General features: G+C 37.7%; 4 protein-coding genes across 8 annotated transcripts; 2 read left to right on the top strand and 2 right to left on the bottom strand.

Moving 5' to 3' along the window:
- The first annotated feature begins 13003 nt into the window (after positions 1–13003).
- LOC104236562 (DNA polymerase lambda) lies at positions 13004–20279 on the top strand. 4 transcript variants are annotated; one of them, XM_009790504.2, is made up of 14 exons: positions 13004–13165; positions 13273–13410; positions 14775–15083; positions 15229–15322; positions 15434–15564; positions 15809–15871; positions 16055–16234; positions 16313–16366; positions 16848–16936; positions 17828–17918; positions 18767–18847; positions 19522–19589; positions 19682–19766; positions 19870–20279. In XM_009790504.2, the coding sequence occupies exons 1-14, from the start codon at positions 13049–13051 to the stop codon at positions 19963–19965; spliced, it is 1596 nt and encodes a 531-aa protein (XP_009788806.1). In that variant the 5' UTR covers positions 13004–13048; the 3' UTR covers positions 19966–20279. The 4 variants fall into 4 exon arrangements, with proteins under 4 accessions (XP_009788806.1, XP_009788805.1, XP_070016851.1 ...); XM_009790503.2 differs by having other exon boundaries at positions 14775–15107; XM_070160750.1 differs by lacking the exon at positions 19870–20279 and having other exon boundaries at positions 14775–15107; positions 19533–19589.
- A 683-nt stretch (positions 20280–20962) lies between these two features.
- On the top strand, positions 20963–22798 carry LOC104236561 (protein PLASTID REDOX INSENSITIVE 2, chloroplastic). Its single transcript, XM_009790502.2, has 3 exons — positions 20963–21275; positions 21357–21455; positions 22318–22798. The coding sequence occupies exons 1-3, from the start codon at positions 21042–21044 to the stop codon at positions 22519–22521; spliced, it is 537 nt and encodes a 178-aa protein (XP_009788804.1). The 5' UTR covers positions 20963–21041; the 3' UTR covers positions 22522–22798.
- A 391-nt stretch (positions 22799–23189) lies between these two features.
- LOC104236560 (uncharacterized) lies at positions 23190–28109 on the bottom strand. The gene is made up of 3 exons (XM_009790501.2): positions 27733–28109; positions 26197–26364; positions 23190–23783 (listed from the first exon to the last, which is right to left on the bottom strand). The coding sequence occupies exons 1-3, from the start codon at positions 28049–28051 to the stop codon at positions 23560–23562; spliced, it is 711 nt and encodes a 236-aa protein (XP_009788803.1). The 5' UTR covers positions 28052–28109; the 3' UTR covers positions 23190–23559.
- Positions 28110–35771: 7662 nt separating this feature from the next.
- Positions 35772–42832, bottom strand: LOC104238880 (uncharacterized). 2 transcript variants are annotated; one of them, XM_009793379.2, is made up of 10 exons: positions 42688–42832; positions 41330–41697; positions 40338–40496; positions 39359–39439; positions 37732–37830; positions 37490–37585; positions 37266–37409; positions 36377–36484; positions 36144–36195; positions 35772–36060 (listed from the first exon to the last, which is right to left on the bottom strand). In XM_009793379.2, the coding sequence occupies exons 2-10, from the start codon at positions 41663–41665 to the stop codon at positions 36029–36031; spliced, it is 1107 nt and encodes a 368-aa protein (XP_009791681.1). In that variant the 5' UTR covers positions 41666–41697; positions 42688–42832; the 3' UTR covers positions 35772–36028. The 2 variants fall into 2 exon arrangements, with proteins under 2 accessions (XP_009791681.1, XP_070016553.1); XM_070160452.1 differs by having other exon boundaries at positions 37490–37582.
- Positions 42833–71769: the final 28937 nt, after the last annotated feature.

Here is a 71769-nt window from a genome sequence, read left to right as displayed (position 1 = left end):
TGACTAGATGCAAAATGGACAGACCCACAAATGACTAATAACACATGTCACGGGAAAAAAATCGAAAAATTGTACAGCGAAATCATCCGTCACTATTTTTATTTTTTGTTTTCCTTTTGGAGTGATTGCTCGTGAAGCAAAAATCACGTGCTTACAGGTATTGGGTCTGAATGGATCAGAGGTATTTTCTGTGATAAGGGTGACAGAGAAAGTGGTCAGTCAATAAACAGGCAAGGTCTTTCAAGTTGAAACCAAAGTTGTCATAGGAAGTGAAGGAGCAATCGCCCTCAAAGTCAAGGCCACAAACCAACCACCATATTTATAAACTCACACGTTTTCTTTGTTTGAAACAGGGACGAAAATTGTGTCTAAATCAAAGCTTGGAAGTTTGAATTTTTTTTCAAGTGTCATGCCCAAATTTTGTCAGCACAAAGGCGGTTGGACAAGGGGAAAAGAAAATTTGTTCGATCTGTAGGAACCCTCAATGAGGAAAAGCATGGTTCAGAGGCAAGGAATTTTATCCGTTCTGCAGAGATCCTCCAGAAAGAAAGCATGGCTCAGGTAAGTTCATTCTCGGCTCTTCAGGACCCTCTTGGATAATGGGATTTAGTTTTAACTGTTTAGGACCCTCCTGAAAAATGGGACTTAGTTTAAAATTCAAAACAATCATGAGTAGTAAGATATAGCATAAATGTATTCCAAAAGAATATAAGTTGGTTTCAAAATTTTCGTTCTGGAGATAGGATTTAGTTTTAAGTGCTCAGGACCCTTCTGGAAAATGAGACTTAGTTTAAAATTCAAAACAATCATCAGTAGCAAGATCTGGCATAAATGTATTACAAAAGAATATAAGTTGGTTTCAAAATTTTCATTCTGGAGATAGAATTCAGTTAGGAGTTGTCAGGACCCTCCTGGAAAATGGGACCTAGTTTAAAATTTAAAACAGTCATGAGTAGTAAAATCTAGCATAAATGTACCCCAAGAAATATAAGATAATTTTAAAGTTCGCATGTGGGAGATAGGATTCAGTTAGGAGTTTTCAGGACCCTCCTAGATAATGGGACCTAGCTTCGAGATCTCCATTAGATAACAAGGTTTAGCATAAGTTCTTGTTGTAGGGTAATATAATTTAGCCGTAGAATTGTCACTCTTAAGATAAGACTTGATTTAAGAGCTGTCAGGGCCCGCCTGGATAATGGAACGTAGTTTAAAACTGGTTTGAATAACAGGATTTAGCATAAGACATACCTTTTAGTAGATATAATTTAGCTCTAAAATTGTCGTTTAATTAAGAATTGTCAGGACCCTCCTGTATAATGGGGAGTAGTTTAAGACCTCCTTAGATAACAAGATATAGCTTAGATTTAAAATCGTCGTTTAGTTAAGAGTTGTCAGGACCCCCTGGATAATGGGACCTAGCTTTCAAATTCTTAGTAATATTTGGTGATGTGATTCAGTTTAAACTCACAGATGCGCCCAGCTACCAAACTGGGGCGGAAAATTTTCTTTTATTTTGTCTATTTTTGTTGAAGTCAGGTGCCCATCTGAAGAACAGGGAGAATAACACATATGTGAGGATAAGAGCGTAACCAAGCACTAGCAATCAGGTGTCCACCTGGAGAACAAGGAACAACAGTCGAAGTATCAGCGATCAGGCGTCCACCTGGAGAACAAGGAGTAACAGTTCGAGTTTCAGCGATCAGGAGCCCGCCTGGAAAGCATGGGAACACATTCAAGCGCAGCAATCAGGAGCTCGCCTGGAGAACAAGGGAGTATAATTTAAGTTTTAGCTTTCAAATTCTTGGTTTGTCTATTTTGAAGTCAGGAACCCGCCTGGAGAGGAGGGAATACTTTCAAGCACAGTAGTCAGGAGCCCACCTGGAGAACAAGGAACAGCAGTCGAAGTATCAGCGATCAGGCGTCCACATGGAGAACAAGGAGTAACAGTTCGAGTTTCAGCGATCAGGAGCCCGCCTGGAAAGCATGGGAACACATTCAAGCGCAACAATCAGGAGTTCGCTTGGAGAAAAAGTGAGTATAATTTAAGTTTTAGCTTTCAAATTCTTGGTTTGTCTATTTTGAAGGCAGGAACCCGCCTGGAGAGGAGGGAATACTTTCAAGCATAGTAGTCAGGAGCCCACCTGGAGAATAAGGGGATACCATTCAGATTTCAAGTAATCAGGAACCCGCCGGAAAAACGAAGGGAAGAAGCAATTCAAGCTCAAGCAATCAGGCGTCCACCTGGAGAACAAGGAAGGGCAATGGAAGATTCCGCAATCAGGCGTCCACCTGGAGAACAAGGGAATACGATTCAAGTTCAGCAATCAAGCGTCCACATGGAGAACGAAGGGAACAAGCAATTCAGGTACCCGCCTGAAGGAGAGGGAGAGCATCTCAAGAATACAATTCGAGTCAGCAGCGAAGGAACGACTGAAGGAAATGTAAATCAATAAGGCAACAACAGTCACAAGGCCAAGTTTGAAAATAAATCTTTGTAAAGCATATATTATAGCTTAGTCTAGCTTCTTCATTTTTGTCATGGTGTAATAAGGAGGACAGTAGGCAGTATCAGCAGCAGCAACAACAGTAACAGTAAAACCGCAGCTTCATGGTAATCCCAGCTACCAAACTTCTTGAACTACACGCAACCTGATTCCCCTATAACCCGGGATATGTAGGCTGTCCAAAACAAAGACTCGGTTGCACCCTTTCTCTTTTCTCTTATCCTTATTTCTTCCCTTTTGAATAAAAATATGTTCAAAAATTAGTCACATAGCTCACCTTATCTTTGCTTGAAAACTCTTCATTTTCCAAACAAAGAGGGGCAACTGTGAGCACCTAATTTTTGATAATATTTAATTTTTTATCACTTCTTCTATGTAAATATTTTAGGGGTTTTAACCTACAATTTTTAGCTTTGTTACACTTTTTATTATAGGGTAAAAATACAAAATTTAAAAGGTGAATTATTACGATTAATATTATTTTATTTTTATTTTTATTTAACAATTCCGAAAAAATATTATTTTTTTTTTAATTTTCAGGAGTGATCTAAAAAATAAGAAAAAGGGAAGTATTGAATAAAAAAATAAAAGTAAAAGTAGGTGGAATTCTCTTTTAAAAAGTAAAAGAAAGTAGAAAATTAAAAAAATAAAAGTAAAGTTTTGTGGAAATTTTAAAAAAATAAAAAGTAAAAGAAAGTTGGAATTAAAAAACAAATATAAAGGTATCTGAAAATTAAAAAAATTTAAAGTAAAAGAAAGTAGCATTTTTAAAAGAAAAATCAAAAGAAAGTGGATTATTTTTTAAGAAAAGTTAAATAAAGTGGAATTCTCTTTTAAAAAGTATAAAAAGTGGGATTTTAAATAAGATAAAAGTAATTAAAGTTGGAATTTAAAAAATAAAAGTAAAGAAAGGTGAGATTTCTTTTTATAAAAAAAATAAATTGTAAGTGGGATTTCTTTTAATTAAAAAATAATAAAATATTTTTTTAAAAAAAACCTGAAAAATCTCGAAAATTTTGCTATAAATAGAAGATAAAATTTGAGAAGGGAGAAGAAAAAAAGAAGAGAGGAGAAGAAAAAAAGAAGAGAGGAGAAGAAAAGAAGAGAGGGGGCGGAGAGAGCGGTATACACTCGATATACACTCTGGATACACAGGATATACATGGGCAGAATTCATTTTGGAGATAGTAAAAATGATAAAACCAAATTTTCTGAAATATTGAGAGCGAAAGAACACCAGAGAGAGTTCAAAGCTAGAAAGAGAAAACAAAGAGAGATTTCCGGACTATTTTTCTTCTCCATTTTTACTGGTTTTCTCCGTGTTGCTGGGATTTCTGGATTGAGGTGTTGAAGCTACTGTGTTGGGCTTTCTGCTGCTATATTTTGTTGTTTGATGTTGCTGACTGCTTACCCCATTTTTCTGTTCTACATACCAGGTACATGTCCTGAAACTCGATGTATGAAAATATCCAGTTGAAAATGAATGAAGTGGAGGCATATTGTTGTTGAAGTGGAGGCTTATTGTTGATTTACTGCTTTCATTATATTGTAATAATCGTACTGATGGACTGTTAATTATAAGTTTGTGCATTTGAACCGTTAAGTGTGTGTTAGATATTTAGAAATGCATATGAGTTTAGTTGAGTATTCGTTGTAATAATTTCATGTTGGACTAACAGAATAGTTTCTATTAGTTTAGTTAATTTTCGATTTTCCTAGATCTGTATAAATGGTTTTCAAGCTGTGATTAATTAGGCTGTAGACTTTTAAAGTAGTGTGATAGTTCTTCCGATCATGGGAGCTTTATATTTAGTAGTGATGATGTGAGTTAATCTATAATTCTGAGTTTGAGTGGTTGTGTGTGGGTTCGAAATCAGAAGTTAAAAGTAGATATGAGATATGTAATTCATAAGGTTAATTTAGGCAATCCATTTTCGTCCAACATCCTTAATTCTCGAGTTTCAATTCTCATATGTGGTCACTTAGTGTTTAATCAAAGTTCATGAGTCAGCATTTTAATAAAAATGATTCATAGTAGGGAAGTTGAAATTTGAACTAGTATGCACCATGTTTGAAATTGTGATCATATGCAGGTTACGTGGGTCATGAAACCTGAAATCAGTTGCTTTCTAACTCATGTTTAATGTTCCATTGAATTTATTTTACTGGCTAGTTAATTTTAGTAGTAGATTCATCAGATTTGTGTTCTTAATTAAATTGAAATTCCATTTAGTGTAAAAGACAGGGCTTAACAGACTAATCCCTAAACGTTTGGGCCTCAGGATAATTGATGCACGGCCCAGGCCAGTTTTGGCCTCTTTCTCATTTAGGCCTGGGCCAAGGTCTGTTTTGGCCGATTTTATGGTGTATATCTGGTTTTAAATTCCCTCTGCTGGGCTCACATCGGAGCCCAATGGTCGGATGTTGGTGCAAAAATATTACTTAGTTTGCATCAGTCCAATAACAAATTAATTAGGGTCTTTCTTTTATTTTAGAGACAAATTAAGTAGAAAACTATAGATTGCTCTAGGTTTGCACTTTAAAATAATAAAACGGGATGAGCCTCGCTAAACAAAACACATAAATTGCGGGGCCCTCGATAATTGTATATATTAAAATACTTAGATTTCGGGACGGGCCGTTTAGCGAATTTCACGGCCTTCCCCAAAATAATAACGCGTTAGTCTCTTTAGGCGCGTATTTTAATAACATTACCTCCCTAAACTCGGGTGCGCATTTATGTGACCCAAATCCAAATCCCAACGATGTTAAAGCATGTCCAAAAATCACGGGTGCATTTATGTGACGTGGTTCAAGACTTGTTTTAATGACGTTGCAATTTTCTTTAAAAATGAATAAAGTCGGTTAAGGTTAAAATTTGCACATAGGTTCATAATTGTTAAAATCAGGTAATTTAAGCCAAATATAACAGTTGAGCGACCGTGCTAGAACCACAGAACTCGGGAATGCCTAAACACCTTCTCTCGGGTTAATAGAATTCCTTACTCAGATTTCTGGTTCGCGGACTGTAATACAGAGTCAATCTTTTCCTCGATTCGGGATTCAACCGGTGACTTGGGACACCATAAATCTCCCAAGTGGCGACTCTAAATCTTTAATAATAAATCTCGTTTTCGATTGTCCTTTAATTGAAAAAACTCTCTTATGCCCTTGCGGGTGTAGGTAAAAATGAGGTGTGACAACACTTATTGATTATTATAACTGCCTTCTAATTGTTTCACTATTCATTCTACTAAGATTTGCGTTTGCCTTACGTACTAGTACTATTCGACGGTTGAATGAATGTAGGTGGTTCCATTGCAGATAGTGGTGCTCTCTTTCTCTCCTCACAGCAGTCTTGGTGATCCCCCATTTCTCCTAGGGGTTATGTAGTTCTTCTTTTGTATAAATTTCCACATTTTGAGGTATCGTCGGGGCCTTGTTGCCGGTATTGTCTTGTTGGTCTTTTGTATCCTTAAAGGCTCCTTAGACGTTTATGTGGGTCATGTATGGGTGTCAGGGTGGTCATTAGATCACATTGTATTTTGAAACTCTTCCACTAGATTGTCAAATGTATATACTTATGGAAACTTAACTATGGCATATGGTATTTAAGTAAAAATGAACTAGCGATGTTTACATATTTATATAACTAATCTCTCCCCTATTTAACAAATGGTGATGCATTTCCTTTTCTGATTATGAATGACTCGGGTAGGAAAGGCTGAATAGGCTTGCTCGACCGGGTTCACTCAGTCGTGTGTTGGTCGCGTTTCCCGAAGTTGGGGCGTGATATCGGGGTAGCTTGATCATACATTGATTAATTCATTGGTATAGTTTATTTCAGGATGCAAGCGTCAAGTAAACTTGCTCGTCAAAACTGACGTAGACGAATTTTCTTTCGTTTTCATTTGAAGGAGAAGAATGACAAGGTCCGCTTTCGATTGCGATTTAATGTTAAATATTTTATGAAATTTTCAAACTATTAGTATTATACTATGGAGTTATTTGATTACCATGACAAGGAATAATAATCTATTATTACTTCATGCATTAGAATACATTGTAATATCAGTATAACTTATTTGGAAACCAATTATTTTATTAGACTATACACTTATTTGATTACAATGACAGCAGGGATAATAGACCGATTATTATTAACTCATACATTAGAATACATTAAAATATCAGTATAACTTATTTACAAACCAATTAATTATTTACAAAAAAATGTTTTTGTCTTTCACATAAATGACACAAAAACTGTGCTTTGGTATAAATATATTATATTATGGATGTTCATTTAGCACTCCGTTGTAAATAATCTTCCTGAAGAAGCTTATCCATATGGGACTCCACCGTAAATATGTTTATCCATTTAGTACTCTATTGGAAATAAGCTTCCTGAAGAAGCTTATCACTTCGGTACCCGGTTATGGATAAACATTACCCTAGGTAGAAGATTATCCATACCGGATATAATAAGCTTATCCATTCAGTACTCCGTTATGGATAAACATTGCTCTCAGTAGAAGATTATCCATATTCTTCAAAATGACATAAATAAGATATATTATAGTAAACATCATTATCAAATCATAATTTTTTTTCTTTATGTACAATAATTACATAACCATACTATCTATTACAAACAACAAAAATTAAAATATTTACATTTCTACATATTCACCACCGATTACATGACTTGTTTCTCCTTCTGGGAGTGCAAGGTAATCAGTTACATCCAAATGCATGAAATCTAAATTATCTTCAGAAGTAAAATTTGCTTCAGCATTTTTCTCTGTCTTCTTTAGGGAGGCTTGATAAAGCTCAACCAGGTGCTTTGGCGTACGACAAGTACGTGACCAGTGCCCTTTTCCTCCACATCTATAGCATGCATTTTCTACATTTGGCGCTTGCACCGCTTCATGCTTTTGTTCCTTCCTTTTCCACTGCTGGTGGTGAGGAGGCTTCTTTGGTGCATTATTATTACCATGATTGGGGTTTCTTCCCCGACCACGGCCATGACCACGACTGGGGCCACGACCTCTTCCACGTTTAGCTTGGTGGAAGTTCGTCTCATTCACTTCAGGGAATGGACAAGAACCAATAGGTCGGCTTTCATGATTTTTCATTAATAGCCCATTATGTTGCTCTGCTATAAGAAGATGTGAGATAAGTTCAGAATACTTTTTAAATCCCATCTCTCGATATTGCTGCTGCAGGAGCATATTCGAGGCATGAAAAGTGGTGAAAGTTTTCTCCAACATATCATGATTAGTAATATTATCACCACATAACTTCAATTGGGAAATAATTCTGAACATAGCAGAATTATACTCACTGATAGATTTAAAATCTTGTAGCCTTAGATGAGTCCAATCATATCGTGCCTGTGGAAGAACGACCATCTTCAGGTGGTCATATCTATCTTTCAAATTATTCCACAGTATGACTGGATCTTTAATAGTGAGATATTCCATTTTCAGGCCCTCATCAAGGTGATGGCGTAGGAATATCATTGCTTTGGCACGGTCTTGGTTTGATGCCTGATTTTTATCCTTGATGGTGTCTGCCAGACCCATCGCATCAAGATGAATTTCAGCATCAAGCACCCAAGACATGTAGCTTTTGCCTGATATATCCAGGGCTACAAATTCAAGTTTAGAAAGATTTGACATTATTTAGGAAAAGAAAGTTCTTACCTCTAATACTTTCAAAGTATTTGCTCGAGATGTCAGAGTCTCGTGCTGATAACGTGTTATAAAATAAAGACTGTAAAGTAAAGACAAGTATAGAGAGAAACTGTTATATTATTCGAATTCAAACTGATGTACATAATGAACTGAAATCTCTTCTATTTATAGAAGAAAGGAAGCTGTTGTGTAAGCTGCTACTATACCAGATATGGATAATCTTCTACTGAGAGCAATGTTTATCCATAACGGAGTACTGAAAGGATAAGCTTATTATACCCGATATGGATAATCTTCTACCGGGGGTAATGTTTATCCATAACTGGGTACTGAAAGGATAAGCTTATTATACCCGGTATGACGGATAAACATTGTTCTCAGTAGAAGATTATCCATATCTGGTATAGTAGCAGCTTACACAACAACTTGCAGTAGCAGCTTATACAACAGCTTGCGTAGCAGCTTACACAGCAGCTTGTAATAGCAGCTTACACAGCAGCTTGTTGTAGCAGCTTACACAGCAGCTTGCGTAGCAGCTTACACAACAGCTTCCCTTCATCTATAAATAGAAGAGATTTCAGTTCATTATGTACATCAGTTTGAATTCATATATCTCATTGTAATTAACCACCAGAAGTGGTATATGTCTATGATCACCAGAAGTGATAATTTAGGCTTTCTATGGTTACAATTGAAGATAAGCTACATAAATATTCTCTATGTTAAATGCACGCCTCGATTTGCTCCTGAAGTAGTAAATATTTTAAAAGAGGTTGAGGCATCACAATTTGATGTGATTAATGCGCATTCAGATAATTATGTTCGATTTCCTGAAGGATGAGAACTTTGGATAATATTAATCCATTCCCTGAAGTGAATGTGACAATATTAATAATCAGGTAAATATGAACACGCTCTTGATGTGAATATATCACAATTCACCTTCAGAAGAGGTAATATAATTAAGAGAATATATACTCAATATTTCGTATTTTAAATTTGCTCCTGAAGAAGTAACACAATTGAAATTGCCTCATGAAGTAGGAAAATATTATGAAGAAGAGTTTTCTTGTGCTTAAACAATTGTTTTACATTGTTTATTTGATTGTGATTTTCTCTCATGATACCAAAAGTGTGTGAGAAATATTTGATAGTACAAAATATATCAACAACTCCTGAAGAGCTAACTGTTTGCCTAAAGGATACATGACACCAGTAGTGCCCGATAAATATTAGATTGTGGATAATAAATGAAGGCTCTCGAAGAGCTTATATACAAATATGTCATTCATATTATATGATTATGGTCAAAACATATGTTGTAGTAAACCTGAAGTTTACTAATACAAATGGCTATCATATTGAGACTACAAATGATTGGAAGATTGATAATCTTCATGTTTCCACAATCATAGGGGGTAAAATAATATGTATGTGAGAAGTTACCCGCCTTATTTTTTAATTTGTACTATATCATGTATCACAGTAAACCAGAAGTTTACTAAAGCAAAAGTTTATGCCATAGTAAACCAGAAGTTTACTAAGAGATAGCACATGACATGATAAACTTGAAGTTTTCATTTGCCATTTTTAAATGAGCTATTTGAGAATTCAGATAAGCATATACTAAAGAACTAGAAGATTCTTCAGGAATTCTCATGTGTTGCTTGTTCTCATAATGAATTGATTATACCAGCTAAAGTTGGGACTAAGACCCCTGATTCTGAAATATATAAAAGGTGAATATGGGCCCGTTCACCTATCATGTGAACCACTTATAGGTGCATATATGAGATGGTTACATGTGTAATTATTGTCAACCTGCAGTTTGGCATTTGGAATTGCTTTTCTCGATTAAGAGCATAATTTTCAGATTATGAAATCAAGACAGTTCATCTTGATAATGCTGGTTTATATCCAAGCTGGTTTAGCATTGAATACCTCCTATTAATGGCTAAACCATTGCTTATGAGAACAAAGCTTCATGTGTTGGTCTAAGATTTTCTAAATTGCATATAGCAGCACTTGTATGCATCAGATCAACAATATATGATAAGTCCTCCCTTCACAATTGGTTTAGGATCAGAAACCAAATATTTTTACTATCTTTTGTTGTGTGGTATATGATTAATTTCTCTACCATAATACACAAAGATATGTTTCCCAAAGATGATTGGGGATATATGTTAGTTTTTCTAACATTTGGGGGATGGAATAAACAGTTGAAAAATATGCTATATGAATCGAATTATCATTAATATGATCCTCACTTAGAAGATAATTCAAGTCGAATGCCAGAAGCATTTGCTGATCCAAAATTAAATATCATATTTCAGCTACAAATGCTCCTATTAAAATTAAAGTCCCTGAAGGATAGAGTTTACTGTACGCATGAAGCGTGGTAGACCAATCGGTTCCAAAGGTAACAATCCTTGAAAAATAGTAGGAGCTAATGATCAAAATGATCATAATGAGGAGAAAATAAGCTCTAGAAGAGCCCACGACATAACATTTCATGAAACTCCCGAAAAAGTTCAGGTACCTGAAAATAAAGAAAGTGATGAGATCTTCACAAGTTATGTCGCTTCGGAACTGACACAAAATGATCGTCGACGATATATTTGATACAATATAGTGCACAATATTATAAAAGATTGTGAGGATCGGACCAGCAGTCCAGACACTTGAAGATGTCATACCATTTAGATACAAGTCTTAACCTACATGACTTATTTAGTTAAATCTATAGGAAAATCCTTGAAGGATTGAAAATGCCCGAAACATATAATTCAAAGTCTTGAGAAATGTACTCGATCAAATTATAAAGATCTTTGTACGTGTGTGGTATAATCGCCTCAGTAAATATTTGCTGATAGAAAGTTACATAAATTATGTTATTTGTCCATGTATTTTTATAAAGAAAATATCATCAAAATTTGTTACACTTGCTGTTTATGTTGGTGACATAAATCTTATTGGAACTCCGGAAGAGCTCCAAGAGGGTCTTAAAAATACTTTTACATGGACAAAGTGTACCCATTAAGTACACCAATGAATATTCAATCACTTGAAGTGAATAAGGATCCGTTCCAACCTCTAGAAGAGGATGAGGAGCTCCTTGGTCCTGAAATACTCTATCTCGGTGTAGATGGTGCACTTATTTATCTTGCTAATGCTAACAAAAGTGGTGCAGATCGTATTGGTAATGCAGATGCAGGTTATTTATCCGATACCCATAAAGCTCGATTTCAAACCGGCAAGCAGGGAGTGCATATGATTGAGTTTGTTTTATGCTAACAAAGATAGTGCAGACCTTGTTGGTTATGCAGATGCAGGTTATTTATCTGATCCCCATAAAGCTCGATCTCAAACCGGCTACGTATTTACATATGGAGGTACTATCATATCATGGCGCTCCACAAAGCAATCTATTGTTGCTACTTCTTCAAATCACGCTGAGATAATAGCTATTCATGAAGCAAGTAGGGAATGCGTATGGTTGAGATCAATAATTCATTTTATTCGAGAAAAATGTGGTTTGGAATGTGAGAAAAGACCCACAATTTTATACGAAGACAATGCTGCATGCATAGCCCAATTGAAGGGAGGATTTATAAAAGGAGATAGAACGAAGCACATTTCACCAAAATTATTCTACACACACGATCTTCAGAAAAGTGGTGACATTGATGTGCAACAAATCCGTTCAAGTGATAATCCAGCAGATTTATTCACTAAATCTTTGCCAACTTCAACTTTTGAGAAGATGGTATACAAGATTGGAATGCGGAGACTCAAATATTTGAAACAAGGTTTTCATCAGGGGGAGTAAAATACGCGATGCACTCTTTTTCCCTTACTAAGGTTTTTTCCCATGGGGTTTTCCTTATAAGGTTTTTAATGAGGCACCTAGCAATGCGTATTACTAAATATGTGTACTCTTTTTCCTTCACTAGGATTTTTTCCCACGTAGTTTTTCCTAGTGAGGTTTTAATGAGACACATTATCTTTTAATGAACATCCAAGGGGGAGTGTTATAAATATATTATATTATGGATGTTCATTTAGTACTCCGTTGTAAATAATCTTCCTGAAGAAGCTTATCCATATGGGACTCCACCGTAAATATGTTTATCCATTTAGTACTCTATTGGAAATAAACTTCCTGAAGAAGCTTATCACTTCGATACCCGGTTATGGATAAGCATTACCCTAGGTAGAAGATTATCCATACAGGGTATAATAAGCTTATTCATTCAGTACTCCGTTATGGATAAACATTGCTCTCAGTAGAAGATTATCCATATCTGGTATAGTAGCAGCTTACACAGCAGTTTGCGTAGCAGCTTACACAACAGCTTGCGTAGCAGCTTACACAACAACTTGTAATAGCAGCTTGTGGTAGCAGCTTACACAGCAGCTTGCGTAGCAGCTTACACAACAACTTCCTTTCTTCTATAAATAAAAGAGATTTCAGTTCATTATGTACATCAGTTTGAATTCGAATAATATATAAGTTTCTCTCTATACTTGTCTTTACTTTACGGTCTTTATTTTATAACATGCTTGGATTTGTCTATGTTTTTCAAGTGAAATTTTACAATGAGATCTTCAATATATATTTCTTAATTGTCTTAAAATAAAAATATCTTATTACAAAATTACATTAAAAATCTGTATTTATAGCTAAAAATACTTTCCCAATTTTATTTTGTTTTATTTATTACTTTTTGTCCTTTTCGACCGTTTTTTATATATACTGGAGCATTCCACTTTCCATTTCTAGCGTCTATCAGAAGACATCAAAACTGAAACCTTTTACTCAAACAAGAACACTGTAATGTAATGGCGCCAAAATCTACGTCGAAGAAGGATAAATCTCCACCGTCAGATCCAGATGGAATGTTTTCGGGTATGGTTGTGTTCTTGATCGAAACCGGAGTCCAATCCAGGCGGTTACAGGTTTCAACCGCATAAACTCTTAACCCCTTCTCCTCTTCTAATTTTCCTTTTTTTTTTAAAAAAAAAAACTTTCAATATTTTGAGTTTGTTTTCTTTTGGGGGTGTAGATATGGAAGCAGAAATTGGTGCAAATGGGGGCTAAAATAGAGGAACGTTTTTCCAAAAATGTTACTCATGTTTTTGCAATTGATGCGAATTCGCTTCTTCAGAAAGTTGATCGAGAACGTCTTACCCGCTCTAAAGCTGTGAGCTTTATTAACTCTTCTGCTCTTTACACTCTTTGGTTGCGTTTTTTAGCTTGCTGCAAATTGAGACTCTTTTTTTTAATTGTTTTGATTTATAGTTAAAAGGGTCTTAGTCAAGTTGGTAATCTTTACACCAGGACTGGTGTCCAACTGGAGTTTTTAGTTTGTTTAGAGCACTATCAAATTAAGAATATTTGTACCTTTATTGAGTATAAATAGAATTGATATTTTTTATGGCGGTGTGCTCGAGCTAGCTTGTGCAGACCTCGACTATTCCACCAGGCATGAGGAATAGAACATAAGCGACATTTGAGGTTTCATATAGCCATTCAAACTAGTCCGGGATTGATAAGTGGTGACAGCAGTTGTTGTTGTTATTGCAGTTAAATTTATCTTAGTAATTGTCGTAAAAAGATATTGAGGATTCATATGACCACACACAATTGGCTTGGGATTGAGCTGTACAAGTAGTAGTAGTTGTTGTTGTTATAGTTAAGTCTTAGTATTTCTTCCTTATGAATTTCATGTGCCGTGTTAGAACTTTGAAATCATTGGCTTGGGATTGAGCTGTACAAGTAGCAGTAGAAGTTGTTATAGTTAAGTCTCAGTATTTCTTCCTTATCACTTTTATGTGCCGTGTTAGAACTTTCAAATCATTGGCTTGCCACAATGGTTAAGAGGAATTGTTAGGTCAGATACTATTGAGGTATTTCTCTTTAAAAAAGAAAAATCATTGGTGTAGATTGTCTTCTGAGATTGAATTGAACAGTGTTTACTATGCTGCTGACTTTAGCTTTTGCACTCTTGATCTTTATAAGGTTGAGACATTTTAGAATTTCTGGTGATAGCTTGTGTAAATTCACATTTTGCTAATAACAAGTCCAAATTTAATCTTTTTGGATATACCTTCCTCTGTTGGTCTATGGGATTTTAGTCTTATCGTTATTCTTGACTCATTGATTAATTTCTTGGATTCTTCAAATTTTATTGTTTTTCACATATAGGGTTTTTGTTTGTAAAGATTTGTGATCTTTCTTGCTGTTGTCATTCTTATCCTGCTGTGTTAAAGTATTAATCTTTTTGATAAGCTGCTTTATAGTAATACACGTGGTTATTTCAGAGACACTTGAGGATTCTGAAGTTTCTCTATATTACTGCTCACCTTTCAGGAGTGGCTTATAATTTAATCAAAAATCTTCAAATTTCTGAAACCCCTTTATATTCTATGGGCTTTGGTACCTGAACATGTTGTTTTAGACAAAATGACTGAATTGTTTGATTTTCAATATGATGCCTTTCAAATGATTGTTACAACATTTGCTTTTTTCCTAACTATCTTGGTTATGTTTTTCGGATTTCCGTAGAAACTTCTCGCATATCAGTGGCTAGAGGACAGCTTGACAAAAGGAGAGAAAGAATTTGAGGATCTGTATGTCTTGTCCCTGCAATCAGGAGGAGGAGGCTCCCTTAGTCCTAAAGCTGATAATGGAAGTCATCCTAATAGCAGTGAAATTACACCAAAGAAAGGTCGAAGTTCTGCTGAAGATGCCAAGAATGCAAGCCCAAGACACATGATTGACGCTAAAGACCTTGCTGTAGTTGATTCACGAGATACTAAAAGTGCCTCTTCACTCGCATCACGTTCTTCAAGCCCAGAAGTGGCAAGTCCTGAGGTCATTGATTCTCATAATAAGCCTGTTAAGTCCGGCATCAAATTGCCCTTGCTGAATATGTTTTTCTGAGCCAGAGATATATGTGTTCCCATGTGGTGGATTCTCACTGTGATTCATCTATATTTCTATACCATTTGTTGACCAGGTTGGAACATCAGACTCATCTTCACTTTATAAGCCTCCGGATTTAAACCGAAATATCACTCAGATATTTGGGAAGCTCATCAACATATATAGAGGTAGGATATCTTCTAGTATGATCTATTTCTGTAGCTTCTCTCTTGTAAATGCCTTGGAGTTAGAAGTTTGAGCTTTCAAAGTATGATACGATGACTGATAGTTGATTTTAGCACTGGGTGATGACCGGAGATCATTCAGCTATTATAAAGCTATACCAGTTATTGAGAAATTGCCATTCAAAATTGAGAGTGCAAACCAGGTTAAGCACCTACCTGCTATTGGAAAGTCGATGCAAGACCATGTAAGTGAACGCCTTTATTTAAAGCTTTACTGGAAAGATACTTATTTCACACCATTTCAAGTTGCTGTTTACGTGAATGAGGTTACCAAGTTATTGGGCCCTTGTTGGTAAATGAGATTGATATAACAAGCAGAACCAGTTATCCATTAAATCATCACTTTCTTGGTTTTTAATCTCCGGATCATGAATACCTTTGCCTCCCGTTAAAGCTACAGGATAAGAGGATAGTGTTCTTTGACTGCAGATTCAGGAGATAGTCACCACAGGGAAGCTGTCTAAATTGGAACATTTTGAGAAGGATGAAAAGGTGCTGTTATGAGGATCTGTTGTGACAAAACCTCTCTTCTCCTGATCCTTAGTATATTTCCTTTAAAGTACAAATTTACATCAACATTTCCATGACCTCTGTTAATCAAAATGTCTCGAGTAACCTGAACTAAGCAAGCTGAAAAATGGATGCCCTTCTTCTAACATTATCATGATTTTACAGGTAAAAACAATTAGCTTATTTGGAGAGGTTTGGGGTATTGGTCCAGCCACTGCTCTAAAACTTTATGAGAAAGGACACCGAACTCTTGATGACCTTAGAAATGAGGATTCGCTGACTCATTCTCAAAGGTTGGGGTTGAAATATTTTGATGACATTCAATCCAGGATTCCACGGCATGAGGTAGCATATTATTCTTTGCAGTTTTCTCAATCATGACTGCTTACTGGTTCTTCTAAAAAGTGATGACTGATTATGTAGGTTGAAGAGATGGAGCGTCTACTACAGAAAATTGGAGAGGAAATTTTGCCCAGTGTAAGGCTTTTGTCCAATTACTTGTTAAATGTTACCTTCATGTAAATTGGCGGCGTTTCGCCTGCTCCTTGATGATGTACTGTTAATGTACCAATTGCTGGAAATTGCTCATTCCAGTCTTTAAGTGCAAAGAAATGCTTATAAGCTTGAAGGTATTTGAGAATTAGTGGAATGGAGGGCCTCAGACATGGTCCCATTTGCAAAAGGATTGTTGATGCTGGTCAAACTAATAAGCATGAAGACCAAGATTATTAAGAAAAACTAATTGGGTCAAAAGCTATTGTGAATTGTCTTTTACTTGCCAAGTTTACGCCTATTGTTCAAGCTAGACACTTTGTTTACCTATTCCTTTAAAGTCCAAGCACCAGAGCAAGAACACACAACATCCTTTTTTTTTTTTTTTTTTGATAAGTAATGTAGTTTCATTGTAAAACTGCAAAAAAGTAAATGCAGCCTTTACACAGTGAATCCTTTGCTTCAGGTGATTGTTGTGTGTGGAGGATCATATAGACGTGGAAAGTCTTCTTGTGGTGATATGGACGTTGTTATTACTCATGCTGATGGTAAGAGGTAAGGTTCACTCGTGATTAATCTCGTAGAACGCCTTCCATTTTCGTTGACTGAGTTCTAATGTGCTGGTTTTACTTCTTGTTTAGGTATACATATCCCAATATAAGGCTTATCTATCGCATAGATTTCCTTTATATAGTTAACTTTTCTCTATGAAATCCAAAGGTAGTTTGACGAATTATTCTATTGGAAGCAAGAAACTGCTTTTGGATTGATTCCTTTCCTCATAAATTAAAGAGAAGGCCTGAAACTTCGTACTCATAATGAAACAACAACAACAACAACAACAATAACAAAGCCAGCTTAATCTCATACATGGGGTTTGGGGAGGGTAGTGTGTACGCACCCTTACCCTTACCCTATAAAGGCAGAGAGGCTACCTTACAAAGGTAGAGAGGCTGTTTCCGATAGACCCTCGGCGTGCTCATAATGAAAATGAAATAAATTTCTGTGTGATCCCGTAGTTTTGAAAAGCATATTTTTTGGGGTTTGCTGGTGCGCTTGAATGTTTATGCCTTTCGGTATTTAAATGCTGACACGCTGCAACTTTTTTACCTGCCGTACGTGGGATTTCATTTGATCAAAAACCAGAATCCAGTCCATGTTTCTTTTCACAATTATTCCATTTAAACCTTGCTTTGATATATGATTTAGAGTTTTTCCAGTGCTTGATGCTCTTTTCCACTTTCTCGTTTTTCAAATTTTCTCCATTTATCTTCCGCTTGTAGCCCCACAACCCACCATGTTGCTTGTTTCTGCTTGGCCTGCTTGTGGATTCCCACTGTAAATATTTGTGCTTAGATCCTACAATTTTGTTATAAATCTTATTCTCATGACAACTTCATTTCAGATATGTACTTGAAATGTGATTACTTCGCTTCATTCTTTCAGTCATATAGGCTTTCTTCCTAAGTTTGTAAAACGTCTAAAAGACATGAAGTTTTTGAGAGAAGATCTGGTCTTCAGTGTTCATAGCACAGAGGTAATTACTTATTTTCAGTTTTCAACTTGTCATCTTCATGCTTTCTTACTAGTCACGTTTTTTGCAACCTTTCATTTTGAGCTTGTATGTTTTTTTAAATTGGAGCTTTTAAACTTCCAATATCCCTTTTGGTCTTACTCCCTTTTATTAAAGTTTAAGCGTCTATTTAGGTGCACTCGGGCAGTCTATTTTGTTCTTTTTGCATGGAAGAGTAGACAATATTAACTCCACTTATATGGGTGACCTCGTTAATCCAAATCTTCAGTCATATATCTTGTCAATCCAAAGTTTGGTGCCATGTTTCGTCTTTTGTGCCTTTCTTTTGTCATAGTGGGGACAATTGCGAATTTCAGTAGTCTCAAGCTAAGTGTAGTCCAACTTTTTAGATCTTATTATTATTATCCAGTATGTAGCTGTTGCTAGGGAATTTGACACAGAATGTATGTGATATCACTCATTTGCTTTGTTCTTTCGACACACACTATATAAAGTACGTTCTCTGCTCAAAGAATTTTGTGGGTTCATAGCTATAGTTTTCATGGAGTTCTTTATGAAACTGAAATTAATAGTTTAATACAGTAATAGATAGGGGTCTTTACACAAATAACCGACTGAATTCACTATTTACTTTTCCTAGTCGGTATACATAGATTAAATAATGATTATACATGGTCATACACATTAATACATGAATTACGCATAAAGTATACATTCGCCGGCTATTTTTAGTTTAAGCTGTTGGATGGGCGGCTATTTAGGTTAATTCTTCTAATTGATATAATTCTATCTTCTTTAAATTTTCTTCTTGTCCAAGTGCCAAACTAAAGTAATGTTTCATCTGATGGCAGGGTACAGATTCAGGAGTCGACACATATTTTGGGATTTGCACCTATCCTGGCCGAGAATTGCGACATCGCATTGACTTTAAGGTATACTGATGAGATGTCATTTGTTTGGTCAAGCAATGATCTTCATTCGTCAGATATTTTTGGTTGCGTACAGATTAAGTGGTAATTTAATTGATGACTAATATGATGAGTATCCTCGTTCCACTATATATTTGGGCAAAATATAAATTTGGCATGTTGGCTGAAGCTAATTACATTCGCTAGCCAAAAAGTGTATAAATATGTATATAGTACACAAATATACAAACAATATACATGTTGTCGGCGATTATTTTTGGGAGCGGCTAAAATTACACATTTCTCAATATTTTTGGTGCTTTAAAGATGTAGTGGTCAATTTTATTGATGACAAGTATGTGGAGTGTATATCCTCCTCCCAGAACTCGTTTGCAATTATTTTACCAAAAACACTGCCAAATAGAAATCTTTATGATATATGAGATGCAGAGTATCACCGGTCTTCGTTCTCATGAATAAACTGAAAAGTAATCAGGAAAGAGTAGCTTGGTTTGAGAATAGCTTTTGTCTCATATTGGTTTGAGTCCTATTAAGTATTAACTGTTGACAATTTTTGGCATACGTCAAGTGCACGATCTGGATCTACTTTTGTTCATTCGATGCTGTTGGAAATAATATGCATGAGACATGAGTAATTCTTATATGTAAAAGTTGCAGCCTCTCACTTCTGTTGTTAGGTGTATCCAAGGGATATATATGCATTTGGACTGATAGCATGGACTGGTAATGACGTCTTGAATAGGAGGTATGCCCCCTTTTACTCACTACCAAGCGATACCAGGGAGTCTATTTGGATGGTTCTCTATAATATAATTCATCGTCCAATTTCTTTTACAGGCTTAGATTATTAGCAGAGTCCAAGGGCTTCCATTTAGATGATACAGGGCTATTTCCAGCTACTCATGGAGCCGGTGGGAAACGGGTATATAATTTTCTTGGTTGCTGCAATCATAAGTTCCACTTTGTTCCTATTTTTCTTTTTTCTTCATTCTTCATGTTGGTGTGACTCGACGTCTAATGCACAGACTAAAGGTAGTGCAAGCTTGAAGTTTGATACAGAGAAGCAAGTCTTTGATTTCCTTGGATTTCCTTGGCTCGAACCGAATGAAAGGAACTTGTGAGACCTGCAACGCGAACTTGATCTTCCTGCTACGCCAGTTTTGCTAGCTTTTGGTGATCAACACTGGATACCAAAACTCCAAGGGAGATAAAAGTTGATCAAGCTGAGTTTTGACTTCCATGTCTGAATTGTATGGAACAAAATGTGTGAGATGTAAAGGGTTATGTATCTAGGTGGATCATAGAGCATGTATATATGTAAAGTCTTGTAGAATAGGTAAATCTTTTCAGCCATGGAGCAAAAGCACCTTCCTTTTCTAACCCATGATCACTACTTGAAAGAGCAAAATGCACTGAGGGAATGTTCTTTTTTTCTCTTCTGTTTGTCATCTCCTTTGATAATTTTAACGTATCTTATTTAATCAAGGTCCAACTCTAAAATCCTTTATGGAGAAAATAATCCCGTTAGGAAAGCAAAGAACTGAAGAAAGCACAAAAGAAGAAAAGGAAAGAGAACTCCTAAAACAAAAATAAATATATATAAAAAATAATAGTAGTGCGGAGTACCTAATATTTATATAAAGTTTCCTATTTTTTTTTATTTTTTTATTTTGGTTCCTATGTTTCTTTTTGGTTCATTTGCTTTAAAAAATATAAGGAATATGTTCAAGGGAAAAATTACTAGGAACAGAGATAAAAATATCAAAAACAAAAAAGCTAAAACCCAAGTTTAAATTAAGTTTTATCTCTTCACGGTATTTAAAAAAATGTTCAATGTAATGTGAGCTGAGGGATTACAATTGACAACTGCCTACTCAATACTCCTTATTGTAAATTAGCAACTTATACACAATTTTAAACAGGAGTTCACCGTTATATGACATGTACTATATAAACCTTTTTAAATATCTCGATTTTGTCTAAATATTTCTTTCCAGCATTAGTGGATAAGTAAAGATTTTAAACTCTCTCGACTGTTGTTATTTGACAAGATATTTTAGCATAAAAATACTGGAAGTATATATATATATATATATATATATATATATATATATATATATATATATATAGTATATTATATATTAGATAAGAGAAAAGGGAATTGTCTTTACACACGGTGCGGCTGCAGAGAAGTAAGATGGCTTCGGCTATACCAGTTGTCTCCTCATCCATTCTCATTTCTTCTTCTTCGCCCTCAGTTTATCTTCCATTTTCAACAAGTTCAGTCAGTTGGGTTTCAGCTTCTTCCTCATACACCTCTATTTCCACTTGGGTTTCTTCCAATACCTTAAAATACAGCAAAAGTAGAAACCTCATTTGCAGAGCTGCTGAATACAAATTCCCCGACCCCATTCCTGAGTTTGCTGATTCTGTGAGTTTTCTTCTTCTTCTTCTTCTTTTTATTTACTTATTTATTCATTTGTCTGGATTTTTTATTTGTGGGGGGTTTTAGGAAACGGAGAAGTTCAGGGATCATTTACTGAAGAAACTACCTAAGAAGAAAGATGTCTACGGAGATTCAATTGATGAAATTGTGGGAATCTGCACCGAGGTACTTTCCCTATTTCTTCACCATCCTCTTTTCTTTTATTTTTAGAACAAAAAAACCCGTCCTCATTGCATATATGCTTTGTAATGGTGTACCAAGATTTTTGCTTTGTGGCCACAGAAGTTTAGATGACATAATCCAGTGAGACATAATTTATTAATCAACTAGGCCTCGGTTTAAGTTAAGATAACTATGCCTTTTGAAGCTAACTTAAATTCCAAACCAGTGCATATCATTGTTGCTGTTAGATGATTAACATATCAAGTATAACAGCAATAGGTATTAGCGGCGTTATGCTTCAAACAGATGGACTGTAACTGATGCAAAGTATTTCATATATTGCTTGTGTCCATGAAATAAAACTAGTACCCTGGAGTCCAAAGGGTGACTCCTGATAGACATTATTTGCAATAATGGTGTAGGTATATACCCTCTTCAGCTATTTCATATCCTATTTTATTGTTCGTAATTGGACCTGCATAGAGCCGAAAGAGTACATATAATTCATACAGCCAACTTCAGCTAATCTGGATAGAGATGTAGAAGCCAACTTCAACTAACGTGGGATAGAGATGTAGTTGATACATTGTTTGAACATTATCCCCTACTTTTTTGGACCCTGGAATTAAATCTTCCTTTGAGAACAATAGCCGAAGTAGTGAACCACAATGTGGCACAAGATTTCCCATTTTCACTGATAGTTGGTATAATCTTGTATGCAGCTTTTTCTCCTAAATAACCTTGACCAAGATGCTTTTGCTTGTTGCAACTTTTCAAGTTCGTGTTGTTTGTTTCTTGCTTGAAACTATTGCAAGATCTGGAAAGTGTGTTGAAATACGTTTGCTCAAATGATACTTTGAAACAGATTCTCAACGATTTCTTGCATGCCGAGTATGGTGGTCCAGGAACACTCATGGTCGTTCCATTCATTGATATGGCAGATACTATAAACGAGAGAGGTTTACCAGGAGGACCGCAGGCTGCACGTGCTGCAGTCAAATGGGCTCAAACTCACGTAGACAATGATTGGAAGGAATGGAATAGTGGCAAGAGTGGCAAGAGCAGATAAATCAACAATCGAGATTGGGAGCTATTAGTTTTGATGCACGCTGTAGTCACCATATCTATTTGTAGTTCTGACATGGTGGGAGAGTGAACTTATTTACCCTTGATTGCAATAGTCCATGATAGAGAATAGGATTTAGAAGTTTAGGATCTTATAAATGAATCAAGTTTTCTCTTTCTCATTATTTGAGGTTGGTTCAGGTGTTAAATGCTATCTACTATGTGCATGCTCTGTGAGTGTCATGTTATGATGTACAATGTTAAAACTCCATTCATTGCTACTCTTCAGATGCTCAACATCCAAACATTAGCTGTTATACTAAGAGGAGATTACTCAGTTTTCAAGGAGCCCTACTTGACACAAAGCTGACATACAACAGGAATAGTTACTCCCATATTATCTGGAACCTATTATCAGCCTGGATATTTAACTTAGAGTGGTGCAACAGAAAAAGCCAACTCCGCCATTATTTATAAGGAATCTCCTCCAACCGCATGTGGATGAGAAGTTTAACGAGCAGAATGTGATTACTATCGAACTTGCGTGCTGACATAAAAGGTACTCAATGGCTGAGCAAAGAAATGCTTCTTTGGTGCAGAAGAATGACAATACAAATAAATGACATAAGATGAAATAAACGAAAAGGTCAACACTCTGCACTGCAAAAGATATTACTGTCAAACTTGGTTAAGCGCTTGAAAACCACAAGGTTCAATGTACAAACGAACACGGGTACTAAGCCAACGTACCAAAGTATCTATTATGAAGAAAACTTGCGGAACTAACTCGACAGTCGATTTTCTTTATCTCAAACGTGGTGTATTTTCACCAATGACAAAATGACAGCTGTTAGCTTTTTCATTCTTATCAAAATGAAAGCATTCCCAATGCTCCACACTCATGCATATATCTAGCGTATTAAGATGTACACTATGGATGAACTACGTATTTACAACTCCAATATTTGGGCAGGCCAAAAGAATGTCAATTGAAACTTCCTTATGACAAGACGACCACTCTCCGACCCATTGAAGCAGCACTTCACAAAACTGATCGGCTACGTTCCAGCAACTCTTCCCTATCAATGAAGCGGTAAAGCAAGTATTGATCCCAGAGGACTAAACAGTCATCACCCTTCCCGAACCAGTTATACCGCTTCTTGGCAACATGATCGTAAACAGCATCCCTTAAAGGAGTAGGTATAATCATGAGGGTGCTCAGTGCAGAGTAAGGTAATGGCAGGTGAGCTAGAACCCTCAGTGCAGCTGCAGCAAAAATCGGATACATTAGACTGGTGATCTCCACAGCTTCATCACAGAAATTTTGGAAATATAGGCTAATGAATAAACCGGACCATTCTAACTATAGTCAAACACCAAAGCAACATATTTCTTGATTGTGCAAGAATAGAGAGGATCTGCAGAAAAGCTGCTACGCAGACTGGATTTTCACATACAGAAAGCAAGCAGCCTACGAGGCTCAGTATTCCACTTTCAATGGACCAAGGTTACTTTTTCATTGTGGAGCATCAAATAGATTAAATATAAGATAAGACGCCAATCTAGCCGATAGTTAAATCCCTTGAGATTTGATTAGTATAAGTTCAAAGTGTTTTTCACTCAATTTATGATTGCTAAAACGGAGAAGGGCCAAATATATCCCTCTACTTTCATAAATTGTTTAATTATATCCTCCGTTATACTATCCGTCTCTTAAAGCCCCTACCGTTATACTTTGGGCCCAGATATATCCTTATTTTGGATGGAATGACAAGTGTCACTACCAGATTAAATTGACCCGTCCTTTAAAAAATCCACTTTTAAAAAAATCCACTACCCGACCCAAAAGTCCACCCCACTGCTCTTCTCTCTCCTCTTTTCCTCCTTCTCCCTTGCGTGACCATGGCTGGAATCTCCATAGTGACTGTCGAAACAGAATAAGATTTTCCAGCATATCTTAGATTTTATGTACTAAGAACTTGTGTCTTCTAAAGCAGATAGAATATCAGAAGGAAGTCATACATTTTCTTGCCTCTGAAATTGTTTCTTGATATATATCATATAAAGGATCGTGTGAAAGCATAATAAATTTGAAACATCTTCATGTTTCTTGAATTTTACTGGTGGTCCATTTCCCAATAGTTTGGTTGAATCATAAGAATAGGATGATCACTTTTGAATCAGTTTGTTTAAAAGGATTTCACTTGATAACCTCACCCAAGTTCTGAAAGTTAGAGATCTGAAAGTTTCGAGTACATTGCTTGTCGGAAAAATTTATTTTTGGTTAGATTCACCAAAATCTGGAATCAAAATTTTCAGATCTCCAACCTCTTGTATGTATTTTTCCAGATCTGTATGTAAATGTGTTTGTAGGTATAGAGAAAGGGAAAGAGAAGGTGCGAGGTGACAACTTTGAAGGTTCTCCATGGTTTCCGACAAGTTCGCCGGTGGATATTCCGGCCATGGTTACAACAGTGAGGTGACGGAGAAAGACAGGAGGAAAAGAGGAGAGAGAAGAGCAGTGGGGTGGACTTTTGGGTCGGATAGTGAATTTTTTTAAAAGTGTATCCGGTTAAAAGAAAAAGGACGGGTCAATTTAATCTGGTAGTGACACGTGTCATTCCGTCCAAAATAAGGACATATCTGATCCAAAGTAGAACGGTAGGGGCTTTAAGAGGCGGATAGTATAACGGAGTATATAATTAAACAATTTATGAAAGTAGAGGGATATATTTGGCCCTTTTCCGTTGCTAAAATACCCAACAAGTTACTCCACGATATTCTGCTGTGGAAAAAAATAACTACTGAATAAAATTGTACAATGCATAATGTTAAACACCCCCAATCCCCCCCCCCCCCCAAAAAAAAAAAAAAAAAAAAAACTTTCTCACTTCCCTGATCAACTGTTTTTACCTAACAAAAAACCATCTAAATCAGACGTGGATTCATATTCCAAGATATCAAATCACTAGCTATCAATTCTAACACATTTAAGTCTTCTATTATGAGAAAAGGAATGTATGCAGCAGGAGCATGGAAAGGATAACAACTAATGATTCTCAACTTCACGCCACTATCAAAATCATGACAAAAATCAAATCCGTGTTCCCCATGACTAGAACCATATTGATTTCACAAAATACCAGTTCAAATGACCCAAAATGATCTAAATCTTTCTTTTTTGTAGTTGTTGTTGCACTTTGAAACAAAAGGTAGAATGATATATAGAAATTTTGATCATATCAGCAGAAGCAGGACAGCAGCCACTCCCTAATACATGGAGGGGTAAAGTTGGTCAAAGGACTGACACTAGGAGCTAGCACATCTCTTTATGCTAGCAATGAGCTCAAGCACAACATCCTATCAATATCCACATTACCAGAATTTTAAGGCTTATGTACAGCAAACTACATAACATAATTTTATCATAACTATTGCCCATAGTATATTCGCCAACAACTTCTTGTGCTCAGTAAGAATGATTACATAGCTCATGAAAGGACAACTCGAGCAGTCAGATGCACTTCATCTAGAGTTTGCCAGACACTCGTGGAAAACGTCAGATGCGACTTGGACATAAAATAATAAAGAATTAAAAGTATATAATGGCAATATTTGTGAAACCACAATGAATAGAGAGACAAGCTGATACAGTAATGTAGGGGGTAATGGTTCTAACCAGTGGAACCTTGATGGTATAAACCTGGGCCTTCAACGAACAAGAAGCGACGAAGAACATCATCACGATCAACACCAGACACACTCATGTAAGGTTCAGCAGCCTTTGACTGCAAGCAACAGAACTTGATTTTCCTATCTCTGTCAGCTTTAATCACCCATTTCACACCTACATATAAAATGCCATGAAGCTCATATTAACTGAGACAGATTATTATGCATGCACCCCTCCTTTCCCATGTCTATGCCAAATGCAGTTTAGACCTACAGGATAGCCATTTCTGCATATCCAATGAGATAATCAATCTACTATGCCACAACCCCTAATTAGTTGAGGCAATAAGATATTGCTGAAAAGTTCAATAGAAACTAGCTATCTATTTGCTAATATGTACAAGTAAGCTTCGCCAAAAGAGACTCGTCACTTCCCAAATGCTTGCCAACACACGCCTCTAGGAAATTAAGCAAGCTACCTTCACTTGCATTCTCGAAATAATAGCTTCCACCACCTTTCTGACTACTTAAATTTATGTGAAAGATCGTGAAAACTCTTCAAATCATAATTAGTTTGATTGGACCTGTCATAAGCATAGTGGTTCCGTCAAAGCAGTCATTAATGCCTCAGGAGCCTCGGTCAGTGGAATACAGCTCAACATTAAAATTCTCACAGCTCAAACAATGCATGCTACTGAAAAGCACAAGATTCTTGGCAATCTGATTTCACTGCCAACATCATAGTCATAACGACCACAAAGAAATGCAGAAAACTGATAACACTAAACATAAAGCTAACACTATGTTTTGCTCATAACGAAGGAAGTCACCTACTAGGATACTATTTGCCTTAACTACCCTGCTGTACAACTCGTGCATACATCACATAGGATACACTCGATCACAAATAGCACATAGAATCCACAATACAACAACTTGAGCTTGTAATTGAGCCCCAGATGTTTTCTCCTCTCGATGATTGAATGTTAACCATTTCAAGTAAACAAACAGCATTCCCTCTGTTAAGCAAATCCAAATGTCAAGTCGTCAAGCTAAAAATAGTTCAGAAGTCACACATACAGCTAGACACTATATATTTACATGTAAAATTGAAAATTTCACTTTCAAAACTACAGGATGATTGCAAATGTAACTAAAAACACAAAACAGTAGCAACAAACGCAATACTGTACTCATTTACAGCTTCCTAAGACACAATTGAAAAAATCAAAGCAATAAGCAAAGCACAAATGCAATATATAGCTACAAGCACCAATACACACGCACACACACTCTCGCCTCTACTCATTTACAGCTTTGAGGCACAATTGTAGTAAGAAACCAAAGCAATAAGCAAAAGCACAATGCAATGTATAGCTAAATGCACAAATACGCGGGCACACACACACACACTGTACTCATTTATAGCTTCGGAGACCAGTTAAAGTAAGAAATCAAAGAAATAAACAAAGCACAACGCAATAGATATAGCTAAAAGCACGAATACACACACACACACAGAGTAGGAAGATGAGAATATTACAGTTGTGAGAAAGATGACAAACACCGTCATAGACAACGACGCCAGGCTGAAGTAGATTCTGATCAGTCTTCGGTTTGGAAGCTAAGCGAGCTAATTCATCGCCGAGGAAAAAATCTTCGTTAAAGTCAGCAGCAGCAGCAGCAGCTGAAGCGGAATCCGAAGAAACACCAGCAGCATTCAACGGAGAAGAAGAAGTTGAAAACGACGACGTCCAGAGGGAAGAAAAACACCGGCGGTGAGTCAACGGCGAGGAGGAATTCACATTTCCGGTCGTCGTTAGTAACCGTAAACCTCTCTTCAGCATCAACAGCTTCATCATCACGCTTCCTGTGTGTTTCGTGTGGATGAAGTTTCAGTTTTTCGTGAGCTCCAAGTCGGTGCTCTCTCTTTTAGTATATATACAGGAAATGGAAAGGAAAGAGTGCGGGACGCTGTGTTTGCATACGTGGCAAACATCGAGTGTTCTTCAAAGAACTTATCCAACGGTGGAGATTTAGTTCTATCTATATCTGTACATTTATTTCCAAATTCCTAGAGATTTGGAGATTCATTATTGCATTCTTTATAACTTTTAAGTACTCTTTTTAGCGGTAATATTAAAATTTCTATTTTAACTTCACTCAGGATAATATTATAAATACATGCCAATAATTTTCTTGTTTTTAAATATTTAAGTGTAAAAGAAATAGATATATATTTCAAAATATACATTCTTATAAAAAATTCCTTAAATTTTGAAGAGAAATTTTCATAAAACACTATCTTTTAGTAATAATTAGCCATCTATAGATATCATTTGCTATATTACGGATTATAGATACCTTTTATGTGATTATTGTTAGAAAATAATAATCAAAATTGGCTTTGAGGCGTGAAAATCGACTGTCCTTAAAGAGTTATCGTCTGTATACTAATTTAGGGAAAATACAAAACGATTCTCTTCAAGATACAACAAAGCCTGCAATAACACTTGTGATTTTCTATACACTTCGTTGGAATTTCTTGTGTATTTATAGGCAACCATCAGACCCTTTCAGAAAAGATGTCTTGTTTCACAAACAGACACGACTATTTATTCGAATTTTGAATTTAAAATTCAAATAAATTTGATTTTTCTGTTAAAAATAATTAACTCTAGGATCTCGTGCATGTTGAGTCAATCTCGTGCCTGTTGAGTCAGTCTCGTGCCTATTGAGACAATCTCGTGCCTGTTGAGACAATCTCGTGCCTGTTGAGTCAGTCTCGTGCCTGTTATGTGCTGTTTCATAATGATCAGTTCCGAGGCTAACAGGCACGGTACGAGTAAGGTCTGTCCCGGGAGTGTTTCACATGACAGACACAGAACTTCTTTCTTCCGATGTGGGAAGAATCCCACTTCCAACTTGCCAATAACAAACTATCTTACAATCCCCCACTAGTTTGTTATTTCACTTCATAACACTTGTGAATAATTGAAAGTATCTTTTACAGATTTGAACTTTCCTTTAGTGTAAGTATATTAAAGTTTTGACGAAGTTAATGGTATCTTAAGATTTGAACCACAAATCCTTGTGCCAAAACCGAAAATACCACACACACAGCGTTATCTAGTAGCTTAGAAAATCCAGTATTCGCTTTAGCACGTTTACGGCCATGTGCTCATCCTGAATTCATGAATATTTACAAGATCAACCCTTTAAATCTTGCTAGAAGCGGCACCACTTCAATATTCATATAGGTGGAATTAGTTACTATGTCCCTGTTACTCCAGACATTAATAATTCCATTAAGATTAATCAACCTCTTCATGTAACAGTATGCACTTTGGAGTTTGTCTTTATGCCCCTGTTATAACAAGCATTTAACAACTCCTTAACTCCTCATATAACAGTAAGTAGTACAATAGAATTAGGGCTCCTAAAGAGGAGATCAGTGCTTAAACAATACAAGTAACTTGTTATTACCCATTGAACTTATATTGTTAGAGTGTATACTAACTCAAAGTGGGGTTCCTATTCCTTGTATTTAATTTAAGGGTCTCAGCCCCATCCCTCCACAAGTTTGTTGTACTACATCTCTACCTAATGGCTTCGTAAGTGGATCAGCCAAATTCTTATTTGATCTCACATATATTATAGCTATAGCTCCATTTGTAATTAATTCTCTTATATAAGCATGTCTCAAGCTTATATGTCTCGATTTCCCATTATATATTTTATTGTGAGCAACACACATTGTAGTCTCACTATCACAGAATATGGAAATGGCTGGCATAGGTTGTGGCCACAACTTTATATCAAGTAACATATTCCTCAGCCATTCTGCTTCTTTTCCAGCAGCTGCTAATGCAATAAATTCAGATTCCATAGTAGAATGGGAAATACATGTTTGTTTCTTGGATGCCCAACTAATGGCTCCACCGCCTAGAGTAAATATCCATCCTGATGTGGATTTATTATCATTAACACTTGTAATCCAACTTGCATCAGAATATCCCTCTAATACATTAGGAAAACCATTATAGCAAATGCCTAAGTGCTTTGTATATTTTAAATATCCAAGTACTCTACTTATTGCTTTCCAATGATCATTACCTGGATTACTGGTAAACCTTGAAAGTTTACAAACAGCAAATGCAATGTCGGGTCTAGTGCAATGCATTGCATACATCATACTACCTATCGCACTTGCATACTCCAACTGTGCTACTGCTCTTCCAGTATTTGCAGTTAGCTTAACACTAGAATCATAAGGAGTATTATACCCCTTTATTCCTAAATGACTGAATTTAGTAAGGATTTTATCTATATAATGTGCTTGTGACAAAGTCACTTGCTTGTTATCTCTTTTGACCTTGATTCCCAAAATAGTATCAACTTCATTTAAATCCTTCATTTTAAAAACTGAGGTTAGATACTTCTTGGTCTCGGTAATTCCTTGTAGATTCGTACCAAAAATCAGCATGTCATCGACATATAAACAAATTATTACTCCATATTCTTTTGTAAATTTAGAGTAAATGCACTTGTCTGCATTATTATGTACGAATCCGGTTGATAGTATTACACTATCAAATCTTTCATGCCACTGTTTAGGCGCTTGTTTAAGACCATAAAGAGACTTTATCAATTTACAAATTTTCTTCTCGTTTCCCGGAAGAACAAAACCTTCAGGTTGTTGCATATATATTTCTTCACTAAGGTTCCCATTTAAAAAGGTTGTTTTAACATCCATTTGATGTACGTAAAGATCATAGATAGAGGCCAAGGATAAAAGGACTCTAATGGATGTTATTCTTGCAACAGGAGCATATGTATCAAAATAGTCTATGCCTTCCTTTTGAGTGAAACCTTTTGCAACTAATCTTGCTTTGAAGGTTTGGACAGAACCATCTGTATTGTACTTTCTCCTAAAGACCCACTTACAACCTATAGGTTTTGATCCAAGAGGAAGATCAACCAAAACCCAAGTGTTGTTGGATATAATTGAGTCCATTTCATCATTAATGGCCTCTTTCCAAAAGGCAGCGTCTCTAGAAGACATTGCTTCTTGAAACGTCTTTGGGTCTTCTTCAACATTTAATACAATAGGAATTTGATTACAAACGTTTGTCCTATCTCCTTCAACAAGAAATACTATAGATTGTGAAGAAATAAAATCAGAACCAAGATGTTTTTCTTTTCTTATTCTTTGGCTTTTCCTTGGTTCTATCTGCATATCATCACTTCTTTCCTTAGTTTTAATAATTTCAGAAAAGCGACAATTTATTAGCATCGATACGTTTTCCATTTATTTCAGTCATTTCATCAACATTGTCATTTATAAATCTATTTTCAATAAATTCAACATGTATAGATTCTATAATGACATTAGATTCTAGATCTAGCAGTCTATAAGCTTTGGAGTGTTGTGCATATCCTACAAAAACACTTTTAATTCCTCTAGGACCCAATTTTGTTCTTTGATGGTCAGGTACTCTATAATAGGATATACACCCCCACACTTTAAAATAATTTAAATTTGGTTTTCTACCATTCCAAAGCTCATAAGGCGAAATATGCATACTCTTTGAAGGCACTCTATTTAAAATATAACATGCAGTTAGTAGTGCTTCACCCCATAAATTATGTGGCAAATGTGCATTAAGTAACATAGCATTAACCATATCCACCAAAGTTCTATTTTTTCTTTCCGCTAACCCATTTTGTTGAGGAGTATAAGGGGCACTCATTTGATGTATTAGGCCATGCTCTTCACAGAACTTATTAAATTCGTTAGGAAAATATTCTCCGCCTCTATCACTTCGAATAATTTTAATTTTCCTACTCCTTTGATTTTCCACAACAGACTTGTATTCTTTAAACTTTTGAAAAGCTTCGTCCTTAGTTCTAAGTAGGTAAACATATGTAAATCTAGAGAAGTCGTCTATAAAAGTAATAAAATATCTTTTGCCTCCTCTAGTTAATTCTCCATTTAATTCACACAAGTCTGAATGTATTAAATCTAATAGTTCTGTGGATCTTTCAACTTTACGAAATGGTTTCTTTGTCATCTTTGCTTGTATGCAAATTTCACATTTTATATGTTGAGTTTTACATGAGATATAACCATTTTTGGACATATAATTCAAGGAGCCAAAATTTAAATGTCCTAGTCTAGCATGCCATAAACAAGAATCAGACTCAACGATGTAAGCAGAAACATAATTTATTTCATTAATACTCAATTTGAACATGCTGTTACAGTTATAGCCTTTTCCAACAAAAACACCATTCTTAGACATTATTACATGATCAGACTCAATAACTATCTTGAAGCCTTTCTTTGACAGTAAAGCAGCGGACATTAAGTTTTTCTTCATATCAGGAACATGATACACATTCAGTAACGTCAACTTCTGGCCAGATGTGAAGTTAATCTCAATACTTCCTTTTCCAGCAACATCTGTCGCAACATGGTTTCCCATCAAGACTTGTTCAGAATCCTGCACTTCTGCATATGTCTTGAACATCTTCTTGTCATAACAGACATGAATAGTAGCACCCAAATCTAGCCACCAGTCTTGAGTATTTGTAGCAGCGGTAGCCACATTCAATTCTGTGACCATACCAATTTGCATTGCGGAAACCATGGCAACCAGTCCTTGGGCAAAATTTTCCACTACGTTTGCCTTTTCAGAATTTCCAGATTTTTCAATGTTTCCAGACTTTTCGGTAGTGCCTGCATTGAAATTTATTCCTGCCTTTCTATATTTGCAGTCCCGAATCATATGGCCTTTCTTTCCACAATGATGACAACTAAAGTTCTTTCTCTTTTTAAAAAGAAGACTTTTTGGAAACTTTTAGATGTTTGTTCCCACTTCCTGAACCATTCTGACTGACAAAATTGACTGCAGAACTCGAAGGCTGACTAATAACATCACGAGCACGAGTCTCACTTTCAATTTGAATGTGAGTACGAAATTGTTCCACAGTCATTTTATCCATAGAATGTAGGATTTTCTTTCTATAGTCATTCCAAGAGGAAGGCAATTTCGAAAGAATAGCACCTATTTGAAGTGCATCAGGAATTTTAACTTCAAGATCACTTAGTTTTGATACTAAGATTTGCAGTTCATGAATCTGATCCATTATAGGCCTAGTATCAAATATTTTAAATTCAAAGTACTGCAGAGCCAGGAATTTGTCAATACCTCGTTTTTCATTCTGGTATGCAGTTTGTAGAGCAGTCCAAATCTCTCTTGTCGACTTCAGATTGCAGTAAAGATCATGGAGTCGATATGTCAAAGTATTCAGAATATGGCCACGACACAACAGTTCATCATGTTCTCGTTTCTTCCTTTCTTCCTTGACTACGTCAGAATCTTCTGCTGTGGGCTCAGGCATCGGAGGCAAGGCAGAATCAAGAACATAGTAGATATTGAGAGCGGACAACAAGAATATCATCTTGTCTCTCCAACGAGTAAAGTTCGTTCCATCAAAGCGATCAAGTTTGATGAACTCCTTCGGTTCTCAACAACAGACATCAATTTCTCCATAGCAGTATAACTCTTTAAGATTGTTAGAAAATAATAATAAAAATTGGCTTTGAGGCGTGAAAATCGACTGTCCTTAAAGAGTTATCGCTTGTATACTAATTTAGGGAAAATACAAAACGATTCTCTTCAGGATACAACAAAGCCTGCAATAACACTTGTGATTTTCTATACACTTCGTTGGAATTCTTGTGTATTTATATGCAACCATCAGACCCTTTCAGAAAAGATGTCTTGTTTCACAAACAGACACGACTATTTATTCGAATTTTGAATTTAAAATTCAAATAAATTTGGGTTTTCTGTTAAAAATAATTAACTCTAGGATCTCGTGCCTGTTGAGTCAATCTCATGCCTATTGAGTCAGTCTCGTGCATGTTGAGACAATCTCGTGCCTGTTGAGTCAGTCTCGTGCATGTTATGTGCTATTTCATAATGATCAGTTCCGAGGCTAATAGGCACGGTACGAGTAAGGTCTGTCCCGGGAGTGTTTCACATGACAAGCACAGAACTTCTTTCTTCCGATGTGGGAAGAATCCCACTTCCAACTTGCCAATAACAAACTATCTTACATAAGATGTATTTGATGTATTTAAGCTATTGTATTCATGAATACAGTAGTAAAAATAGGCGTGAATCAGGGAAGTCCAGCTGATCAGTTGTTGTATTCGAGTGTATTCGACTATATTCATAGAGTGAAACATAGGATTACAGCTGGACAAATTATTGCATTCGACTGTATTCACGGCATGAAATAGGAAATTACACTATTTTTAAAACGGAAAGTGAATCAATTAACATAATAGACTCCTAATATAACTCAACAAACTCAATTATAACACTCAACATTTGTATTTTCAGTTATAAAAAAGATTCTCAACCAAAAAATACCCCCAAAACATAGCAATCTTCAGAGAAATTATATAATACATGTGAATACATAAATTATATTAATTAAAAAGAACTTATGAATACATTCATGACATATAGCGAGACAGTGAATACAATGAAATACATAGAATACAACGGGATACATTGAAATACAATGAAAAAAGACAGAGAATACAATAAAATACATGGAATACAACGAGATACATTGAAATACAATGAAAATAAAAGACAATGAATACAACGAAAATCATGAATACAGCGTAATGCGTTGAAACTCTCCAGCTCTGCGTCGAGCGTCGTTGCCTCATATTCCAACTTCTCTACTGCAGTTCAATTCCAGAAGAAGACAAAGCAAAAAGAAAGAAAAAAATTAGATGTTATAATTTTCACCAAAAGTAGAAGTGTGTCAGAATTGATGTGGTGAATTCCATGTTTGATAGCTTTGATATATAGTGTTGTGGATTCCCTTTATCGTAAATAACACTCGTTAGATAATTAAGAGTCAAGAACGGCGGCAGAAGCTTTGATACGCTGGTGTAACTGATTTTAATTTTAATGGGATGGTGGAAGAGAATGGGATGTATCAAAGTAGAGAGAGAAAAAAAACAGAGCAACTGATTACCGTATTTAGTGGCTTAGGGCTAGGAGGTAACCAAAATTAAATATTTTGCTATAAACCTTAAAAAGTATCTATAGAATATAATTTTTTTAAATGATATTTTTTTAAAATAAATAAGATGTTAACCTTTGCTATAGGAGGTAAAAATTCCAATTTGAATGTGCTCTGCAGTCACTATTACATAAGAACCCCTTGTGTAGTCAACTACTTCAATTTAGGCCATATGGATTGAGCGAGAGTCATAATCACGAAGTCTTCATCTTCTACTTTATGGTGAGTCATTCCTAAATTGTAGTCTTTTATATAAAAGCAACTTCTTTTTTTGTCTATACTTCTCAATTCTTCTGATCGCTCTACAGTCAACTCCATACAGCCATTTGACGAGCTGGTTAAGATCTCCATCAATTATGGTTTAAGCCTTCACAATATTAACAGATATAACCTTACAAATGACAGAGATGATTTGCATCAATAATTTCCACGAGTCTTTCTTTGAGTGTCTGGGGGAACATTGAGTGACGCATAAGAATTCAAAGTCAATAACTAGTCGTAGTAACATTTGTTGTTGGTCCCAGTTATGAGCCCATATCCAATAGTAACATTTACATAATAACCTAATTGCAATAAGATTAATCAAACGTGGACATTAAATCACCCTCAAGAAATCAAGATTCTGCAAAGCACTGGACCTAGTGGTTAGAGCATAGAAATCCTTGTCTGCACCATTACTACATTTCTGCCCATGTAATTTAATACGGGTCTCTTTTGTGCTGTCATTTCTCTATCTCCTCCTGAATTTGGCCCTCTGCATTAACAGATGCAGTTAAGATAAATGATGACCACCCAAAATGACCAAACTCCAAGTTCCAAAGAAAGTGAAACTCTCACCAGCAAGTTCGACAGCCAAGTTTGCCTGCTGATCCGCATCGGAGTTTGATTCCTATTAGGAGTAAGAAGCATATTAAATCTCCAGAAAATCAGCAAGGAAAAGATATAGGTAATGAGAAATGTATGTAGTTCATGGGCTATTATAGAAAATACTTGTGACAGATAAAGTGAGACAACGCCGTGATGAGTTAAATTGTGCAGAAGAAAGAAGAGAAGGATTTGTAATGAATTACCCGAAGAACATGAATGATGCGGAAAGAAAGGAACCTCTCCTTCAGTTGCTTTGCCTGCTCAAACACCGTGGCAATGTTTTGATTTTTAACCTTCCACAGACCTTGGATCTGTTTGGAAAGTACACTAGTATAATATCAATGAGATCAAAATGGACGAGAACAAGAAACCTAAAATAAACTAACAGAGGACAGCAGGAATCTCATAAAAGAGAAATTCTCCTTCTAAAGTTTCTGGTGTCTATCTTTTCTCTACTCTCTTGAACTTTTCCCAGTAGCAGGAATCTGCACTGTATTTTTCCTATTATGCCAAACTTATTTCAGCCTAACCTCCATTAGTGTTGTTCGCTAAAGCATAAAACCATTACTAATCTTTTACTAAGATTCCCCATTTCTTCACAATAATATATTGGCATGCACTTAAACCGAACTAGAGTTGACAGTGGTAGCCGATCTACCCATAAAATACCTTCTTTGGGGGGATAAGTACTGTTTTACCCATAATCAAAGTGATCAAACTTTTCTTCTTTCTTCTCTAACCTAGTGGTTCAGTTAGTTTGCAAGGAAATTACGACTACAATATACCAGAGGTTAGAAGAAGAACCTTATCCCATACAGATGGCACTATGGCATGAAATTAGTGAATAACTTCAAGAAGTAGTGAACAAACAGTCAGAAAAATTGTTAGATACTAGTTCACTACCAACTTCCTGGACCTTTTAAAGAAGCAAAATACTCCCTTGATCGAGCTAAAAGAGTAGAGAACATAGTTAAGTTACTGAGAGTACAACAGAATCTGACAAGTTTTGATACTGCAGTGAATCACAAAGGAAGAATCTCAAGCAAGGGAAGGAGAAATACACGACCGAATACATGATTATAGAAAACAAACCTGCATACAAACAAGCTTGGAGTCTCCCTGAACACGAATATTTGTAAACCCTTTACTAAGTGCATATTTCAAACCCAAAATAAAAGCCCTGTATTCAGCATGATTGCTGGTTGCCACTCCTAAACCTTCACGTAGCCTGCAGGTCTATTAGAAGAAAGGTTGTAAATACAACTAGGAGATCAAATGCAAAAGTACAATTCCAAAGTTAGTACAGTAATTATTACCAAACTTCCATCATCAGCCCGTATAACAGCTCCTGCGCCAGCTTGTCCAGGATTTCCTTTTGAAGCACCATCAAATTCAAGAGTACAAGACCGCTGCTGAGGATAACAACTATCAGATTTTTTATACCAGAACAGCACAAACCATAAAGAGAAATAATAAGATTTCAGCCGTAAGTATAATGTCATTTTGCTTTGTCGATTACAATATAAAAAACATTTATGTTTAAAGATTAGCCACTCACACCGGATGGTAGAGCTAGAACTTGGTCCCCCTTATGATGTTCGATCTTGACATGCTTTCTTATGGAATCATTTGGAATAACTGCTGATCCAACAGCATCCTGCAAATGAAGATGCCAATAAACAACATAGTTTCCATAACAGTGCGGAGCCAAACACATTTTATCCAGGCAGAATAAGTAAGTGATCAGCGTTCCAACTATTTTAAGCCAATAAACATGCCATCTTTGCAAAACACAGATATAGAACACAATACTGCAAAGAATACAATCCACTGGTTGCAACATTATGTGCTCAATGTACAGTAAGATATTGCAATTCATCCAATCAAGATGTTCTATTTCCAATAGGCAGTAATATTTTCTCTTTAATACTTACGGTAGACTTCTCGAAAGTATTAAGTCTTTCTCTTTATCACTTCCAAAAACTCCCTTTCAATTTCAACTTCAAAAGTTGAAATACTCTTCACAGCTTCAACCAAACATTGTCAAACTGCCTACCACGGCTCTAAGCGAGCACATAACACTAATTAGCAAATTACACTGTTCTCGGCTCCAATAAGAAAAAAGTAAAAAGATCCCCCATCTAGTCATATAGCTACACTGCATCCCAAAAGTTCAAGGAATTATTACAGTACTTAAGTTCTTTCTAAACAACCATGAACTCATTAATATCAAATTTTTCATTAAAAATTTGTATGGAGGAAAGTTCCAGTTAAAAAGAAATAAAGGAAAGAGCAACCGACATCAACCATTTTGCTCTATCAAGGCACAGAGACATGGTAAAGTATCTCAGGCCATCAAACACATCAGGTTGATCCGATTCTCGATTTAGTGTGTAGGTCAATGGAAAACAAACAAGAGGAGACACAAATGAAGTAAATTAATTTTATGCGACAGAGAAACTTCTTATGAAGAAGATACTAATATGTCGTCTTTATCACCCTTTTACAGAGATACTTCTTGTAAGATCCGTGTACAACCACCGGTTTTCTTTCTTTGCTTCTGAAGCTTCTCATCATGAGAACTTTTCTTTTACGTATCTGGTAAAGGCACCATTTAACCGAATTACTATTTTCAGATATATACCTGCATCACCAGGGTACACTATCCCTAGTACTTCCATGTTTGAGACTTACCCCCTTTATGGCATGACCATCGTGTCCCTTAAAAAGTGGTTTACCTAGACATAACAGAAAGATCCCTAAAATTCTCCCATGACGAATCAGAATAAAATTTTAACTTGGAAAGCAGACCAACTTGTGAGAAAAATGCCTTCTAATCGAATAATTGACAATGTTCTCCTGTAAGATGTGAAACCATTAGTTATGGCATCTCAAGGAAAAATCTAGTAAGAAATATATAAACTTGAAGAGCATGTAAGCATATAGAAGCAAGTAAATTGAGTTCCTTAGCAACCAAACAATGTTTTGAAAATGATTGCAAAAACAAATAAACTTGGATTTTACAGTAAAGTGAAAACTGAAAACAACCTCAAAGGCAATTATGAAAATGATTGCAAAAATAGTTAAACTTGGATTGTAGAGAAAAGTAAAAACAACCTCAGAAGCAATTGCCACAAACCCTTTTAGACTTTTCAACAGCAAAACCATATACAGCCCTAACTTACCGCATATTCTGACCACATTGCATCCTGTGACCTCTTCTTTGGCAAATGATCAGATGTACCACTTTTTGAAGAAGAAGGTTGCTGCAAAAGATGAAATGCTAATAAATATGTATGACCAGTAATAAAAGAAAAGGAGGGAAAATGAAACATGAATTATTTTCTGGGTACTGCAACTTTATGAATTATGATAACTATCAGAGCATACAACTGACTAGCAATTTCATCTAGAGCAAAGAGTGTAGGGAGAGAGAAACCAAAGATGGACACTCCGAAAGAGATAGACAAACAGAGAGAAGAATCAGAGAGTACCTCATAGATAGAGAATAGAGAAGCAAGGATTTTTTAGATAGATCTTTACTTAACTATAATGTCTTATTTTTTATGTGTTTGTGTGTGTGGTTTTTTTCTACTTAACTATAATGTGGACATGAACATATGCAGTAGGAAAACTAAATAGGCTGAGTACAAAACTCGCATTCAGGGACAATCCTTGATATACAACATAGAAGAAACAGAAAGAAGTATATATACCATGCATGATTCAAAGAAGTTGTCACAGTTTTCCTTTTACCATTACCTAATTGGTAGGATGCTCTACTAAAATCCGCGAACTTTTTCTTTACTTGAGGGATAAGTGTGTTAGAAAGTTTTTCATTCCTTCTCTAAAATAAAGGCACAAGCCAACTTGTAAACTTGCAAGAATTCTTTCAATCCAGTTATCATGGTTGGATTATGCACCATTGCACCTCAAGGTTTTACTTCCAGAGCAGCTGCACCTAATACGTGACAAGTCCAGCTCTTCTTTAGCTCATTGATTTTAATGTTATTTGGGATTCTTTGTACGGTGATATAAACTGAATAACTCCGAGACAGGAAATCTGAATACGAATCTCATTGTCAACAGGTTTTTGAAATATAAAAATTTCTCCTGTACAAAAAAGAGATAGAATAATCCAAGAGAACCACACAAGAATTATACCTGAAAAGGGCATGGTACTAGTGTCCCAAAGAGATCTTCGGTGAGATCTGCAGCTCTAATAGAATACAGAGAATTTTTAAGCCCACAAGAGAGAAGATATTCTTCTGTGTCCTTAGGCATGGAGTAGCCTTTATACACACTAACAGGAGGATCACATATCTGCCAGAAACAGAAGAGGGAGAAAAAACAGCTCATATATCAGTGCGATTCTGCAAACTTCATTGTGTTAGCGTCTCTCTTTTTTATTTCTAGATTCATATTTATTTTAATTTTATTTGTTATAACTAAATTTCACTAAAATAAGCCTGCAGCACCAAGAATGTTGCGATATCTACTAAAGTCACTGGATTTGACCCCTTATAATATGGGTAACAAGAGTAAGAATTAAATGGAAATTCATTTCACAAGCATTATCCAATGACTATAGAAGTCCTATCCATCTGTATTACATGACTATGCTACTTAAAAATAGGAAGATGAAATGGCAGAGAAATTGGAACACTATGGAGAAGGCATCGTTGCAGAACTTGAACAGAGAAGTTAGGAAGAAAAAAAAGAACTTTCTAATTGAAGGATAAACAATAAATTCAGTTACTTCTTTCTTTGATCTATCTGAATCTTCAAAGATATTGTTTTACAATTACAATGAGACAAAAGAATAACATATAGGATACATAATTGCTTTCACTACCCTCCTCTAATTAGGGAATTCCTAAGCAAGTGTAAGTCTGTAACTCGTTCAAAGTGCTTACGTGAAGTTGTAATTAATAAATAAGGTCAGTCTTATTAAAACACAAGGTTCTGACTTTTTGACTGATTCTACCTATGCCAATTAATAATCAAGAAAATGCACAAGTAAGTCGGTACATATTGGGTCAATTTTAATGAATAGTATCGTTGTCTTTATATCTTCACTCAGGATTAAAAGTCATCTACAAACAATAGAACTATTCAACAACAGATCAATAAATGAGAGAAATAACAGTAGTTACCGATGATCCAACTTGAGTCTGGCAATCACTCAAGTTTTTGTACACTCCAACCAGATCTCCTTTCCTGACAACAAAGAAACCATCTCTCTCTTCCTTCATTACTGGAGTAGAATCAGAATTCTGTGATTGAGAGCTATCTCCACTATGCTTTTTAGACGAATAGCAGCGAACACAAACTCTATTCAAATACAAGGCAGAATCAACGTTTCTAATTCTAGCATGACCAAAGCTTCTCTTCCATGAAATAGCTGGAAATCCACAGAGCGAACTCTTCACGACAAGACGGCTAGTCTTTGTTAATATTGCAGTAGAACATGCATGAAACAAGCTGTTCATTCCACGGGACTTCCTTCAGGCTCCACCAGTTTCTGAGAAACAAAAAGAAAAACGAAAAGATCGTAACTTTGTTAATTCAACTAATACATATATGTATGCATATGAACAAAGGAAAATATACTTATTTTTCATCTACTGTTTCCTTCGTTCCACTTCCAAAAACACATGACCAAGTGAAAAGCGTGCACTTAAGAATTCCAATTCAGTGGAACTCTAATATAAACTCCATTCAGTTCAGAGTCTAACCGATAATAACTATTTTATACTCATTTTCTGCTTCTTTTGTTTATTGAAAGACATAAAATGAGAAGCTTTTTCCTTTGGAGTGTGATTTTAACTTTTCTTTTCTTTTATGCCATTAATCAGACTCAGCTGCAAAGAGAATAAACAGTTCCAAGATCAAAAGCTGCAGTTCCAAATAAAATGGAGGAAATCAAGAGAAAGAAAACCTGTAAAGGAAACTCGCAGAAAATCCAAAAGTCAAAAACAATAAATGAAAAGAAAGAATTTTCTTCAGCTCATCAAATACATGTGTGTGTGATATTTCCCCTGAGCACTAAATCACTCATTTTCTGTTTGTTTTATAGTCCAAATACAAAAAAGAAAAAAAATACAAAGTTAAAAAATATATTACTACTACTTAGTATTTTCCCCTGAAAAAATTAATTTTTATTTTCTTTTACGCCTTTATTACATAACAACACATATCACAGACAGCCTAATGTTTGAATTTACAAGAACAGTATGGAGGATTTTTCTTCCCTCAGCACCAAAAATCAAACTTTGAGTCAATATCCTAAAAAATATGTCAGCAAACAACTCAAGACTCAGCTGAAAAGGGGTTAAACAGTTTGAAGAATATAACTTTCAAACTCCATAAAAGTGGAAAATTTAAGAGAAACTGTAAAGGGTATTCACAATATCAAAAAAGAAATAATCTAACGAAATTAGAACCCTAATTTTGGGGAGAATTAAAACGGGGTCATCAAATCAAAGGTTTTTAACAAACAGAGAAAACATACCCCTCAATTACTGGATGAAACTGGGAGCTGTTGTTGAAGCATGAACAAGAACGCATGGAGAGAGTGTAAGGAGTGAGAGATGGGGGTGGGTGGTGGGAGTGGGGTGGGTGGGGTTTAGTGTATGGGTAGAAGTGAGAGAAGAATTGGGTGGGTGGGTGGGGGTGGGTGAGTTTTTAGGGGTATCGGGGGTGGGTAGGTGTAACTTTTCAGCAGCAATAGTAGTAGTACGGTTTTAGGTGGGGGTTTTGCTGGTTAACCGGTCGGGTTTTGTCAATTGTTGCTCCGGTCTGATTCCGGTTCAATTTTTTCTTTCAATGTTTCCATTTTCTTTTATCCTTTTGATATAGAGAATTTTCACAAATCACTATTGTTTAGGGGTATTAGCTAGTTATAGGTACAATTTACTATATTACTTCCTATATCTATGTTTTTAGGTTTTTTAGAGTATATTCGATGTATTTAAGCTACTGTATTCATGAATACAGTAGCATTTGTAGGCGTGAAATAAGGGATTACAGTTAGACAAATTTTTGTATTCGACTGTATTCACAGCGTGAAACATGAGATTACAGTTGGACAGATTATTGTATTCGACTGTATTCACGGTGTGAAACAGGGGATTACAAATATTTTTAAATGAAAAGTGAATTAATTAACATAATAGACTCCTAATATAACTCAACAAACTCAATTATAATACACAAATTTTGTATTTTCCGTTATAAAAAAGATTCTCAACCGAAAAATACCCCAAAAACATAGCAATCTTCAGAGAAATTATATAATTCATCTGAATACATAAATTATGTTAATTAAAAAAACATATGAATACATTCATGGAATATAGCGAGACAATGAATATAATAAAATACATAGACACATTGAAATACAATGAAAAAAAAAGACAATGAAATACATAGAATACAGCGAGTTGCTTCCCCTTGCTGCAACTACATCTCAAGCCATGAGAGGAGCACAGACTCCCGCCACTCACACTCCTAAGCAGCGAGTGCATGTTGAGCAGGTCCTTGAGATTTTTCCTGTACAACCTGCAGTCTGAGATCAGCCCGAGGATAGGGTAACGGCTTCCGAGGATGAGCAGCTGAGGCTTGAGAGGTTCAAGAAGTACAAGCCTCCTGTATTCAGTGGTCTAGCATCGGATGATGCTATGGGATTTCTGGATGAGTGTTACCATATTCTCCATACCATGGGTATATCAGGATCGAGCAGGGTTTCCTTCACTACTTTTCAGCTTCGAAAAGTTGCCTATGAGTGGTGGCGCACCTATGAGTTAGATAGTCCGGATGAGGCTGCTTCACTGACTTGGACTTAGTTTTCAGATCTGTTCCTAAGAGAGTATGTTCCTTAGAGCCTCAGAGACGCATGACGCATAAAGTTTGAGAATTTGCGCCAGGGTGTTATGGCTATCTCAGAGTATGTTGTTCGTTACAATAGTTTGGCTAGGCATGCACCAGTCTTGGTTTCTATTGTTCGCGAGAGGGTTCGCCGGTTTATTGAGGGCCTTATCCCCAGTATCAGGTCTAGCATGGCTCGTGAGTTGGAGATGGATATTTCTTATCAACAGGTGGTGAGCATTGCTAGGAGGATTGAGGGTATTCATACTAGGGAGAGAGAGGAGAGGGAGGCCAAGAGGTCTCGAGAGTCGGGCCATTATTCTGGTGCCCGTGCCCCAGCTGCAGGTCATCATGGTAGGGGTTATATGAGTCGCCCTATTCATTCAACTCTTCTAGCAGCTAGTGGTATTCCAGCTCCCCCTAGGCCTAAGGAGCCTTATTATGCACCTCCGGTATCTAGCGCGCCTCATGCGCGGGGTGCTTTCAGAGGTCAGTCCAGCAGACCTGGCCCAAGCCAGTCAGAGCCACCACGTCCTCCCAGAGCTTGTTTTGAGTTGGTGACACACACCATGTGGTGAAGGATTGCCCTAGACTTGGGAGGAATGCGCCTCCACAGACTTCTCAGCCATAGCGTGCCCCGCAGAGTTCTCAGGCTATGGTTACAACTCCAGTTTCTACCCCACCTGCTCAGCCACTCAGATGTGGAGGTTGGGGAGGTAGAGGTCGCCCTAGAGGGGGAGGTCAGGACCAATACTATGCCCTTCCTGCCCGTACCGAGGCTATTTCCTCTGATTATATCATCACAAGTATTATACTGGTTTGTCACAGAGATGCATCGATTCTATTTGATCCATGCTCCACTTACTCTTATGTGTCTTCTTATTTTTCTCTGCATTTGGGTGTACCTCAGGATTCTTTGAGTTCCCCTGTTTATGTTTCTACTCATGTGGGAGATTCTCCTGTCATAGACCGCATTTATCGGTCGTGTTTGGTTGCTCTTAGTGGTTTTGAGACCAGAGCCAACTTATTGTTGCTCAACATGGTAGATTTTGATATTATCTTGAGCATGGACTGGTTGCCACCCCATTATGATATTCTTGATTGTCACGCCAAAACCATGACGCTGGCTATGCCAGGTGAACCGCGTGTTGAGTGGAGGGGTACTATAAATCACAGTCCTAGTAGAGTTATTTCTTTCCTTAAGGCTCAATGAATGGTTGAGAAGGGGTGTGACGCGTATTTAGCTTATGTGAGAGATGTTAGTATTAATACCCCTTCGGTTGATTCAGTCCCAGTAGTGTAGGATTTTCCCAATATGTTTCCAGCTGATCTTTCGGGCATGCCCCTTGATAGAGATATTGATTTTGGCATTGATCTGTTGTCGGGCACTCAGGCCATTTCTATTCCTCCGTATCGTATGGCTCCTCCTGAATTGAAGGAGTTGAAGGAGTTGAAGGATCAGTTACAGGAATTGCTTGATAAGGGTTTTATTCGGCCCAATGTATCACCTTGGGGTGCTCCTGTCTTGTTTGTAAAGAAAAAGGATGGTTTTATGCGTATGTGTATTGATTATCGCCAGTTGAGAAAGGTTACAGTGAAGAACCGTTATCCTTTGCCTCGTATTGATGATCTATTTGACCAGCTTCAGGGCGCACGAGTGTTTTCTAAGATTGACTTGCCTTCAGGTTACCATCAGTTGAGGATTCGGGAGCCAGATATCCTAAAGACTGCTTTCAAGACTCAGTGTGGTCATTACGAATTCCTTGTTATGTTATTTGGGCTGACCAATGCCCCAACAACCTTTATGCATTTGATGCATAGTGTATTCTGGACGTATCTTGACTCGTTCGTCATTGTCTTTATTGATGATATTCTGGTGTATTCTCGGAGTCGGGAAGATCATGAGCAGTACCTGAGGACTGTGCTTCAGACTCTGAGAGAGAAGACGTTATATGCTAAGTTCTCGAAATATGAGTTTTGGTTGGATTCTGTGTCATTCCTAGGCCACGTGGTATCGAGTGAGGGTATTTAGGTAGATCCGAAGAAAATAGAGGTCGTGCGGAGTTGCCCCAGACCATCCTCAGCTATAGAGATCTGCAGTTTCCTTGGCTTGGCGGGTTACTACTGTCATTTTGTCGAGGAGTTTTCATCGATTGCAGCCTCTATGACCAGGTTGACCCAGAAGGGTGCTCCATTCCAGTGGACGAAGGAGTGTCAGATGAGCTTTCAGAAGCTTAAGACAGTTTTGACTACAACACCAATTTTGATACTGCCTACAGGTTTGAGGTCTTATACGGTCTATTGTGATGCCTCGAGGATTGTCCACGGAGCGGTGTTGATGCAGGACAGTAGGGTGATTGCCTACGCGTCCAGACATTTGAAGGTACATGAGAAGAATTATCCGGTCCACGACCTTATGTTAGCTGCCATTATTCATGCCCTGAAGATCTGGCGCCATTATTTATACGGGGTTCCCTGTGAGATTTATACTGACCATCGGAGCTTGCAGTACTTGTTCAAGCAAAATGATCTAAATTTGTGCCATAGGAGGTGGTTAGAGTTGCTGAAGGACTATGATATCACTATTTTGTATCACTCGGGCAAGACCAATATGGTGGCCGATGCTTTGAGTCGCCGGGCAGAGAGTTTGGGTAGTTTGGCTTATTTACCAGCATCGGAGAGGCCTATGGTGATGGATGTTCAGGCCTTATCCAAACAGTTGTGAGATTGGATCTTTCGGAGCCCAGTCGGGTTCTAGCTTGTGTGGTTTCTCAGTCTTTCTTATTTGATCGTATCAGGGAGCATCAGTATGATGACCCTCATTTGCTTGTCTTCAAGGACAAGGTTCAACACAGTGATGTCAGAGATGTTACTATTGGTGATGATGGTGTATTGAGGATGCAAGGTCGGATTTGGGTACCCAATATTGATAGGCTTCGGGATTTGATTCCGGAGGAGGCCCATAGCTCGCGGTATTCTATTCATTCGGGTGCCGCGAAGATGTATCAGGATTTGAGGCAGCACTACTGGTGGAGGCGGATGAAGAAATATATAGTTAAATTTCTAGCTCGGTGCCTTAACTGTCAGTAGATAAAGTATGAGCACTAGAGGTCGGGTGGGTTGCTTCAGTAGATAGAGATTCCGGAGTGGAAGTGGGAGCGGATCGCCATGGACTTTGTAGTTGGGCTCCCACGGACTTTGAGAAAGTTCGATGTTATTTGGGTGATTGTGGATCGGTTGACCAAGTCCACTCACTTTATTCCTATGTGTACTACTTATTCTTCGGAGCGGTTGGCGGAGATCTATATCCGGGAGATTATCCGTCTGCATGGTATTCCAGTTTCTATCATTTCAGATAGAGGTACTCAGTTCACTTCACGATTCTGGAGGGCCGTTCAGCATGAGTTGGGTACTCGGGTGGAGTTGAGTATAGCATTTCACCCTCAGATGAATGGACAGTCCGAGCGCACTATTCAGATTCTTAAGGATATGCTCCGTGCGAGTGTGATTGATTTTAGAGGGTCTTGGGATCGGTTTTTGACATTGGCAGAGTTTGCCTACAACAACAGCTATTAGTCCAACATTCAGATGGCACCATATGAGGCTTTATATGGTAGGTGGTGTAGATCCCCGGTGGGTTGGTTTGAGCCGGGTGAGGCTAGATTATTGGGCACAGAATTGGTTCAGGATGGTTTGGAGAAGGTTAAGGTGATTCAGGATAGGCTCCGTACAACTCAATCCAGATAGAAAAGTTACACGGAGTGGAGGGTTCGTGATGTTTCCTATATGGTTGGAGAGCAGGTTCTGCTTCGGGTTTCGCTTATGAAGGGCGTTATGAGATTTGAGAAGAAAGGGAAGCTGAGTTTGAGGTTTATTGGTCCTTTTGAGATATTGAGGCGTGTTGGGGAGGTTGCTTATGAGCTTGACTTACCTCCCAGCTTGGCGGGAGTCCATCCGGTATTTTATCTTTCGATGCTCCAGAGGTATCACGGTGATCTGTCGCACGTGTTGGATTTCAGTTCAGTCCAGTTGGACAAGGATCTATCTTATATTGAGGAGCCGGTGGCAATATTGGACATGCAGGTTAGAAAGCTGAGGTCAAAGAATATTGCATCAGTAAAGGTTTAGTGGCGAGGTCAGATGGTCCATGAGGCGACCTGGGAGACTGAGCAGGATATGCGCAGCCGTTACCCTCATCTTTTCGCTACTTCAGGTATGTTTCTATGCTCGTTCGAGGATGAACGAATGTTTAAGTGTGGGAGGATGTAACGACCCGGCCGATCGTCTTAAGAATTTATGCCCCGATCCCCTATTAACTGCTTTTTCCATGTTTATTTTTGCTATTTTGAATTGTCGGGATGTTCGATTTTGAGTTTCGAAGAGTTTTGGGACACTTAGTCCCTAAATGAGAGCTTAACTGTTGGAAAGTTGACCGTAGTCGGAACATTGTGAAGACGATCTCGAAATGAAATTCAGATGGCTCCGTTAGCTTCGTTGGGTGATTTTAGTCTTAGGGGCGTGTTCGGATTGTGTTTTGATGGTCCATAGCTAATTTAGGCTTGAAATGTCGAAAGTCGAATTTTGAAGTTTCCGATTCGATAGTGGAATTTTGATCTGAGGGTTGGAATGGAATTCAGGAAGTTGGAGTAGCTCCACAGTGTTAAATGTGAAATGTGTGCAAAATTTTAGGTCATTCTGACGAGGGTTGCTAGACTTTTTGATCGAAAATGTATTTTTAGAGTTTTGGAATTTTAGGCTTGAATCCGTGGTTGATTCGTCATTTCGATGTTGTTTTAGCAGTGGTATTAGACTTGTTGGTGCCTTTGGTTGAGGTCCCGGGGGCATCAGGATGATTTCGGATGGTTGACAGAAGGATTTGGAAGTGGTTTGAAGTAGCTGAAGCTACTGATATCTGTCATAACCGAACCTGCGGTTGGGTCTCGCAGGTGCGGAGCTGCAGAAGCGGCATTTGACATCGCAGAAGCGGAAATGGGGAGGTTAAGCAGGAGCCGCAGAAGCGGTAGTATCTCCGTATGAGCGGTACCGCATCTGCGGATAGGGAGTCGCAGGTGCGGAATCAGGCTGAGTTAGTGATTGACCTTTGGTCCGCAAAAGCGGGACTGTAGATGCGGTCCCAGGGCATATAAACGGATTAACTGGGCAGAAATATATAAATACTTGCATTCGCGAAATTTAGCCATTTTTCACCTCTTTTCAAATGAGAAGAAGCTTGGGGAGCACTTTTCAAGAGGGATTTTCAGAGGAGTTCATTGGGGTAAGGTCTTTGGTACCTAAACTCTTTATTGGAATGATTTTTATCAATTTAAGCATGAAAAATTAAGGAAAAACAGTGGTAATTTGTGGTTTATGGCTTGACTAGTTAGAGGCCTTTGAGTGATGATTTGAGGGGCTAATTTAGGTCCGATTTTAGTACTTTTGGTATGGTTGAACTCGTGAGAGTGTGAGGATTCTAGAAATGTAAATTTTACTTGATTCCGAGATGTGGGCCCGAGGGTTATTTTGGTCATTTTACCTAATTTTACGTATTAGCTTAGAATTTCTTTGTAGAATCAATTACTTGAAGTGTTATTTACATTATAAAATTGAATTGACTAGATTCGGGCCATTTGGAGTCGAGTACTCGTGGTAAGAGCGTGGTCTCGGATTGATTTGAGCTGGTTCGAAGTAAGTGGCTTGCCTAACTTTGTGTGGGGGACCTTCCCCTTAGGATTTGGTATATTTGATAATTGAAATGCTCTGTACGTGAGGTGACGAGTGCGTACTTGAGCTAATTGTTGAAAATTTGATTTTCTTTAAGTAATTTCAATTATGTTCCTTTTTCCTGTTCATTTTACTTGCAATTTAAACATGTTGTTAGCTTAGAAAAAGCATGTCTACTATAAACTGCCTTAACTGAATTATGTGAAGCATGTTAAATTAGAATTACCTGTTTTACTTGGTACGAACTTGAGCTTAATTGAGTATTCTTGTATTGCTGCTGTGTGTTTTACTTTGGGACTACGGGACGGCATCCCGGGAAATCCCCTGTACGTATTTATAATTTGAACTGAGGTGTGGGATACCAAGAGATCCCTGACACGTATATTGAGGATACCGAGATATCCTCGAGATACCAAGAGATCCCTGACATATATTGAGGATACCAAGAGATCCTCGGGATACCAAGAGATCCCTTGTATACATTGAGGATACCAAGAGATCCTCGCGATACCAATAGATCCCCGGCATATATATTGAGGATACTGAGAGATCCCCGTTTATCATCCTTGTTATGAGCGGTATTTCCTTTTGATTGTATTTATCTCTGTTTCAGTTATTGTATTCCTTATTATTCTGTATTAAATTCTCAGTATAGGTTCTCACTTGTACTGATTATCTTATTCTGTCATCTCTATATTTATTTAATCTCAGTAGTGCCCTAATCTTCCTCGTCACTACCCGACCAAAGCTAGGCTTGGCACTTACTGGGTACTGTTATGGTGTACTCATGCCCTTTCTACACATGTTATTCATGTGCAGATCCAGGTACTTCGACTCAGTCCTATCACCCTTGAGGCAAGACGACTGCTCCAGAGACTTCGAGGTATATATGTCGCGTCCGTAGACCGAGGATTCCCTTTCCATTCTATCTTGTAGTGATAGCTCTTCTATCTTTTCTGTTGATGTAGACATTCCCGAGTTAGAGCATTTTTATTATATTCGTAGCTTGTGATTCATAGGTTTCCGGGTTTTGGAAAAAGTGTATTAGTTTTTGAGAAGTTGTATTGTATATGCCGAGCGGCATTTTTAATATTGTTTCATTCGGTTATTTTGGCTTTTAATTAATTCTTCTGCAAGTTTTGTTTATTTTCCGCATTGTTAGGTTTACCTAGTCGAAGAGACTAGGTGCTGTCACGACATTTCACGGAGGGCGAGCTGGGGTTGTGACAGTATCGCGATTGCGAGAGGGGACTCGCGTTCGCGTAGAAGGATGAGGCTGGTTGGGCACCGAGCATGTAAACCTTCGTGTTCGCGGGAGAGGGATCGTGTACGCGTAGGCATTAGACTAGTGATCGCCACGTTCGCGAGGGAGGTCTCGCGTTCGCGTAAGAGGAATTGGTAGCTGAGGATTTTTGTGCTTCCCAAAACCGATGCAATTTCCGTGTTCGCGAAGAAGGGCAACTCGACAGACTATTAAATCTCAAAAATGAGGGTTAGGGTATTATTTCATATTTTGACTAGGGAGCTCGGCTAGGAGCAATTTTTGTGAGGGATTTCACTACAAATCAAGAGGTAAGCTATTTTTGATCACTTTTGTCCCATAATATTTAATACACATTGATTTCTACACTTAGATTATGTGTTTTTAAGTTGAAATTTTGGAATTTTAGACTAGGAATCGGAGAGTAAGATTTGGAGGTTTGAGGGTCTATTTGTGATCGGAATTGGATGATTTGGTATGGTTGGACTCGTTATTGAATGGATGTTCGGATTTTGTGAATTTTGTCGGGTTCCGAGGTGTGGGCCCAGGGTTGACTTTTTGAATTTAGTTAAAGAACTTAGCTTTATCGTATGTGATCGATTCTTACAGCTTGTATTGATTATATTAAGTTATTTATGACTAGATTCGAGTCGCTCGGAGACCGATTCGTGAGGCAATGGTTTGTTGGAGCATTGAGTTGTGCACTTTGGGGTAAGTAACACTTCTAAATTTGGTACTGAGGGTCTGAATCCCTGGAATACATGTTATATGGTTGGTGTTGGGCTGACGCACATACTAGGTGATGAGCGTGTGGGCATGCACTGTGGTAATTATGACTCGATTGATTCTGTGGTACTGTGTAGTTATCTAGTCTTGTTTCTATCCGTGTTAGAGTAATTGAGTTGTGATCCATGTTAGAAATCATATTTAGGCTATGCGTTTATTCTGTTGGGACCCACTGAGGTTATTTCTGTTGTTGAGTTATTTACTTAAGTTGTAATTATGTGCTCAATCATATTTATTCATTTCATATCATATCTCATTCTCTATTATCATTTACTGTTACATCATATTATCATTGTTTGGCCTGAGTAGTATGAGAATTGTGAGCCCGTGAGACTAGAGAGATTAATGACTGAGTTGGGTCCTAAGAGCCAGATTATGAGTGATATTTATAGGATCGGGATGCACACCGCAACAGGGCCTTATTGGCTTATTTATGAAATCGGGTTGCACGCCGATATAGGCCATTTTTGGCTTTATTTTAGAGTTTGGGTAGGATTCTCCTCTTACGGAGTCTAACATACCAACAATGAGTGCAAGTATCGTATAATGCTGAGTGATTATGTGTGATGAGTGGGAGTTTGAAACATATAGATTGAGTACTATGAGTGCAAGTACCGTATAGTGCAAGTAACGTATTTTTAGGTTTCTTGTTCATCTTGTCACCGGATATGCAACCATACATGAGGTCCCGGTTTGGTGAGTGTATTATTTCTGCAACCAAAAGTTAGCAAAAAATAGAAAAAATAATAATACAAAGCGTACATGTGTTTTAGCAATAATATCTCCTCAAGTGGCTGATATTCCAATTGCTTTGTAATTTCTTATTGCTCCTGTTTGCGATTCGGTATGTGCCTAGGTCCGCGATCCTAATGACTCGATACGGTCCTTCTAAGTTTTGACTCAATTTTCCAGCGTTAATTTCTTTTGTCCCGGATGTTACTTTTCAGAGGATGTAGTCCCCGACTTTGAAGTGTTGTAGGTTGGATTTGCGGTTGAAATATCTTTTAACTATTTATTTTTGCATCATAGTTTAAATGAGAACAATATGTCGTTGTTCTTCAAGTACATTGAACCTAATAGACATGGCATCAAAATTGGATTCCTTAGTGGCCTGGGTGAACCTTAGGTTAGGTTCCCCTATTTCAAGAGGTATCAGATCTTCTGTACTGTAGATGAGAGAAAAGAGAGTCTCTTCGATGCTGGCTTTTGTTGCGGTCTAGTAAGGCCATAATACTCTAGGTAGCTTCTCCGGTCATTTCCCTTAGCATGTTCTAGCTTCTTCTTGATGTTTTGTATTAGAGTTTTGCTTGTTGACTCCGCTTTCCCATTTGCGCTAGAAGGATATAGAGTTGACGTGATTCTTTTGATTTTCAATCCTTCAAAGAATTGGGTTACCTTGGATCCAACGAATTGTGGTATGTTATCACATGTTATTTCTTTTGGGACCCCGAATCTGTTTATGATATGGTCTAAAATAAAGTCGATCATCTCTCATTTTTGGATATGCTTGTAGGCTCCTACTTCAACCTTTTTTAAGAAATAGTAGTTGGCCCTTATTAATTTTTGAACTAGTGATTTGTATCCAGAGTAGTTGCCACAGCTACCTTCGTGTACTTCCCTCATCACGTAATTGGACTCCCCCAAACCTAGGCACTTGGCCAATGACGCATGAAAAGACCTTCGGTATAACTGACTACTGACCAAACATTACCGACTGCTTTGGTTCTAAGGTCCCGTGAAGATTTGCTATTCGTGCGTAAGGTACTGTCATGCAAGCATCCCATAATATCATTACACCAGTCCCAAGTTAGACTTGTGAACCATACCTCATTTTGGTTTGATCTAGGGCAGAATAAGGAGAAGCACGATTGAGTTTGGTCCCAGTTCTATGATGTCAGATGACGATCCCAGGTTAGTTAAAACATCCTACTCTATGTTCTCTTCTCGTAGGATCTGCATTATCTTCCATGCTTTAAAACATGATAATAGAGCCAAGACACTACTTAAGTATTTCAGCACTGTTCCTCTTAGGCTTTGTAAATACCAAGGACTTGGTTGAACAATAGTTGCGAGTCACTTCTCAACTCCACATTCTTAGAGTAAAGTCCCCAAACTAATTCAAGACTTGCAATTACGGTCTTATACTTGGTCTTATTGTTAGCCAAACACATTTTATAACTTGCCTAATGGTCTCTCTAGTTGGGGTGTTCAGGATTATGCCAAGACCGGTTCCCTTCATATTAGAGACATCGTATGTATATAGGATCTGAATCCTATGCAGAGTCCTGGGGGCAAGCATTGCCTCCTTAATCGCATCAGGCGTCATGCCTAGACTGAAGTTAGCTACGAAGTCTGCCAAGACCTAGAACATAATGGTAGTCCGATACTTTATGTTGTACTCACTTACAATTTCAACCGACCACTTGGATAGTCATCCCGAGAGCTCTGGCTTAGGTAGGATGCTCCACAACATAAAAGTTGAGATGACACAAATCAAATAACATTGAAAATAAGATCTAAGTTTATGAATAGTTGTCATAAGCGCCAAGGTTGATTTCTCTAAATGTGGATACCTAGTCTCGACATCTAGCAAGGTTTTGCTGACATAATAAATAGGAGACTATTTTTCTTTTCTCGGATCAAGACTGCGCTTACCGTTACTTCGGACACGGCCAGGTACACGAGCAACAATTCTCCAGCCCTTGGCTTTGCCATCAAGGGTGAACTTGGCATGTACCTTTTGAGGTCCCTCAGAGTCTGCTGTCACTCTGGCGTCCATTCAAAATCCTTCTTTTTGTTAGCAGTATGAAGAACTTGTGATATCATTTTCATTACCTTGAAATAAATCTTCTCAATGCGATTAACCTTCCGATTAGCCTTTGCACGACCTTCGCGTTCATGAGTATATTTGATATCTCTTCAATTAGCCTTGATTTTTTCTGGATTCACTTCTATCCCTCGATTAAGCATGAGAAACCCAAGAAAATTTTGGAGCTAACCCCGAAAATGCATTTCTCTGGATTCAGCTTTATGTTATATTTCCGAAGGATGTCGAAGGTTTCTTGTAAATGCTCCAAATAGTGCTCTACTTTCATACTTAACAAGCATATCATCTATATAAACTTCCATAGTCTTTCCTACTTATTTTTCAAATATTTTATTTATCATTCTTTAGTAAGTGGCCCCGATATTTTGAGCCCAAAAGGCATGACATTATAGCAATAAGTGTCGTACTATGTGATGAACGAAGTTTTTCTCCTGATACTTAGGGTGTAACCTGATTTTGTTCTACTTAGAGTAGCAAGCTAATCAACTCATGCACTGCCATCATATCGATTATTTGATCGATATGGGGCAAGGGTAACGAGTCTTTAGGACATGTTTTATTCAGATCTTTGAAATCTATACACATGCTAAACTTGTTGAGTAAGAACTACAACTATGTTAGCTATCCAATTTGGGTACCTAACATCCCGAATTAACCCTATTTTAAGCAATTTAGATACTTCCTCCTTGACGAACTGGTTTTGAGCAAAGGAAAGCGGTCATTTTTTTCTGCTTCACATAAGGATGATCTATATCAGCGTTGAGCTTGTGAGTAACCACATCTGATGGAATACATGTAATGTCTAAGTAGGACCATATAAAGTAGTCTATGTTAGCTTTTAAAAACTCTATAAATTTGAGTCTGAGTTCGGGACCGAGGCTTGAACTAGGAATACCTTTCTTTTCGATTGATTGGCAAAGAGGGTGACATTCTCGAGCTCTTCCGTTTTTGATTTTGTGACATCGGTATCCTGCAAATCTTGAAGACTCTCGAAATATTAGGTCATTCCATTTATTTTTATCTAGGATATCTCTTTTTTGGCTGAAGACTCTCAGAATATTACGTCATCGACCTAGTATCGGTCGAAAGCACCGATTGTAGTGATTACTATTTAGGATCTGCCCCTACTCTACTTTACCAGTTGCTACGACTAAAGCACTAATTTCTTGGGTTGTCGGTGGCTTTCCCTAAATTTCCCTTATCCCCCATGGAGTAGGAAACTTCACGACTTGGTGGAAAGTTGACGGGATCGACTGCATAAAATGGAGCCTGGGCCTTACCAGGATGACATTGTAAGACATATCACCAGAGATTCATCTTGTTAGCCATGTTGAATTTGGCCTGCAACTTTGTAGCCGAAATTATCTCATCAACCAGTTGTATCTCCTTTATAACCCGAAGTTGGATGATGTTGGCCGAACTACCTGAATCAATTACCACACTCTTAATTTTAGAATTAAAAACATGAATGAAGAATACCAATATGTTATTATACATATACGAGAGTCCATTGCAATCCTCACTATTGAAAGTGATTAAATTATGCTTTAGGTACTCTTGATCTCTCTTCTCGAAGAAGATGACCTTAGTAATTTTTTAGGCTGAACCAGTGACACCAGTGACCACTTCTCCACCGAAAATCATATGGATTGTCTGCTTCAGCGATAATGGCTTCCTTGGTTCCTCGTTAACCCGGTTCTGCTCAGGTTATACTTAGCCAGGTTGTTGCACCCTGTTTTGCACTGGTCAATACATGATTCAACTTGTGGTTTCTTTGTTGTTGATGAAAGAGAGTCGCCATCTAATATTTAAAGGTATACTAGAGTACCTATTCAATTACTAAGTCATGTTCTTTATTGGTCTGCTAATCGGTGAGATTATGGGTAAGAGTTCTTGTTCTTCTAAGGGGAAGGTGTTAGGAATCCCTTAAAATCTACCTAAGGTAGCTCCATAGGATTTAGACTAAGCTTGAGATCATTTACTTATAAAAGGCTTTGACTAGTGATAAGGAACGCTGCTTACTATATACCTGAATATGATATTGATAGAAAGAATGCGCGGTCCTAAAGGGATATGAGTTTATGAAGAGGTTCATAAGAGATCTTAATAGAGTTTTGAAATTATTATATAAGTAATCTAGATTTTATAAGTTTATAAAAGAGGAATAAATTATGAAAATACTTTGATTTAGGGGGTGGTTATTTACACAATGCTAAAAGGATGTTTTGTAAGAAAGTGTATTTAGAATTACCTTATATTCGTAGGATTTTCAAAGAAGGGGGTTATTTACCGAAAATTCCTTAAAGGCGACAAATCTTTGAAGTTCTGATTTTTCTTTTTAAAATAAAGTTGAAAACTGATTTTTTCCTTTTTGAAATAGAGTTGATGTTTTTCCAAGTTCTGGATTTCGAAATCTTTAAAAGAAAGAAGGGTGAGTGAAAAACATAATATTAGCAAGCAGATTATAATTAGTGAGTTAAGGGTCTACTTTCTAACTAATTTCCCTTTTAAAATTCTATGTTGTTTAAGGCTTGCCAAAGTTCATATAATACTAAAGCATGAAAGAAAGATATGTGTAATATATGAGTTGTATATACATAAGAGATAAAACAACAATTTTGAATAACAAATACAACTAATATTAGACTAGTAAAAGCAGTAAACTAAATTAACGAGGTAATAATAATGATAAAGGAGTTAAGGGAAGAGGACTAGACTCTGTAATTGGGCCTCAAAAAGGTAGGCCCACCAGTAAAAAAACGCGAACAAAACTGACTTTGGACTCCTGGATGAGGTTCAAGAAGGCTGGAATTGGGCCTGAGTTCATCAAGAACTCAGAGGCCAAAATAGATGTATATGTCAAAAAATTAAGAAGTTCATTAGATATATATCAAATATATTTAACATATTCTAACTACAGAACATACTTTGATATGTATAACAAATACACAAGTAGATAGTTGAAGCAAGAATACAATTAATATGGTAGAGAAAATTACATATTAATGTGGTGGCTTTACTTAGCAAATAATTCACATTGGAAACCTTTTGTTGTCAGTAAACACTAAACCCTTAAAGAACTAAATGTGTCAATGAATTGAGAGCTAAGGAGGAAACCCCCTTGAGGTCGATGCTCCCTTTGGATCTCCCGACACTTCAAAGTTCCTAAGGGACTCAAGGCCCAGGGTAATGCTTGTGCTGGGAAGGGCAACCCAACCTAGAGGCAAACTCCGGTCCCAAATACCTTAATCACTAACTACATGTTTTCCTTACGGGTTCAAGTGTCAATGAGACCCTTCTAATGCAAACTAAGTGTCACACCTCCTTTTTCCGACCCCGCGAGGGTGCAAGGGAGTTTTTTTCCAATTAAAGGACAATCGAAACGGGATTTATTTATTTATTTCAGAGTCGCCACTTGGGAGATTTAGGGTGTCCCAAGTCACCAATTTTAATCCCGGATCGAGGAAAAGAATGACTCCATATTACAGTCTGCGTACCAGAAATCCGGATAAGGAATTCTGTTAACCCGGGAGAAGGTGTTAGGCATTCCCGAGTTCCGTGGTTTTAGCACGGTCGCTCAATTGTCATATTTGGCTTATTTATCTGATTTTAATACAATTATGAACCGATGTGCCAATTTTAACTTTTTACCACTTTATTATTATTATTATTATTATTTTAAAAAAAAAAAATTTGTGAACATCGTTTAAAACATGTCTTTGGATTACGTCACATGAAATGCACCCGCAATCCGGAACACATTTTTATTCAATGTTTTAGGATTTAGATTTGGGTCGCATGAAATGCGCATCCGAGTTTAAGAAGGTAAAATTAATTAAATCGCGCCTAAAGAGTCTAGCGCGTCATTATCTTTGAGGAAGGAAGTGAAATTCACTAAACAATCCATCCCAAATTCTAAGTAATTTTTTTTAAAAAAAAATTAAATAAATAAATGAGATTGGAGAATCCTGTAAATTTTTGTATTATTTACATCTATTTATTTTTAGCGAAATCCTTCCTTATTTTAAGAATATCCTTTAATGACTACCTTTTTATTATTACTAAGTTTGTCTATAAATATAAAATCAATATCTACATTCTTGAAAATAACATATTAAATAGAAGAGAAAAACAAATATTAACAGAAAGTAATAAAAATTATAATCATAAATACAACATGGAATTATCGAAAAATAAAATAAAAAAATAAAAAAACTAATTATCCCATAGTTGGATTAAAATTTAAATCGTTAGTAAGACTTAAGCTTATTGAAACTAATTATTTACAAATACTGAAAATTGAAAGAAAGAAAAAAAAACTTGATTACTAAACCATATTTCTAAAAAATTTAAACAATTTAACCTTAACTAACTTTGTTTTAATTCACATCATGTCCTAATACTTGTTCGCAAACTAATTCATGTTTTAACTGAAATTGACTACATGATTCCGATTAACTTATCGTTGACGAAAAACCTTATGAATAAGGAACTTAGTTAATTTTTGCCAAACTGATTCAATAACGCCATTTTTTACGTTATTTCTTCTATTTTTTTTATTAAACAGTTTTAATTAATAATCAGGCTTAAATATATTTCCTAATAATCTGGTTAAGGCGTTATTTAATATGTCGCTATAATATGCCTAGTTATGCCAAATGACAGTGATTTACAGAATAATAATACATGAATAACCTAAATACAATACAAAAAATTAAATTAAACTAAATTAAAAATTTAACACTCCATTCTTCATTTCAGCTTACAAAATGCCAAAATTACAGTTGTGTACCTGATATTGTCAATATAAGAAGAAGAAAGTCAGCAACGTAATACGTAACACAGCAACAACAACAATAACCAGCAATAACCAGTCAACGAAAATCCCAGTGACAGCTTTGAAAAATTCAAAATAAAATCCAGGAATGCCGAAAATAACGGACAGAAACCAAGGGAAATTTTCAGATTTTTGAAATGCTAGTTAATCTTCAACCCTTAATTTCTACACCTGTATACCAGAATATTTATCAGGTGTGTACTACTTTCTCTTCTAATTTTCAACTTTTTTATTTTTATTTTTCTTTGTATGTTTTTCTTTTCTTGAGAGTTTCAATGTTTTTTTCGGAATAAATGTTCAGCTCCTTTTTTTCTCTAATCTCTCTTTTTTTCTGTCCGTCTATTTTTTGATTTCAAGACCTCACATATATAACCCATCCCATAAACCTTTCAATTAATTAAAATCCATACTTTTCTCTACCCAACCCATTATCTTTCCACTCATCCCCATTACATTAAATAAACATATCACACCACCCCATTTCATTTTGTCCCCCATGCTTCATTTAAAATAATGCAAGATTCCCCTTTAAATTAAATCTTGTCCCCCCTTTATATTAAATAATCATATCACAACCCACCCCATTTCATTTTGTCCCCCATGCTTCAAATAAACAATTACAAAATGTACAATTCCTAAACTACCCCTTCCGACCTTACTGAAATTACCAAACTACCCCTGAACGTATTACAAATTTACCAAACTACCCATCAGCTATAACACATCAATTAATCAAACTTAACCAAAATATAGACAATATGATCAATTTCTAACAATGTTCAAACAACAATATGAACACGGATGAACATCATAACAACAATATCACATGAACATGATTTTAACAATATTTCAACAACAAATCACATGAACACAAATTGAACAACCAAGAACAACTAAAATTTGATTGAACAATATTTTTGGCAACAACAAACCTATTTTTCGGATTTAAACAACAACAACAATCAAACAAGTATATTTAGATTCCTAAATTCAATAATATTGAACTTAAAATCAACTCTAACAACATTACAACAAACAATTCTTATATTAAACTTTAAACAAGATTATGAGAACAATTCAAGAAATAATCATAAATGGTAAACAAGAAATCAAACTATACAAAATTCGGATTCAAGATCATCCAAACATGAACATGAATGAATCTATTTTAACACAACAAACATGACGGATTAAACGATTAAATCAATATATTTCCTTTAACACAACTAAATTCTTTTTAGACAAATAACAAGATCGACGAATAAACAATTATGACCTTAAGCTTGAACTTAACAATATTAACAATTTCTAACAATACATAAACACATGAAACAAATTGAAGAAATAGTTAATTAAATTTCAATTTGAATCTAACAAACATCAAACTAACAAATATTCACTTAAACAATAATACAAACATGAAATGAATATGAAAATAATTAATTAAACTTCTATTTTGAAATCTGAAAATTAATTTTAACAAAGCACATGAACATGAACAAACTAGAAAAATGAATTCAACGATGAACAATGAACAAAACAAGAATTGAATTCTTTAACGATTTTGGATCCGAAAAATACCAAACAAAAATATGGACGATAAATGAGATTCAAAAAACCAACTAACCGGAAATGAAATGACGAACAACGATTGTAAACAAATCCGTCCGGGCTTCGACTCAACGAAAAACCCTCGACCTTTGACAAAACGAAGAAGACGAAGCAACAACGAAACAATAGCAACTGCTGCGACGAGCAGCAGCACGCAGCCCGTCGAGAAGCAGCATGAAGCAGACGCCCTGGTAGCAGCACGCCAGAGGAAGACGAAGCAGCATGAAGCAGTAGCAGCTGGGAGCTGAACGCAGCAGTAATGGCGAGGAAGCAGCAACGACGGGCGACTCGACGAGACCGGCAGAACAGCTGCGATAGCAGTGTCGACGAAGCTTGGAAGAAACAGTCGCAACAGCAGCATGGTGGAGAAGCAGGCAGCCATGGCAATCTTAGCTCAAACTTGAGCTCGACGAGTTTCATTAATTGCGGATAGGGCTGGGGTCGTTTAGTCGAGCCGGGGTCGTGAGGGTGACGTGCGTGTGTGTGTGAGTGTGACGGGGTGAGGGGAAGGGCTGGAGGGGTCTGTTTGGAGGTGAGGATGGAGGGGAGGCCATGGTTGGGGTCTTGGTGTTTTGCTTGAGGAAGAAGAAGAAGAGAGATAGAGAGGGGGGGAGCGGGTAGCTAGTATAGTTTTTAGGGTTTTTTCCATTTTTTTTTATTTTTTTTTTGAAATGCAAGATAATAGGGTGTTGGGTTATGGACCGGGTTGACCCAGTTCGAAATGGACTGGGTCGTAGGGAAGATTGAGCCATTTTTTGGGCCTGTGGCTTGATATTGAAGAAGAGGCCCAATTCCGACTTTCTTTATATTTTCGCTCTCTTTTCTTCTTTTATTTTTCTAAAACTAAATTATAAAAATACTTAAACTATTATTAAGAACTAAATTAAGTTATAAAAGCGCAAATTAACTCCCAATAACAATTAACGCACAATTAAGTATTAATTAAGCATAAAATTGTATATTTGGACATTAAATGCTAAAAATGCAAACGATGCCTATTTTTGTAATTTTTAATTTTTGTAAAACAAATTTAATTATTATCAATTGTAGAATTAAATCCTACATGCAAAATGCGACATATTTTTGTATTTTTTATTAATTTAGCAAATAAACACGCACAGACAAATACAAATAATTATTCAAAATATCACAAAATATCACAAAATTGCACACCAAAGAAAAATCATTTTATTTTTGAATTTTTTGGGAGTAATTCTCATATAGGGCAAAAATCACGTGCTTACAGCTGCCCCTCTTTGCCCGGAGACACGAAGGGTTTTCGTGCAAAGATAAAGCGAGCGATTTTTGCCCATCCGAGTACTCTGTTGAAGCATTTTTTGAAAAAGATTTGACCGAACCTTTGCTTCAAAGGTTTCCTACATATCCTGGGCTAAACAGGAATCAGGTCAATGTAGTTCGGGAAGTCTTGGTAGCTGGGACTACCATGGGACTGCAATGTTACTGCTGTTGCATGCTACTTTTACTGTTTGCTGACCTCCTTATTACACCATGCTTAAAAAATAAGAAGCTACACTAAGCTAGAAATTACAGAATCTTATCTGTTTTCCCCCTTGCTCCGGTTGCCTTGCTTTTTGTCGGTTTGTGTTTCCTCTAGTGCCTTTTTACCAAGACTTCTGGCCCTTCGGTCCGCTGGGGACATGGCTTTCTTCATTAAGCTTTTTGGCGGTTCCTCTGGGGACACGATTATCTTCATCAGATTCATTAGGTTGGACATGATTTAATGTTCACACACCATTTTTCAAGACGCGTCTTTTCTTTCTTTTGACTCATGCGCTTCAATTTGCGCTGGGACTTCTTGTTGCCACCTTCTGCCTTCCGGTGTTGGGATTTTTATTGTTTCCCGCTGGGGATTCTTGTTGTAACCTTCTGCCTTCCGGTGGGGTTACTGACTTCAAAATCTGCAGTATAAGACTGAAAAGTATTCCTCTCGTTATACAGGTGGGCGCCTGGACATGAAATGAAAATGTATACCCGCATTATACTGGTGGGCGACCTGGAAATGAAAAACTGAAATGTATGCCCGCATTATACTGGTGGGCGACCTAGAACAGAAATGAAAAGACAGAAATGTATTCCCGCATTATACTGGTGGGCGACCTAGAACATGAAATGAAAACATAAATGCATACCCGCATTATACTGGTGGGCGACCTAGAACATGAAATGAAAAGATAAATGCATGCCCGCATTATACTGGTAGGCGACCTAGAACATGAAATGAAAAGAGAAATGCATACCCGCATTATACTGGTGGGCGACCTAGAGCATGAAATGAAAACATAAATGCATACCCGCATTATACTGGTGGGCGACCTAGAACATGAAATGAAAACATAAATGTATACCCGCATTATACTGGTGGGTGACCTAGAACAGAAATGAAAAGACAGAAATGTATTCCCGCATTATACTGGTGGGCGACCTAGAACATGAAATGAAAACATAAATGCATACCCGCATTATACTGGTGGGCGACCTAGAACATAAAATGAAAACATAAATGCATACCCGCATTATACTGGTGGGCGACCTAGAACATGAAATGAAAACATAAATGCATACCCGCATTATACTGGTGGGCGACCTAGAACATGAAATGAAAACATAAAATGTATTCCCGCATTATACTAGTGGGCGCCTAATTGGTAAAGAATAATTTGAATTTGTTTCCTAGATTCTCCGAGAAAATTCCCACTTATGGCAGAAAATTTTCTGCCCCAATTCTGGCGATCTTTCTTATGGCGTGTCTTTAGGCCATCATCAACACTTTATTTTCCTGTTCAAATCAAAGAAAATTTAGTTAGTTTTTTTTTTTTTGAAATATGGCGAGTGGTCATGTCACTCCTGATGGGGATGATTGTTCCCTTTCCCTTATTCCTGTTCGGCGTTCTCAAAACTTGTTGGGGATGATGTTATTTGCTGGGGATAACATTCTGCTGGGGATGGTTTTTCCATTTATCCCTTCACCATTTTGTATCTCAAAAATTTCTGGAGGTTATTTTGCCGAAGATGGATTTTCCTTTCTTCCCTTCCCATTTTGTGTTGTCCGACCACCTCGGAGCTTGGTCGATATTCGGTCGGAGTCCTCTGGGGATCGTCTTGGAACTTGGCCCACAATTTCCTCAACATGTTTTTTTTCCGGCTCTTCCCCGTACTTTCCTTGCCATTTTAGGACAGTATTATTCGGCCTGGCAATTAACGTCTTTTGTCTTATTGCCTTGTCTCTGGATTGCCCTTTTCACATTTTATGTTGTACCATTTTGGCAACTGGTAGTAAGCTCTGAAAGATCTTTCTTAAAACATAAATTTCTAGAAAAATTCTTTTAAACAAAGAAATGAAAAGATAGAAAAATGAGAAAATCTTTCTGAACAAATGATGGAAAAAATGAACTTATCTGGGTGATATAACCGATTCCAATGATCATGTTGTGCATTCCGGATTAATCAACCCAGTCTATTTGTGTCGATCAAACTTTCTGATGTCTTCACTTGCTGGGGATAAATAGGTGCCCAATTCTTCGCAAAATGCGGATCTTTTCCGTCAATCTATCTTGTCGCCTTATAGTGCCCTTCGCGGGGTTTTCACTAACAAGGCTCTCTCATTTCTCACAGCTCCCGTCGCCTTATGGTGCCTGTGAAGGTTTTCACCGATAAGACTCTCTCATTTTTTATTTCTCAGCTTACGTCGCCTTATGGTGCATGTGAAGGTTTTCGCCGATAAGACTCTCTTATCTTATTTTCTCAGTTTGGAATTGGAGTGTTGCCAATAAGATTTTTCTCTGCTGGGAATTCTTATGGCTATCAATTCTTTCAACTCATGATCCTCATGCAGTCGAGGATCGGCGTTTTATTCTTGGTTTTCATTTGCCTGTCTTAACACCTCTCGGATACTGATCGGGGGGTCTTTTTTTTTTTGGACATCAATATAGGTTTTAGAAGAAAAGGATATAAAATTCAAAATAACTTTGATGGGTAAAGTATTACAACTCTTGGAATCAAACTCTTTTTTTTTCTTTTCAAAATTTAGAAACATAATTTCTGCCCCAGTTTTCTTGCTTGGGGGATTTTTCTTTTGATTTTTTTCCCTTTTTTTTTGTTACCTTATGACCGAGCCGTGAGGCGCCTACGTATCCTCTTTGAGGAATCAGGTCGAACGTAGTTCACTGACTCCTTTGTTTTCTTGTGACCTTCAAAAAAAAAAATCATATATTTTTCATATTTTTTCATTAATGATTCCAAGAGAGGGGTATAAAAAGATAAGTATGGCTCAAAGGGGTAAAACAAAGGTTAAAAGTGTTTGGATAGAAGAAAGAATTGCCTCCGTCATTTCATTATCCGATAAGCACTAAGTACAAACAAACAAATAAACAACAAAAGAAATTACACATAATATCTTTTGACTGCATCAGAATTGATAGCCATGTCGACGCATCTTCCTTCAACATCTGTCAGACGTAAAGCGCCGTTGGATAATACTCTGGTCACAATATACGGCCCTTGCCAATTCGGGGCGAACTTGCCTTTTGCCTCAATCTGATGTGGGAGGATCCGTTTCAATACTTGTTGCCCTACTTCGAATTTCCTGGGGCGCACCTTCTTATTGTATGCTCTTGCCATTCTCTTCTGATAAAACTGGCCATGACATACTGCTGCCAATCTTTTTTCATCCATTAAACTCAGCTGCTCTAGTCGGGCTTTGACCCATTCATCATCGTCAATCCCGGCCTCAGCGATAATTCGAAGGGAAGGAATTTCAACTTCTGCTGGTATTACTGCTTCGGTTCCGTATACCAACAAATAAGGAGTCGCACCTATTGAAGTACGAACAGTAGTGCGGTATCCTAACAACGCAAATGGTAGCTTTTCATGCCATTGTCTGGATCCTTCAATCATTTTCCTCAATATCTTCTTTATATTTTTGTTGGCTGCCTCAACTGCTCCATTCGCCTTGGGCCGATACGGGGTGGAATTACGGTGTGTAATCTTAAACTGTTCACATACTTCTCTCATCAAGTTGCTGTTAAGATTAGCACCATTGTCCGTGATTATTATTTTTGGGATCCCAAATCTACAAATGATATGGGAATGGACGAAATCCACCACTGCCTTCTTGGTTACAGACTTGAAAGTTTTGGCTTCAACCCACTTAGTGAAATAATCGATGGCTACCAGAATGAACCTGTGACCGTTCGAAGCTGCCGGCTCGATAGGCCCAATGACATCCATGCCCCATGCTACAAATGGCCATGGTGCGGACATTGTGTGCAATTCCGTTGGTGGAGAATGAATCAGATCTCCGTGTATCTGACACTGATGGCATTTTCGTACGAAACTGATACAATCATGCTCCATAGTGAGCCAATAATATCCCGCTCGCAGAATCTTCTTTGCCAACACATATCCGCTCATATGGGGCCCACAGACTCCAGCATGTACCTCTGTCATCACTATCGTGGCTTGACCTGCATCAATACATCTCAGCAATCCCAGATCTGGGGTTCTTTTGTACAACATTCCTCCACTGAGGAAAAATCCATTTGCCAGTCGTCGAATGGCTCTCTTTTGATCTCCGGTTGCCTGCTCCGGGTATATCCCCATCCTGAGGTATTCCTTGATATCATAAAACCATGGCTCGCCATCCATTTCTTCTTCTATTATGTTGCAGTAGGCATGCTGATCACGAACCTGAATATACAATGGGTCAACATGGATTTTGTCTGGATGGTGCAACATCGATGCTAAAGTGGCCAAAGCATCGGCAACCTCATTGTGAACTCTCGGGATGTGTCTGAACTCCACTGATCGAAATCGCTTGCTCAGATCGTGCAAACATTGTCGATATGGTATAAGCTTCAAATCCCGTGTTTCCCATTCACCCTGGATCTGATGTACTAGGAGGTCCGAGTCTCCCAAGACCAAGACGTCCTGAACATCCATGTCTGCAGCCAATCGTAGGCCCAAAATGCATGCCTCATATTCAGCCATGTTGTTGGTACAATAGAAACGTAGCTGAGCTGTAACAGGATAGTGATGTCCTGTTTCTGAAATAAGTACTGCTCCTACTCCAACTCCTTTTGCATTAGCAGCCCCGTCAAAGAAAAGCTTCCACCCTGGTTCCTCATTCAGTTCTAACTCCTCTATATGTATCACTTCTTCATCAGGAAAATACGTCCTCAAAGGCTCGTATTCTTCATCAATAGGATTCTCAGCCAAGTGATCGGCCAATGCTTGAGCTTTCATGGCCGTCCTCGTCACATAGACAATGTCGAACTCTGTGAGTAATATCTGCCATTTTGCCAATCTTCCTGTGGGCATAGGCTTCTGGAAAATATACTTTAATGGATCCAGACGTGAAATAAGGTAAGTAGTATGTGACGACAGATAATGCTTAAACTTCTGTGCTACCCAAGTTAGAGCACAACATGTCTTCTCAAGTTGAGTGTACTTATTCTCATAGACTGTAAACTTCTTGCTGAGATAATAGATGGCTTGCTCTTTTCTTCCTGTGATGTCGTGTTGACCCAACACGCAACCAAACGAATGATCCAGGACCGTTAGATAAAGGATTAATGGCCTCCCCGACTCAGGTGGAACCAATACAGGTGGATTGGATAAATAACCTTTGATCTGGTCAAATGCCTCCTGACATTCTGCCGTCCATTCTATCGCGGCATCTTTCCTCAGCAATCGAAAGATGGGTTCACAAGTTGTTGTGAGCTGAGCGATGAATCTGCTGATATAGTTCAACCTTCCCAACAGACTCATTACTTCTGTTTTGTTCCTCGGTGGCGGCAATTCCTGGATGGATTTGATCTTTGACGGATCCAACTCAATGCCTCGCCGACTGACGATAAATCCTAACAGCTTTCCAGATGGAACACCAAATGCACATTTGGCTGGGTTGAGCTTAATGTCGTACCTTCGAAGTCTTTGGAAAAACTTCCTAAGGTCTGCTACGTGGTCTTCCTGACGCTTGGATTTGATGATCACATCATCTACGTACACTTCGATCTCTTTGTGTATCATATCATGGAACACAGTAGTCATTGCTCTCATGTACGTTGCCCCAGCGTTCTTCAAACCGAATGGCATTACCCGATAACAATAAGTCCCCCATGGCGTAATGAAAGCTGTTTTCTCTGCATCTTCTTCATCCATCAAAATCTGATGATACCCAGCGTAGCAATCCACAAAGGAGCCGATTTCTCGCCCGGCGCAATTGTCGATCAAGATATGGATATTGGGCAATGGAAAGTTATCCTTTGGGCTTGCCCTGTTCAGATTACGGTAGTCGACGCATACCCTGATCTTCCCATCTTTCTTTGGTACTGGCACCACATTAGCCAACCAATCAGGATATCGAGAGACCCGAATAACCTTTGCTTGCAGCTGCTTGGTTACTTCTTCTTTAATCTTCACACTCATATCTGTCTTGAACTTCCTCAGTTTCTGCTTGACGGGAAGGCATGCCGGGTCAATGGGCAATTTGTGAACCACTAGCTTGGTGCTTAAACCCGGCATGTCGTCATATGACCATGCAAAAATATCTTTAAACTCAATGAGTGCTTTGATTAATTCTTCCCTGATGCCAGGCTCAATGTGGATGCTGATTTTGGTTTCTCGGACATTATCCGCATCCCCTAGATTTACAGCCTCGGTGTCATTCAGATTAGGCTTGGGTTTCTCTTCAAATTGGCATAGTTCTCGGTTTATTTCTTCGAAGGCTTTATCCTCATCATATTCAGACTCATCGTCATAATCGATCTCTTGTATCATTAAATCAGAGTCAGATTGATTTATTAGACTAGGTCGAAGATCCGTCGTGCATGCCATGTCATTAGAACCAGTAAAAAGAGAACTGTTCAGAAAGAGAAAAGAATAAAACAAAATTAAAATGAGACAAGAAAAGAATTTTATTAAAATGCGGGGTAACAGGGTTCACACTTTTACAAGACAAAATAAGATTTGGATTACACCCTGAATAATCCGAAAAATAAGAAAGCAAAAATCAAAGCCTACTACCAGGACTCTCCCCGAGTAGGAAGAGGAGTAACCGTCCAATTGTTGGTTTTGGCCTCAGGCCCCATAAACTGTATGTCTGTTCCGCTGGAACCCTCTCCGACTTCTACCATATTGACATCAGTGAACAATCTTTCGAAGCTCTGATTCAGATCCCCGTCAATCCCAATCAATGGCCCGAGAACTTTCGGGACCGGTGACCCCTTGGCGCTTGCTCTAACAAAAGATCTTGAGAGACGTGGCACAGGTTTGGGAAGAAACCAAACTTTCTTCTTCATTTTCCGCGCTCGTTTTACATCTGCCGCAGTCGGTTTGAACCCCAACCCAAAGGTCTCCAAATTCTTGGGCAAGGAAACAGGTTGAACAATTCCCTGAAGTTCAGCTCCCAAGCCTTTTCCTGGCATAAACCCATTACCCAGCATTTCTGAAACCATCATAACCGTTGCGGAAGCTATCCTAGGATGCTGAATGATTTCACCCTCGGGGATCTTGTTTGCCGACACTGCATCAAAAATCTGGTAGACCCAGGGACCTTTGTCATCATTGGTCTCTATGAAGGGTACAATGGCGCCTCCTACGGTGCACGCAGTGTCCTCGCCGTGCAACACGACCTCTTGTCTATCCCACTCGAACTTGACCATCTGATGCAAGGTGGATGGCACTGCTTTGGCTGCATGGATCCACGGTCGTCCCAACAGAAGGTTATAAGATACCGTAGCATCTAATACCTGGAATTCCATGGTAAACTGGACTGGACCGATGGTCAACTCAAGTACAATATCCCCCACAGTGGCTGTTCCATTTCCGTCAAATCCTCGGACGCAAATGCTATTCTTGTGGATTCTTCCGTGGTCGATCTTCAATTGGTTCAGGGTGGATAATGGACAAATATTGGCACTTGAGCCGTTATCCACCAATGCCCGAGTAACTGCCGAATCTTCACATTTGACAGTTAGGTAGAGAGCTTTATTATGCTCCGTGCCCTCCACTGGCAGATCATCATCTGAAAATGTTACCCTGTTCACCTCGAAAATTTTGTTGGCAATCGTTTCCAGGTGATTTACAGAAATCTCATTGGGCACATGAGCTTCATTCAGTATCTTCATCAGGGCCCGACGATGTTCATCCGAATGGATTAATAATGATAGCAGTGAGATCTGGGCCGGTGTTTTCTTCAACTGTTCGACCACGGAGTAATCCTGCACTTTCATCTTCTTTAAGAAATCCTCAGCTTCTTCTTCTGACACAGGTTTCTTTGTTGCAGCTGGATTGGGTCTTCTCAACTCCGCCGGAGCAAAACACCGTCCTGATCGAGTCAGTCCCTGCGCCTCACAACTATTCTCCTCCACTTGTTGTCCCTTGTACATCACCACTGCCTTCTCATACTTCCAAGGCACAGCCTTGCTATCAATCACTGGTGTTTGGACTACTGGTTTTATGATGACCGGTTCCCTGCAGACCCCCTTCACAACAACCACGGGTGCAGATGATGCTCCCGTTATTACCAACTTGGCTGGTTCTGGTTTCCTTGTAGCGGCAGATGGATTCTTCCCCAATATCACCACTGGCTTGACATCTTCCCCTTTCAACTTTACCCCTGCTTCCTCATTGATCGATTTTTCTTTTGGAGTGGCACGGATCATCATCACTGTCTGTGAGGGTTTCTTCGGCTCCCCTCCTTCGTGCACAAGCTCGATCATGTGGGCTTCAGGGTGCTTTGGCAATGGGTTCTGGTTAATGTTGGGTGCCTCCGGTGCCTGTACCTCGATCTTGTTGGTATCAATAAGATCTTGTATTGCATGTTTCAGCCTCCAACATTTCTCGGTATCATGTCCGGGAGCTCCCGAACAATATTCACATCTTACCGAGTGATCCATATTTTGGGGTAAGGGATTTGGTAATCTAGGCTCAACAGGATTTAATAAACCCAACTGCCTCAATTTGTGGAACAAGGCAATATAAGTTTCCCCCAACTCAGTAAAAGTTCTTTGCCTCTGCAATCTTTCATTTCTGGCGGCCGGATTTCCCCTGAAACCCATCCCTGGAGGGTTCCTGTAGGCTCTTGGTGGTGGATAGGTGTTTTGTGGTGGTGGGTATGTGTTATGTGGAGGTGGGTATGTATTGTGGGGAACCGGCGCGCGCCATTGTGGGCGAACCGGAGGTTGGGTGTATGTCTGGGCTTGATGGACGGTGAAATGTTGTTCTTGTGGTTGGTAGTAGGGTTGTGGAGGGTAATTTGGAATGTGTGGGTAGTTTAGACGATGGGGTCTGGGTTGGTAATGAGGGGAAGGACCTCTAGATCTGGACCAATTGTCGGCCTCTAATGTCGTGACCTCCTCTCTCCTTTTCTTCCCTAGCGCACCTCCCGTGCCGCTCTGAATGGCCTGAGTTGTTGCCTTAATTGCTGAATAACTCAGGATCTTATTGGACTTAAGTCCCTCTTCTATCATACCTCCCATTTTCACAACTTCATTAAATGATTTGCCAACTGACGTCACCAAGTGACCAAAGTAAGTTGGCTCGAGAGTTTGTAAGAAGTAATCCACCATTTCTCCTTCTCTCATTGGGGGATCAACTCTGGCTGCCTGTTCTCTCCATCGGAACCCAAATTCCCGGAAGCTCTCTCCGGGTTTCTTCTCGAGCT

Source organism: Nicotiana sylvestris, chromosome 10 (assembly GCF_000393655.2).
Source record: "Nicotiana sylvestris chromosome 10, ASM39365v2, whole genome shotgun sequence".
NCBI classification, from domain to species: domain Eukaryota; kingdom Viridiplantae; phylum Streptophyta; class Magnoliopsida; order Solanales; family Solanaceae; genus Nicotiana; species Nicotiana sylvestris.
This window is presented reverse-complemented; position numbering and strand designations above follow the sequence as displayed.

What these genes read in the sequence shown, in the direction of transcription:
- LOC104236562 (XM_009790503.2), top strand. Translation starts at nt 13,049, where the DNA reads ATGGCGCCAAAATCTACGTCGAAGAAGGATAAATCTCCACCGTCAGAT. An exon ending in GAAAGTCGATGCAAGACCAT is followed by an intron (nt 15,565 to 15,808) that starts GTAAGTGAACGC and finishes CTTTGACTGCAG; the next exon opens with ATTCAGGAGATAGTCACCAC. An exon ending in GACATCGCATTGACTTTAAG is followed by an intron (nt 18,848 to 19,521) that starts GTATACTGATGA and finishes TTCTGTTGTTAG; the next exon opens with GTGTATCCAAGGGATATATA.
- LOC104236561 (XM_009790502.2), top strand. Translation starts at nt 21,042, where the DNA reads ATGGCTTCGGCTATACCAGTTGTCTCCTCATCCATTCTCATTTCTTCT. An exon ending in TTCCTGAGTTTGCTGATTCT is followed by an intron (nt 21,276 to 21,356) that starts GTGAGTTTTCTT and finishes GGGGGGTTTTAG; the next exon opens with GAAACGGAGAAGTTCAGGGA. An exon ending in TTGTGGGAATCTGCACCGAG is followed by an intron (nt 21,456 to 22,317) that starts GTACTTTCCCTA and finishes ACTTTGAAACAG; the next exon opens with ATTCTCAACGATTTCTTGCA.
- LOC104236560 (XM_009790501.2), bottom strand. Translation starts at nt 28,051, where the DNA reads ATGATGAAGCTGTTGATGCTGAAGAGAGGTTTACGGTTACTAACGACG. An exon ending in TTGTCATCTTTCTCACAACT is followed by an intron (nt 26,365 to 27,732) that starts GTAATATTCTCA and finishes TTTTATATGTAG; the next exon opens with GTGTGAAATGGGTGATTAAA. An exon ending in ATACCATCAAGGTTCCACTG is followed by an intron (nt 23,784 to 26,196) that starts GTTAGAACCATT and finishes TTTTTGCTGCAG; the next exon opens with CTGCACTGAGGGTTCTAGCT.
- LOC104238880 (XM_009793379.2), bottom strand. Translation starts at nt 41,665, where the DNA reads ATGAACAGCTTGTTTCATGCATGTTCTACTGCAATATTAACAAAGACT. An exon ending in CAATGTGGTCAGAATATGCG is followed by an intron (nt 37,831 to 39,358) that starts GTAAGTTAGGGC and finishes CTTCATTTGCAG; the next exon opens with GATGCTGTTGGATCAGCAGT. An exon ending in TTCTAGCTCTACCATCCGGT is followed by an intron (nt 37,586 to 37,731) that starts GTGAGTGGCTAA and finishes TGTTATCCTCAG; the next exon opens with CAGCGGTCTTGTACTCTTGA.